At 36.3% G+C, this 72,089-nt stretch overlaps 8 protein-coding genes and 1 non-coding gene across 10 annotated transcripts; all 9 read left to right on the forward strand.

Annotated features, from left to right (window-relative positions):
- The first annotated feature begins 3,571 nt into the window (after positions 1-3,571).
- Positions 3,572-4,516, forward strand: LOC112912010 (olfactory receptor 5D13-like). The gene has a single exon (XM_025988737.2). It carries the CDS (start codon positions 3,644-3,646, stop codon positions 4,514-4,516), a length of 873 nt encoding a protein of 290 aa, XP_025844522.2. The 5' UTR covers positions 3,572-3,643.
- Positions 4,517-13,383: 8,867 nt separating this feature from the next.
- On the forward strand, positions 13,384-14,334 carry LOC112912029 (olfactory receptor 1165). Its single transcript, XM_025988758.1, has one exon. The coding sequence runs from the start codon at positions 13,384-13,386 to the stop codon at positions 14,332-14,334; it is 951 nt and encodes a 316-aa protein (XP_025844543.1).
- Positions 14,335-25,969: 11,635 nt separating this feature from the next.
- Positions 25,970-26,734, forward strand: LOC112912028 (olfactory receptor 5D13-like). Its single transcript, XM_025988757.2, has one exon. The coding sequence runs from the start codon at positions 25,970-25,972 to the stop codon at positions 26,732-26,734; it is 765 nt and encodes a 254-aa protein (XP_025844542.2).
- Positions 26,735-29,450: 2,716 nt separating this feature from the next.
- LOC112912044 (U6 spliceosomal RNA) lies at positions 29,451-29,552 on the forward strand. Its single transcript, XR_003233463.1, has one exon. It is a non-coding gene; the product is annotated as a U6 spliceosomal RNA (small nuclear RNA).
- A 4,722-nt stretch (positions 29,553-34,274) lies between these two features.
- LOC112912009 (olfactory receptor 5D13-like) lies at positions 34,275-35,219 on the forward strand. Its single transcript, XM_025988735.2, has one exon. The coding sequence runs from the start codon at positions 34,275-34,277 to the stop codon at positions 35,217-35,219; it is 945 nt and encodes a 314-aa protein (XP_025844520.2).
- A 7,898-nt stretch (positions 35,220-43,117) lies between these two features.
- Positions 43,118-44,028, forward strand: LOC112912008 (olfactory receptor 5D14-like). Its single transcript, XM_025988734.2, is given in 2 exon segments — positions 43,118-43,250; positions 43,253-44,028. Coding segments are annotated over 2 exon segments (909 nt in total).
- An 8,583-nt stretch (positions 44,029-52,611) lies between these two features.
- Positions 52,612-53,541, forward strand: OR5D18 (olfactory receptor family 5 subfamily D member 18). The gene has a single exon (XM_025988754.2). The coding sequence runs from the start codon at positions 52,612-52,614 to the stop codon at positions 53,539-53,541; it is 930 nt and encodes a 309-aa protein (XP_025844539.1).
- Positions 53,542-59,399: 5,858 nt separating this feature from the next.
- LOC112912035 (olfactory receptor 5L1-like) lies at positions 59,400-62,552 on the forward strand. 2 transcript variants are annotated; one of them, XM_072757363.1, is made up of 2 exons: positions 59,400-59,429; positions 61,650-62,552. In XM_072757363.1, the coding sequence occupies exons 1-2, from the start codon at positions 59,400-59,402 to the stop codon at positions 62,550-62,552; spliced, it is 933 nt and encodes a 310-aa protein (XP_072613464.1). The 2 variants fall into 2 exon arrangements, with proteins under 2 accessions (XP_072613464.1, XP_025844548.2); XM_025988763.2 differs by lacking the exon at positions 59,400-59,429 and having other exon boundaries at positions 61,617-62,552.
- Positions 62,553-70,604: 8,052 nt separating this feature from the next.
- Positions 70,605-71,555, forward strand: LOC112912007 (olfactory receptor 5L1-like). Its single transcript, XM_025988733.2, has one exon. It carries the CDS (start codon positions 70,605-70,607, stop codon positions 71,553-71,555), a length of 951 nt encoding a protein of 316 aa, XP_025844518.2.
- The last annotated feature ends 534 nt before the right edge of the window (positions 71,556-72,089 follow it).

Consider the following 72,089-nt stretch of genomic DNA (forward strand, 5'->3'; position numbering starts at 1 on the left):
AACCGAATAGAGAACCCAAAAGTGGACCCTGAACTCTATGGTCAACTAATATTCGATAATGGAGGAAAGACTATCCATTGGAAGAAAGACAGTCTCTTCAATAAATGGTGCTGGGAAAATTGGACATCCACATGCAGAAGAATGAAACTAGACCACTCTCTTTCACCATACACAAAGATAAACTCAAAATGGATGAAAGATCTAAATGTGAGACAAGATTCCATCAAAATCCTAGAGGAGAACACAGGCAGCACCCTTTTTGGACTTGGCCACACTAACTTCTTGCAAGATACATCCACGAAGGCAAAAGAAACAAAAGAAAAAACGAACTATTGGGACTTCATCAAGATGAGAAGCTTTTGCACAGCAAAGGATACAGTCAACAAAACTAAAAGACAACCTACAGAATGGGAGAAGATATTTGCAAATGATCTATCAGATAAAGGGCTAGTTTCCAAAATCTATAAAGAACTTATTAAACTCAACACCAAAGAAACAAACAATCCAATCATGAAATGGGCAAAAGACATGAAGAGAAATCTCACAGAGGAAGACATAGACATGGCCAACATGCACATGAGAAAATGCTCTGCATCACTTGCCATCAGCGAAATACAAATCAAAACCACAATGAGATACCACCTCACACCAGTGAGAATGGGGAAAATTAACAAGGCAGGAAACAACAAATGTTGGAGAGGATGTGGAGAAAAGGGAACCCTCTTACTCTGTTGGTGGGAATGTGAACTGGTGCAGCCACTCTGGAAAATTGTGTGGAGGTTCCTCAAAGAGTTAAAAATAGACCTGCCCTACGACCCAGCAATTGCACTGTTAGGGATTTACCCCAAAGATTCAGATGCAATGAAACGCTGGGACATCTGCACCCCGATTTTTCTAGCAGCAATGTCCACAATAGCCAAACTGTGGAAGGAGCCTCGGTGTCCATCGAGAGATGAATGGATAAAGAAGATGTGGTTTATGTATACAATGGAATATTCCTCAGCCATTAGAAACGACAAATACCCACCATTTGCTTCAACGTGGATGGAACTGGAGGGTATTATGCTGAGTGAAATAAGTCAATCGGAGAAGGACAAACAGTGTATGTTCTCATTCATTTGGGGAATATAAATAATAGTGAAAGGGAATATAAGGGAAGAGAGAAGAAATGTGTGGGAAATATCAGAAAGGGAGACAGAACATAAAGGCTCCTAACTCTGGGAAACGAACTAGGGGTGGTGGAAGGGGAGGAGGGCGAGGGGTGGGGGTGAATGGGTGATGGGCACCGAGGGGGACACTTGACGGGATGAGCACTGGGTGTTATTCTGTACGTTGGTAAATTGAACACCAATAAAAAATTAATTTATTTTAAGAAAAAAAGCTAACCTGGGAACGTAAATCCTTTTAACATCTCTATTGATATTATCATTGAGTAAAGACTTGTGAGGACATCTTTAATGGCTTACTTCTTTTATTAGGGTCAAATAATTCTTCATTGGTCACAAGTAGCTATTATAATAAGACCCCACTTCTGGCACCTGGGACAGGATAGTCTGGTTTATCTCTGGTTTTCCTTCATCTTCACATTTTGGGATTTTTTTGTGAGCCTGATTCCATGGCCCCTATCTATCTCTCCCTACCTAGGCCTGCCTGTCCCTTATTCAAATTCAGCTTACTGTGAGGATATGGAGTGTGATCATTTTAGATATGTCAACAACAATTCTATTTTTGTTCTTCCTCTCTTGACTGCCTTCTTTTATTATTTTATTTGCACAAATTTCATATTCTCCTTGTAATGGCAATGTTAGATATTAGAAAATTCTAGCTTTTTAAGTTTTTATTTAAATTCCAGTTAGTTAACAAACAGTGTAATGTTAGTTTGAGGTTTATTATTTAGTGATTCAACACTTACATACCACACTCTGTACTCATCACAACAAATGCCCTCCTTAATCCCCATCACCTATTTAACCCATCCTCCCACCTACCTCCCCTCTGGTAATCACCAGTTTGCAGTCTGTCATTAAGAGTCTGTTTTATTTAACTCATCCTCCAACCCACCTTCCCTCTTGTAATCACGTTTGTTGTCTGTCGTTAAGAGTCTGTTTTCTTGGTTTGTTTCTCTGTTTTTTAATCCCCGTGAGCATATGTTCTGTTTCCTAAATCCCACATATAAGTGAAATCATTTGTCTTTCTCTGACTTATTTGATGTAGCATAATACCCTCTGCCTTCATCCATGATGTTGTAAATGACAAAATTTCATTCTCTTTTATGGCTGAGTAATATTTCATTGTATATAGATCACTTTTTTTTTATTCATTCATCACTCAATGGATATTTGAGTTCTTTCCATAATTTGGCTATTGTTATAATGCTGCTATAAACATGAGGGTAAGTGTATCCCTTTGAGTTAGTATTTTTATCCTTTGGGTAAATATCTAATAGTGATGTTGATGAAGTTTTGGAATATAGGTGAAGTTTGGTGGGGTGAGGTCTGGAGCTGACAACCCAGAAAGAATTCAGTGCAAAATCATGGTTTTATTAAAGCATGGGGACAGAACCCATGGGCAAGAAGAGTTACTGCCTAGGCTTTGAGGAGTGGATGATTATACACTTAGGAGTTGGAAAGGGTTTGAGAATAGCATACTTTCTAAGGAATTTTGGAAGCAAGGTTTCCATGACGTTGAAGGGCTAGCTATTGTTTGGAAAAGTTCACTTATTATAGTCTAATAAAATCTTAATCATAAGATCTTCAGATATATATCAGTGGGCCATGTGCTTGGGGGATGATTGCCAACACGTATCTTGAAGGGGTTTAGAGATAAAGGAAATTTCTAAAGGAATTTTTGTATGTTAAAGTAGACTTACAGGATCCTGGGGGTCAAGCTAAGATTGCCTTTGCCCTTAGCAGAGTATTAACATCAAGCCAGCTGAGTTCATAGAGGAATGTCCCTCTGCCTGTTTCAAGGACTTGTCGATGCGTTTTGTCCTCAGCTAGCCCTTTGTTCCCAATCACAATTGCTGAATTGGAGGGTGGTCCTATTTTTAATTTTTTTGGAACTTCCATATTGTTTTCGATAGTGGTTGCACCAGGTTGCATTTCCACCAATAGTGGAAGGTGTAAAAGGGTTCCCCTTTATTTCTGCATCCTTGCCAATACCTATTGTTTCCTGTGTTGCTAATTTTAGCCATTCTGACTGATGTGAGGTGATATATCATTGTAGTTTTGATTTACATTTCTCTGATGATCAATGATGTTGAGGATCTTTTCATGTGTCTATTGGCCATCTTTATTTCTTCTTTGGAGAAATGTCCATGTCTTCTGCCCATTTTCTTTAAATGGATTGTTTGTTTTTTGGGTAGTGAGTTTTGTAAGTTCTTTATATATTTTGGATACTAACCTTTAGCAGATATGTCATTTCCACCTTTAAAAATAGAGGTCAAAATCAAATATTTTCTATGATAGTATTTCTGGATAATCACTAAGTTTCTTATCATTTCCTCATTTTAACTGGTTTTATCCAGATTTTGCGTCTCACTTCTTTAAATCAGGTTTCTTGTATTGTCCACAGGAATCAAGAAAACCAGAGTGCTGAAGCCACTTTCATTCTATTGGGCTTTTCAGAATATCCAGAACTCCAGATGCCCCTGTTCCTTTTATTCTTTACTATCTACACAGTTACTGTTTTGGGAAATCTGGGCATGGTCATGATTATCCAGATCAATCCCAAACTCCATACCCCCATGTACTTCTTCCTTAGCCATCTTTCTTTTGTTGATTTTTGTTACTCTACAGTAGTTACACCCAAACTATTAGAAAACTTGGTTGTGGAAGACAGAACCATCTCCTTTATAGGATGCATTATGCAATTCTTCTTTGCATGCATATTTGTGGTGACGGAAACATTCATGTTGGCAGTGATGGCCTATGATCGATTTGTGGCAGTTTGTAACCCACTTCTCTACACAGTTGTCATGTCTCAGAAGCTTTGCTCCTTATTGGTGAGTGCATCATACTCCTGGGGTATAGCCTGCTCCTTAACATACACATACTTTTTGTTGACCTTATCCTTTTGTGGGATTAACTTCATAAATAACTTTGTCTGTGAGCATGCTGCCATTGTCTCTGCATCCTGCTCTGACCCCTACATTAGCCAGAAGATCATTTTAGTCTCTGCCACGTTCAATGAAATAAGCAGCTTGATGATCATTCTTACCTCCTATGTTTTCATCTTTATCACTGTCATGAAGATGCCTTCAACTGGGGGTCGCCACAAAGTCTTCTCAACATGTGCCTCTCATCTGACTGCTATTACAATCTTCCATGGGACCATCCTATTCCTCTACTGTGTACCTGACTCCAGAAGTTCATGGCTCATGGTCAAGGTGGCTTCTGTGTTTTATACTGTGGTCATCCCCATGCTGAACCCACTGATCTACAGCCTCAGGAACAAAGATGTGAAGGAGACAGTCAAGAAGTTAATTAATATTAAATTGTTCTGTGATAAAATATAAAGCCAGAAATATTAAATAGTTCTTTTGGAGAGTATTGGTAAGAGTTGTTCAATGCTCTATCAGTACATAAGTGTATGATAATCTTGCCATTGAGAGTCCATTATCTGTTCACTCTAATATTTACTAAAGTAACTTTAATACTACATATGATATTAGGGATAAAAGACTAAGCTACTTAAACTCAAAGTTTTTGATTCATAAATTGGAATACAAAAGTTTCTATGTCAGTGTACATGACTTTTTAATTGCCTAGGCCAAATTTCAGTTTAGTTCATGTCATGTGAAGTGTGATATTTTTGAGATGATCTGAAGAGTTATGGCTTATAAGGGAGTTAGCGTTTATAAAAGTAGAACATAAAAAGCTGTTTAACACAAAAACACAAAATTCTAAATTTCTAATATACATATATATAATTCCTAAATTTCTAATATATATATGTTATATATATTACATAATTAAATATATATATTTAATTCCACAAGAACCATTTTGGTATTAGAAGACTCCCAGGAAAACAAAAATAAATAAGGAATATGTCTCCCTTAAAAAGTCCATAATACAATTTAAATTATAATTGGTAATATAACCAAATATAAAATATTTTCTATGTACTAGCACAAGAAAATAATATACATTTTGAAAGTATATATCCATTACTCTAGTTTTTCTATTTATGTCAATGTGGTTGTCCTTTACTCATTTATTCAAAATTTTATTGGAATAATTTTAGATTTGAAAATATAAGAAGTGATATAAAGAGATTCCAATTATTTTTTACCCAGTTTCCCCTCTGATCATATAATACAACAACCAGGATATTAATAATGATACAATGTACAGATCTTACTTGTGCATCAATATTTTATTAACAAAAAAATCTCAAATTCCAGAGGGTCATAACAAAAGCAATCCTCTAGAACTAGTGACTTGACTAAAGTAGCTCTGCTGATACCACCTGGGTCACTTGGGTGTCAATACTGAGCTGACCATATCAGCTAACCTTCAGCCTTTGGCCTGTTTGTAGGTCATCTTTATTGGACTATTCAGCTAATAATCTCTGTTGTAAGTAGAGTCACAATAAAGTAGGCAAAAAGATAAGCATATTTTAAGCACCTGTTTGTGTCTTACCTGTTAACATTTTATGAGTTAAAGTAAATCATATGGCTAAGCCCAAAGTCAAGGTGTGAGAAATGTATCTGCCTCTTGTGAAACTGTTAAGTTAGAAGTCAACAGTCAGGGTATAGGGAGATGTGAAGAATCTGGTTCAAAATCTACCAAAGATGGATGAAAGCATTTACCTCATTGAACACATTCCTCCTTGATAATGACAGGTAATTTTATGGCCAATAACAGATAACCCATGACTAGGGTAAGTTTCACCGAGGTTTTCTAACAGTTGACAGGTCATTGGATTGCTTTAAGGAAATGACTGGTTGAGATTAAATATAAGAACTCACCTTTTCTTTTGTGTCTAACTAATCATGATTAAGGTTTACAAGCAAAGAGTAGGGAGATGTTCTTGTGTGGTTGGTCTAATTCAACCATTTAAACATTACTTATTTCCTTCCATAATTTGGAGTTTTATTTTCATTTGAAAATTATGCTCTTTCCCATAATGCTTTATGCTGAATCAAATATCTTATGTAATTAAAAATATATAAAAATGGGGATCCCTGGGTGGCGCAGTGGTTTGGCGCCTGCCTTTGGCCCAGGGCACTATCCTGGAGACCCAGGATCGAATCCCACATCAGGCTCCCGATGCATGGAGCATGCTTCTCCCTCTGCCTGGGTCTCTGCCCCTCTCTCTCTCTCTCTCTGTGACTATCATAAATAAATAAATAAAGCAGTGCTCTTTAAAAAAAAAAAGAATATATAAAAATTATCAATACTCATGGTATATTGCAACAGTAACAAAGGATTTAGTTTAATTTTTAATTGTCAACCAGTGATCATAAGTAAATGATCCTTTCAGATACCTTTAAAGTGTGTATGCCTGTGTGTGTGTGTGTGTGTGTGTGTGTGTGTATGTGTGTATGTAGCTTAAGAAGGATCTTTCTGAAACACAAAAATAAGTTAGGAAGCTTGAGCATATATTATTGAATATTTGGTATATTCAGTATGTTTTCTAAGATTAAGAATTAGAATATATTGGGACGCCTGGGTGGCTTAGTGGTTGAGTGCCTGCCTTGGCCTTAGGGTGTGATCCTAGGGTCTGGAATTGAGTCCCACATCAGGCTCCCTGCATAGAGCCTGCTTCTCCCTCTGCCTATGTCTCTGCATCTCTCTTTCTGTGTCTCTCATGAGTAAATAAATAAAATCTTTAAAAAAATAGAATATATTATTTCTAAAGATTTTTTTAAAAGATTTTATTTATTTATTCACGAGAGACACAGAGAGAGAGTAAGAGAGGCAGAGACACAGGCAGAGGGAGAAGCAGGCTCCATGCAGGGAGCCTGACGTGGGACTCGATCCCAGGACTCCAGGATCATGCCCTGGGCGGAAGGCAGATGCTAAACCCACTAAGCCACTCAAGGATCCTCTGAATATATTATTTTTAAATACTGATTTTGAAGTTATGTAACTTGGAGTTTGATACTTTAGTTTTCTGTCTTTCAGTGGAAAATAAAAAAAGAAAAAGTAAGGGGTTTGCAGAATCCTTTAAAACATGATGTTCCTTTAATTTGGTAAGTGCTTTTGCATATGCAGCTTTATTGACACAAATATAATGCAAAATTCTTTTCAAAAAGCCTCAGGTTTTACTTTCAACCTGAAAGTTGACATTCTAATCATGAAGCTAAATGGATGTTAGGTAATATGCTAGTTCACTAATGATGGTGTTCAGTGATAGTTATGGGCTATTTTTTTTCTACCAATGGATTTATATATTACTCTTCCTTTAAAATTTTGAATGTAGTAGGCATAAGTGTGACTTTTTCTTCTCCAAGACCTGTCACAAAACAGGTACAAATGGACTTAAAATATCAACACTATGACCTCTGTGACTGAACTGAAGACTGCAGCTGGATCTATAGCCAAGATCAGGATAACTAACGTGTCTCCACTCTCCCAACCGCCCGAGGGCAAACATATCAGCAAAATAAGCCTTAATGGTTGAACATAAAAATATCTATAGTATAATGTTAAGTGTGCTTCTATATAAATCCAAATGGGATCACATAAGCAAAATTAAGAGACTTAGCAAGTGTTAACACATGTAGTGTTATCCTAACAACCATAATTATGCTGGGGTCATTGGGATAGATATGACTCTAATTTTTTTTCATAATTTTAACAAGTATAACATTGATAGGGAGAAAATTATTATTTTATTTTATTTTATTTTATTTTATTTTATTTTAATCTTTTTTATTTTATTTTTGAGAGTGCAAGCAGGAGGGGCAGAGGGAGAGGGAGAGAGAGAGAATCTTAAGCAGGCTCCACGCCCAGAACAGAGCCCCATGTGGGGTTCATCTCCAAACCCTGAGATCATGACCTGAGCTAAAATCAAGAGTTGGATGTTTAACTGACTGAACCACCCAGGAGGTCCAGGGGCAAATTATTTTTTAAGATGTAAAGATCAACCTGTCAATTATTTGGAAGAAATTATAGTCCAAGTTGAAGAAGAGCAATTCTCTCTAATTATTTTGTTTGTAGCTAATGGCAGCACATGCTGTCAGGATTCTCTGGAGTCTGTGTCCCCAAGGTTATATACTTAGAATAAAACAAACACCATCATGGAATATAGTTTTCAGGTCTGTCTACTCCTGAAGTATATCTCTGTACTCCCTCCAAAATTTCTTGACCTTCACAAAAATGACATTTCTTGATATCTTTGTTCAATGATATTTTGCCAAAATTATCAACCTTCTGACCAAAGAACTGAAACTATTGAACAAAAATTTCAATTTTGAGACAGAAAGCATATGCAGTTTATTCATACTGGCAAGGAAGCCTTCAATTAAAATGCATCAGGAAAATCTGGCTTTTGGTGAGTTGATTCAACAACCTAGGATTGATTATATTTTCTTTTTTAAAGATTTTACTTATTTATTCATGAGAGACATAGAGAGTGAGGCAGAGACATAGGCAGAGGGAGACATAGGCTCCCTGCAGGGAGCCTGATTCAGAGCTCAATCCCAGGACCCTGGATAATGACCTGAACCAGAGGTAGACGCTCAACCACTGAGCCACCCAGGCACTCCTGATTACCTTTTCATTTCCTGTGAAAGACACTGGAATCCAGCACATTGCCGGAGGAACAACCTACCTGAACTGAGTAGTAACTGCCATCTCTACTTGGTTTATGTTTATACGCAACCGGCTGCATTCTGCTTGCATTATCCCCAGGACCATTATCCTGAACTTGAAAATATGTCTCCACTGGTTAAGCTAATCACATTAGGGGTTCATAGAGAAAATGTTAAATGTGAGTCTTATTCTTAAGAAGTGATATTCTTCAGGGAAAAAGCTGATGCACACATACATGCACTCATGCACACATATGTAGCAAATGTGCCAGGCATTGCACAAGCTTTGTGGTAATGTGAGTGGAAAGAACATAGAATAAGAGAAAAGACATTTAGATTAACCAGCAGTTTTCTTGGAAGCTCTGTGGTACCTATGAAATGGTGACAGGATATAAAACAAGGGTACAGATGGCGTTTCAGAGGGATGAATAGTGGATCAGAAACTACAAATGCTTGTTTTTGTATAATAAATATTTAATCCTACTAAGGGGATGCCCGGTGGCTCAGCAGTTGAGTGTCTGCCTTTGGCTCAGGGTGTGATTGTGGAGTCCTGGGATCAAGTCCCACATCAGGCTCCCTGCAAGGAGCCTGCTTCTCCCTCTGCCTATGTCTCTGCCTCTCTCTCTGTGTGTGTGTCTCATGAATAAATGAGTAAAATCTTTAAAAAAAAATACCTACTATGAATGTAAAAGTATTGTAGTGGCTGCAGGATGCCAGGAGATATTAAAGACATCTAGGCAGAAGAGTTTCAATGTGATTCATTTAGTATAAAATGCCCTCAAAAATATTTATACTGGTGCGTTCCAGGCTAAGTGAGAGTCAACAAAAGTTAATCTTACAGATTGGACTATAGTTTGACAGTTGGAAATATTATATCCAGATGAGTGGATAGTAGATATAGTAAAAATGAAGAAGGTGACTTTGACCGTTCTCTCTTTCCTTCTTTCCTGATTGCCTTTCCCACAGTCACAGATACAAGATAGCAGAAGAGTCAGAAAGAACAGAAAGGTTTAGGAAAGCAAAAGAAAATTGAGATTATATGTTGCTGGATTAGAAACATACATCATTGGGAATCCCACACTCAGTGAAAAATCTAAAATTAAAATGAGTCCAGGACATGAAACTTAAAAAAAAATTTTTTTAATGTTTTATTTATTTATTTGAGAGAGAGTGAGTGAGAGAAAGAGCACGAGCAGAGGGATAGACAGAGGGAGAGGAATAAGCAGACTCCCCGCTGAGCAGGGAGCCTCACATGGGGCTTACTCCCAGGACCCTGGGATCATGACCTGAGCCCAAGGCAGATGCTTAATGGACTGCATCACCCAGGTTCCCCCATATAATCCTTTTAAAAATAACTTTCCAAATATGCAGTGCAAAGACATTTCAAAACTCAGAATTCATACTAATTTCGTGGAGATTAATTCTAACATTAGACAATTCAGATGGAAGGAAACTGGTTTTGTGGAGGCCTTAACCAAGTGCAGGATTTGTTCCCAGATATTCTAAAGTTAGTTCTCAGTTAAGATGTTCACGCTAAACAGTAAGTGAGCTAGCATAGTGTTATTACCCACGTTTTATAGATGACAGAATTGAGGCTCATAAAATTAAACAATTTGCTAAAGAAGCTTATGTGAAATGTGACATAGGCTGAATATGAACTAATGGAATCTGTTTCCTAACCCCAAGTGCTCTATAAAATAGCAGGATGTGAGACTGCCTTTTCTCCACTCATTCAAATTAGCCTTTTCTGAATGTAGAGAACAGAAAAGGTTGATAGTACAGTTTTATAAGAAAAGTTTCTGATAAGAAAAGGTAAGTGGGAGCTGCCTGGGTGGCTCAGTAGGTTGGGTGACTGCCTTCTGCTCTGGTCATTATCCAGAGTTCTGTGATGGAGTCCCGTGTTGACGTCCTTGCTCAACAAGGTAGTATGCTTCTCTCCATTTGTACTCTCTATGGCAAATAAATAAATAAAGCCTTTTAAAAAATAGGTAAGTAGGATAATTTATTTTCCTTTTTCTGTGGTGTAATGGATATAATTTCTTTATTCAACCCCAATCATATTTCCAGATACCAGGCTAAGTTAGTTAAAAATACTCAAATTGCTTTGATAAAATCATCACCATAACATTATTGTTTAGATAATATTAACAATTATTATCTTCTTTGTGCATTTTTGTACCTGCATACTTTGTAAACTAGCAAATATATAATGTAACCCTGGTCCTCAAAAGGATTTTGGAATGGGTGAAGAAGTCTCACATTCATTGTAAGTGGCCTTGAGCTCTTCTAGTCCTGAAGACATCCTGTGATTCTTTTATTTAAAGTTTACGTGGGGCACATGTTGAATACAGCATGTTCACTGGTCTTCAGCAATTCAGTTAGGCTGAAAGGCCATGCAAGCAGCAGAGAGAAAAAGGAGTCGACAGTGCATGAAATTGAATAACAAATGCACAATCCTCAGCTTTGAACATTCCAAGCACACAAATGTGAGATTTGTTGCTTTCTGGTAAATCCTGGACACAGTTTGACATGGCAGTAAATTGACCTAACACAGTTCAAATATTTGACTACAAGTACTCAGGCATTATTATTAGATATATAACATATGGAAGCAGATTGCAGAGTTCATTGCCTTTGGCTTGGCAAGGTAACCTTGAAAAGATTAGTCTTAGTTTCAATATCAGCTCAGAGAGTCTATGCTATCGATACCCAGAATATTGAGTAGGTCCTCAGGAGTATTTAGAAATCAGTATGAGGAAGAAAATGGAAAAACAAAGCACAACAAAACAAAAACTTTAAAAATGCTTATCCAGAGGGTAAGAGGACAAGAGATCTCTTTCAATGTCCTCAAATATTTGAAAAGTCTCTTGATAGAGAGGGTTAGCTTTAATTTCTGAGAATTCCAGAGAAAAAGAGAGAAAGAGATACATTTGGATCTGGAAAGCACCAGAAAAATACACTAGGATTTATACTGCTCAGGATAAATTTTCAAAGAGAGGATTGACGATGGTGGTTACTGCTTTGGTAATTTCCATTGACTGATGCTGAAAAGAGATCATTAGATGTGAGGACAGAAGCTTTAATATAAGGAGGGGGCAGTGGAAGTATTACTAAAGAAGACTAAACTAGACATGTGAAAATATTCAGGAATTCTCCACTTTTCAACTGTATCAGGTCTTGTCTTAATTTAATTTGGAGTCTTTGCCAAAGATGATGGTAATGGTTCCCTCTAGCGTTTGGCAGTTATAGCAGATTCTATCTCAGAATTTTTAACCTGCATGAATGTGACCTGATAAAGCCATCAAAGTTCCTGAATTTAGAGAGCCATTTTTTTTTTAAGTAGATACCTGAAAACTAAATGCATGAAGTTCACTACAGGTCAACCCAATCTTCTATGTAACGGAAAATGTGATCACATACCTGATGCTTTGCTCCTGATTAGTGGTAGAGTTAACGATAAGCTGTTGCTTGTTACAGACAAAGCTAAACTTTGTGAAAGTTCACAGATGTGTTCAAGATGACAGCAACATATTCACTGTGTCTCCACGTTCACTTCTAGATTTAATCATGTGAAGTTTAAAAAAATTTAATCATGTGAAATGTGTAATGTTTAAACTTCTGTTGGTTTATGGAAACAAAATACTTATATTTTTTAATCTAACACATTTTTTTCCCCACTCTTCACCATTTAGGCTTGTCACATCAGAAAAAGGCTTTTCGTTGTTGTTGTAAGAGATATTTCTTTTTCAGTACTATATATATATATATACAGTGTGTTTGTGTTTGTGTGTGTGCATGTTATACATTATAATCACTGGTAAATAAGCAGACTTTTTTCCACTTTGATACAGTTTGTACTACTGACAGCATAACCAACAGAAGATAGTTATGTAAAGCTTTCAAGACTTATTTCTAAGACACAGCTTCTAAAAACACTTTTAATGATTAAGCATGTTGAGCCTTAAAAATAACCATTTGATGGGGATGTAATTGACAAAACATAGTTATTAGTGAAATTTTTACCAGACCACGTATAGAGCCTCTTAAGTAGATGTTTTGTGAGTTCCTGATAATAGGATATACCAAGAATAGATAAACATTCAATATATCAATAAATATTTGTGAATATCCGATGATGTATTCCCCCCAAACAAATTTACTATTCTATTTTTCTTTATGTATTAGAAATGTTTAATCTTCCCAAAGCCACTTCTGCTGCGGTCACATGACTACTATGATATGCTCAATTGTTTCCTGATTTTGCTCTGTTTCCTTTGTACTCATATACTTCTATTTTATCATGGGGCCATTCAAGGGGCTCAGGATCATATATATTTACAGATCATTTATGTCACATACTACTGATAAGTCCTATTCTTATTCCTTATTTTCTAGATGAAGAAACTAAAGTCCTGAATGATACAGCTAATTCTGCAAAAAGTCAGTAAGTTGTTAAGTAAGATTCTAAAGTGAAGCAGAGCACCCATGAGAACCTGCTGGCCATATTGCCTTCCCTGCCTTACACAGACCTGCCCCAATTTATTTCTACTCTTCCTTATCAAGTTCTGCTGCTCAGTTCTCTTTTCTTCTCCTTTATTCATCTTTTAAAATCAAGAGCCATGGAACTAGATGAAGGAAATCAGAGCTCTGTGACCACATTCATTCTCCTGGGTTTCTCAGAATACCCTCACGTCCAGATGCCCCTCTTCCTGGTGTTCTTGACCGTCTACACGGTCACTCTGGTGGGGAACCTGGGCATAATCGTGGTCGTAAGGATCAACCCCAAACTCCACACCCCCATGTACTTTTTCCTCAGTCACCTATCCTTTTTGGATATTTGTTATTCCAGTGTCTTTACACCGAAACTATTAGAAATCTTGGTCACAGAAGACAGAAGTATCTCCTTCAAAGGATGCATGGTGCAATTTTTCTTCATTTGTGCATTTGTAATTACGGAAATGTTCATGTTGGCAGTAATGGCCTATGACCGATTTGTGGCTGTCTGTAACCCTCTGCTCTACACAGTTGCTATGTCTCAGAAACTCTGTGCCCTCTTGGTAGCTGGAACCTACACGTGGGGTGGCATATGTTCCTTGACACTCACATACTCTCTTTTGGAACTATCCTACTGTGGTTCCAACATCATAAATCACTTTGGCTGTGAGTATTCTGCCATCCTCTCTTTATCCTGTTCTGACCCCTACTTCAGTCAGATGACATGTTTGGTCATTTCTACATTCAACGAGGCTTGCAGCCTCCTGATTATCCTGGCCTCCTATATATTCATAGTTGCCACCATCATCAAGATGCCTTCTGCTGGTGGACTCCAGAAGGCCTTCTCCACCTGTGCCTCCCACTTGACCGCCATCACCATCTTCCATGGGATAATCCTTCTTCTCTACTGTGTGCCCAACTCCAAAAGCTCGTGGCTCCTGGTCAAAGTGGCCACGGTGTTTTTTACTGTCATGATCCCCATGTTGAACCCCCTTATTTACAGCCTGAGGAACAAAGACGTGAAAGACACAGCCAGGAAGTTAATCCATACCAAACTGCTTTCTCACTCAATGTGATTTTGATTTTTATACACACACACACACACTTTAAATATTTTTATACATTGCATTGATGGTTATTAATTTTTTCTTCAAATAATTGGAGAAAATTTATTCAGGAAATTAGTTAGTTTATATACATCTGTGATTATTAAGTCTCACTGCACTTTAAAAAAAAAATCACTCGCAGGTGAAAAGAAAAGAAAGAAAGAAAATTCTGCTCAAGTTCCACTCCCAAAGCATAGTATACAAAATCAGGGGGCTCTAAAGAAGTCCTTGTCCTACCTCCCAGAACCAGTGAATATGTTACCTTCCATGTTCCCTTTCTCCCCTCACTCCTTATTCTTCCCTTCTCTTCCTCTCTCAAATCATGAACTATGACAAACAACACATAGAGAAGCAATTTTGAATAAATTTTCTGTGCATTACCTTCTCCAAGAAAGTAAAGACAAAACATTATCCGCAACTTTCAAAATACTGATAAGCATTTTCTAATCATTGCTTCTTAGCATCCCTAGGGGCAAACTCCACTGTGGAGTTTGTGACAGAACTCTTTCTGTTTAGCTACAAGCCCTATGAATTGGTTATTAGAGTATAAATGTTAACCTTGCCTCCTTTTGAAATTCATATAAGTGAAATCTTAGAGTATATATTCCATTATGTCTGGCTTCTTTGGCTCAACATTTGTTTTATTTTTTATTTTTTTTTTTAATTAATTTTTATTGGTGTTCAATTTACCAACATACAGAAAAACACCCAGTGCTCATCCCGTCAAGTGTCCACCTCAGTGCCCGTCACCCATTCCCCTCCAACACCCGCCCTCCTCCCCCTCCACCACCCCTAGTTCGTTTCCCGGAGTTAGGAGTCTTTATGTTCTGTCTCCCTTCCTGATATTTCCCAACATTTCTTCTCCCTTCCTTTATATTCCCTTTCACTATTATTCATATTCCCCAAATGAATGAGAACATACACTGTTTGTCCTTCTCCGACTGACTTATTTCACTCAGCATAATACCCTCCAGTTCCATCCACGTTGAAGCAAATGGTGGGTATTTGTCGTTTCTAATTGCTGAGTAATATTCCATTGTATACATAAACCACATCTTCTTTATCTCAACATTTGTTTTAAATGGATGTTGAAGTTATTAGCTGTAATAGTAGTTCATTTCTATTGGTGAAGAATGTTCCATAAAATAAATATGCCATGATTGGTTTATTTATACTGTTAATAGAGTTTTAGTTATTTCCTCTTCTTGGGTTTTATGAAAATGCTATGAACATCCTTGCACAGACATCTGCTGCCCTCACATGAGCAAGCATTCATTCTGTGGGATGTGTCCTATGACTGAAACTTCTGGATGCAGGGAGCTGGATTATTCTCTTTTACTAGATGCTTTTTTTTAATTTTTAATTTTTTATTGGTGTTCAATTTGCCAACATATAGCATAACATCCAGTGCTCATCCCATCAAGTGCCCCTCAGTGCCCGTCACCCAGTCACCCCTACCCCCCGCCCACCACCTTTTCTACCACCCCTTGTTCATTTCCCAGAGTTAGGAGTCTCTCAATTTCTGTCTCCATTTCTGATATATCCCACCCCTTTTTTCTCCTTTCCCCTTTATTCTCTTTCACTATTTTTTATATTCCCCAAATGAATGAGACCATATAATGTTTGTTCTTCTCCGATTGACTTATTTCACTTGGCATAATACCCTCCAGTTCCATCCATGTCGAAGCAAATGGTGGGTTTTTGTCATTTCTAATGGCTGAGTAATATTGCATCAAATGATTTCCCAAAGTTGTATTAATATAAATCCCCCCTATATAGTGTGTGATTTCTAATTATTGCCCATTCTTGCCAACATTTTTTTAATTGAAGTTCGATTTGCCAACATATAATATATTTATTTCCTCTAAATGAATGAAGGTATTCCCATATTTTATGTGCTAAGTTGTCCCAAAAATTTCATACCTTATTATGTCTTTTCTATTATATTCTAACTCCTCTTGGATCCTAGATTTTATTTTTTCCCTTTTTACACTGATTTTTAAAATTTATTTCCAAGATCAAATTGGAATTAAATTTTGGTGTCATATGAAAATCAGCTGATTTTATTTTTTAACCTATGGATGTATATTTTCCCAGCAATCTTTATTACAAAGTCACTCCATTAGCACTAGCCCATAGTGCCAGGATTTCATAAAGTAAATGTCCCTATATGTTTAGCATACAAGCTTTCTATATGCTTCTCTCTGTTTTATAGCCATACCTATCCATAACTAACAATGTATGGTATCCAGTAAAGCCACTCCTGAAAAGTTACTTTTTTTCTTTCAGGTTAATTGAGATATCTTTTGAACCTCACCTTTCCAAACACATTTTAGTCGTTCCTATTTGGATTTTAGATAGAATTACAGTAGAAGTATAGATCCATTTGGAAAGAAATAGCACATTTGCATCTGTAAGTTTTCCAAATCATGAGCATGCTATATCTTTCTGTTTGTTTAGATTTACTTCAATTTTTGCAATAAACATTTTACCACATTGTTTTTCTGTAAAGTTCTTGCATATATTTTGTGAAAGTAATCCCTGAGTATGTGATCTTTATCATACTATTTTAAGTTTCATTTGTAAGACATGTTATTTTTAGATCAGAATCTAATTTACTGTTATATGATTTTACTTTGGGCCACTCTACCAAAATCTCATAATAATTTTATAATTTTTTGTAGATTAGTTTGGATTTTCAATATGCATATCATATAATCTCCAATTAAACATATTCTGATGTTGTTGTTTCCAATATTATTCCTTTTAATTGCTTTTTTGTTTTATTTTGTTTTGGCTAATTGTCTAAGAATATGAGCATAATTTTGAATAAATATAGTAAAAGTGGGCATCCTTAATTTCCTCACCTCACAAAGAAGGCATTGAATATTTCATATTTAAAATGATGTTTTCTAGGTGTGCTCGAGTGGCTCAGTCAGTTAAGTGTCTACCTTTGGCTCAGGTCATGTCTCAGATCATGATCTCAGGGTCCTAGGATGGAACCCTGCTCTGGCTCCCTGCTCAGTGGGGAGTCTGCTTCTCCCTTTCTTTCTGCCCCACCTCTCCACTCATGCTCTCTCTTTCTCTCTCTGTACTAAATAAACAAATAAAATCTTTAAAAAAATAAATAAAATGGTGTTTCCTATAGATTTTTGTACATTCCTCCTTCCAGATTAACAAAGTTATCTGCTTTCGCTGTGTTTTTGCAATATTTTGGTTTTTGATGAATAGATGTGGAATTTCATTAATTTGCTTTTTCTTCATCTGAGTTCCTTTAATATTTTCATGTGGAAACTTATATTTTTTTGAATTTTCTACTATTAAATCAAGTGGTTTTTGTACTAAGAGCATGAATTTAAATGTTATATAATAGAATATTCTGTTAGTTGATTAGTTTGTGTCCATATTTTATTTATAATTAAAAATTCTATGTCCATGAGTATAATAGTTTTGTAATTTTCTTTTATTGTACCATCCTTGTTAGTTTTCGGCATCAAAATCATATTAGCCTCTTCAGATGAACTGATAAGAATGTCTTCTTATTCAACTCAATGAAAAATATTGCATAATAGAATTCACTGAAACATAAGAGGATTTTTGATCACATAGGAAAGTTTTCAATTATGAATGCCCTTCTAAAAATAGTGGTAAGAAAATCTAATCCCAATTTCTTCTTGAGTCAGTTTCATTGTTTTGTTTTCACTTTTTGGAGTTCATTCATTCATTTTTGCTGTTTTCAAAGTCAGCAGCACGACTTTTTTCATAATAGTTTCTAAAGTTGGAAGGAGCTATAGTTGTGATCAGTTTTCATTGCTGATACTAGTTAAAGCTATCTATGCCTTCTCTCTCTCTCACTTGTTTAGATATATGAGACTTTAATTTTATTGGTTTTCTTAAACAACCAGTTTTAGATTTGTTTATCCCTTATATTTTATATATGCTATTTATTAAGTTCTTCTGTTTTTGCTTTTTAATTTTTTTTTCTTTCTTCAGATGCTTTCTTACTGAAAATACTTGTGACTCTATCTGAAGGCTCTTTTTTTTTTTTTTTTTTTTTTTTTTTTTACTATTTGTGGGAGTATCTTCAGTCCACACATAGGCCAGGTTGAAAGTGCCAAGCAGTTAACATCTCCAAGAATAGTTCTCAACTAATGGTAGTAAATGGCAGTAGGTCCATAAATACCACAATTTCTTCATTCTTTTGCAGGGTGGCAAATATAAATTAGGTTCTACATGTTCTTCCAGGAGTCCTCATTGGGACTGACCCAGTTGTTCACGCAAATAACCTGTTCATGTAATGTTGTCTCTCTTTTCCCTACTTAGTTTCAGGTGTTGCCTAATATCATTTTCCAAATAAACTACTAGCATCCAAATCCTTGTTTTAAGGTCTGCTACCGTGGAAAATCAACCTCATATAGAATGGAAAACATTGTTGGAACATCTACGAGAGATACATGTAATAACTATTATGAAAGAGCTCCTACTTACAGTGAAGTACAAAAACTCCAATAAATATTAGCAAATATATCACTTACCAGAGTTTATCCCTTGGGCCAGATCCTATACCCATGCCTTAACTAACATGTGGGCACGTTGGCTCTGTATAGCTGAGGTCAGTCCTGATGGAGTTCACTGCTGGGAGAATAAGTCCCTCCTTGAAGAGGGATTTGTATGGTGCATTTCTGTGCCCACCACAACAAGAGGGGAGGGGTGGTGGATCAAGCATTTTAACATTGCTGGTGAGAGTAGAAATTAGCAGAATTACTTTAAAGAGTAGTTTGGTAATAGTTATTCTAAGAAAATATACATAGCAATACTACTTCTGAGAATTTATCCTAGAGATACTTTGAAAAAGAAAGTAGAGAGATATACATGTAGATACTTTTGAAGCATTATTTATAATAGCAAAAGACTAAAGAATCTGAAATACTCATTGATATGTGTTTGGCTTATAAATTATAGTATTTTTTAAAAAAGAATATACTGTGTAACCATTAAAAATCCTGTCCTTTTTTAAAAGATTTTATGTATTTATTCATGACACACACACACAGAGGCAGAGACACAGGCAGAGGGAGAAGCAGGCTCCCCACAGGGGGACTCAGTCCCAGGACTCTAGGATTTTCACTTGAGCCAAAGGCAGATGCTCAATGACTGAGCTACCCAGGTGCCCCAAAAGTGTTGTCATTTTTATATATACTCATATTGACAAAATAAACTGTTCCAGAAAAATTGAGCAAGAACCACACAGTAGTCCTAATTTAACTTCATTTATGTAAGGAGTTCATCTGCATATCTCTGTATATATGAATATATAAATGCACTGTTTCTTGATGATTCAAAACAAATAAACAAAAATAGGTAGCATGTGGAAAACCTGCTGGGTTGACAGGCAGAAGCATGAGGGAGATTTCTTTTATCCTATCTTTGAAATCACCTTAGGTAAATATTATCTAATGAAAGACCATTACATTTAATTTATCACAAATGGTTTTAATATAGAAATTGTTGAGTGAAGTAAGTCAATCGGAGAAGGACAAACATTATATGTTCTCATTCATTTGGGGAATATAAATAATAGTGAAAGGGAATATAAGGGAAGGGAGAAGAAGTGTGTGGGAAATATCAGAAAGGGAGACAGAACATAAAGACTCCTAACTCTGGGAAACGAACTAGAGGTGGTGGAAGGGGAGGAGGGCGGGAGGTGGGGGTGAATGGGTGACGGGCACTGAGGGGGGCACTTGACGGGATGAGCACTAGGTGTTATTCTGTATGTTGGTAAATTGAACACCAATAAAAATAAATTTATTATTAAAAAAATAAAATAAAATCTTAAAAAAAAAGAAATTGATGTTTAAAAATGTTGTCATGGTCTCTCAATTTTGCAATCACCAAGGTACTGCTTCTAGTTTTTTCTTTATGTAGATTGATGGTAAATGCCTATATTCACAGATAAAAACACACATTAAACAAGTAATAGATATAAATATACGTTAATATATTTGTATTTTGTGTATTTCAATATTTACATAATTGATCTATGCATTTCAGATTGTAAATATATTATGTTACAAATACCCATATATTACTTTGAGAGCCAGATTATATTGAACCTGTAAATATTGAACTAAAATTTCATTAAGATTTATCATCACTCTTTTATTCCATAAGTTTAGAAGAATTGCTATTGTCTTCCTCGAACTGTATTATGATGCATCACTTTTGAGTCAAGACTTATTTTAACAATTTCTGGCAATATTGATATTTTATATCAATCTTAGCTTATTTCATGAAATTATGAACTTTCAATCTGTTTTCAGATTTTGGTTATTTTACTACTTATAATTAGCTTATATTTCCAGAAATTTTCCATTGTGCTCTATTGTGTGAAGAGTTATAGGGGGTTTCAAATACTATAGAGAGTTAATGGTCTGGGGAACAGTCCAATTCCTACTTCTAATTAGCAACACAGGCTTGGAGTACTTACAATAATTACCAGATTGATAATATCCAGAATCCAATTATCTATATGAAAATCACACTTTATGACCAGGTAGACATTAGAATCTCATGATAATTCCATTTTTTTAATTTTAAGAAACAACTGAGATGATATGTATAGAATTGCTTTATAAGTTGTAAATTTGGTTTGCAAGTTTATGGCTAAAACAACACTATGAGATATTAATTTTCTTTTCATTTCACAAATATTGAATATATAACTGAGCTATACACTAAATAAAATGCACTGGGAGTTGAAAGTGTCAATAAGGAGATATACAAGAAAAGCAATCAAAACACAACCTTAAGATAATTGCTATAATGAAATGTGTCCTTAGTTAGCTGTAATTTTGTGGGATCTTTTTACATGAAGGACTGGGATTTGAATCCTGACTCTTCTACATACCAATTTTGTGACTTGGAAAATTATACGTTTTTATGTTTAGTTTACCTTTTTGTGATACATGTGTATTTTAGAAAATTGCATGTAAATTTGAATTCACTATATTTTGTTAGTAATTAAGAATTTGAAAATGTTATTTACTACCCCTTACATCTCTGACCCCCAACCCCCATTTCCATGGCCATAGACACTAAAAACGAAGTGGGAAATGGTATAACAAAATAATTCAAAGTGGAGGCAAATGTGGATATTGAGAGGCTACTTGTTACATTTATACTATTTAAGGTCTAAGGTGATAGTGTCTTGGCATAAAGCAGAAATGGCTGTGATGATGGAGAGTCAATGAAATGGGCCTATTTAATATGAATGTTGACATTTTAAAAATAAGTTTTAAAATTTTTAATAATTTCCAATTTATAAAATAAATTGCAAAGATACTTCAGAGTTTCCATACACATCTTATTCATTATCCACATTGCTAACATCTTATGCAATTACCATAATGCATTTTCAAATGCTTCTGCACAACAAAGGGAACAATAAATCATAAAAAGGGAACCTAAAGAATGGGAGAAAATATTTAGAAGCCATATATTTTATAAAAGATTAATCTATATTTCTTATGAATAAGGAATTCACAAATTCAATAGCAAAAACAAAACAAAACAAAAACAAAACAAAAAGCTAAGAACCAAACCTGAAAGTTGACTAAGAACTTGATACATGTCTTCTAAGATATACAAATAGCCAATAGATATGTTAAAAAAATGTTCCATGTCACTTAATCATCAGGGAAATGCAAATAGAAATAATCAAAACAATAAGATTCTCATATGTATATGTAAAAGTGTTGGTTAGGATGTGAAGAAGTTGGAACCCTTATTCATTATTGACAGTAATGCAAAATGGTGCAGTTGCTATAGAAAACAGTATGGAAATTCTACACAAAACTAAAAATTTACCTAATATGTGATTCAGTAATGCTACTTCTGGATTTTTATTGAAAGAATTGAACTCAAGATTTCAAAAATATTTTAGCATTCCTATGTTCATTGCAGAACTATTCACAATAGTTAAGATGCAGAAACAGCCTAAATATCCATGGACAGATAAGTGGATAAAGAGAATGTGGTAGATATGCAATGGGATACAATTATGCCTTAAAAAGAAAGAATATTCCACAATATGTGACCACAGGGATGAACTCTGAGAACATTAAGTAAGTGAAATAAGCTAGTCACAGAAAATAAATTTGACTTATATGAAGTATCTAAAATAATCAAATTTGTAGAATCAAAGAGTGGAATGATAGTTGCTAGGGACTAGGGGAAGTGAGAAAGGGGAGTTACAAACCAGTGGGTATATTTTTCAGTTAAAAACGATGAGCAAGTTCTAGAGATCTGCTTTACAAAATTGTATTTTTAGTCAACAATATTGTATTGTACTCTTAAAAATCTCTTAAGGTAGATAGATCTCACATTAAGTGTTCTTACTACAATAAAATGAAAATTTTGAAAAGAAGAATTGTACCTCACTGGGGGAAATGGGTAGCTCAGTCAGTTGAACAACTGACTCTTGATTTTGGCCCAGGTCCTCGTCTCAATGTACTGAGATTGAGCTGCATGCCAGGCTCCACACTCGGCACAGAGTCTGCTTGAGATTCTCTACCTCTCATCCTGCCCCTCCCCCTGCTGGTACACACTATAAATGAATGAATGAATGAATGAATGAATTAATTAATTAAAACCTTCCCTCTTTTTTTTAAAGCACTAGTATATTATGGTCACTAAAATCTAAACTTTATATAGATTATTTTTTTACCTCATCAATGGTCCCTTTCATGTCAGATCCAACCCAAGTTTACCACATTGCATGCAGTTTTTGTGTGTTCCCAGCCTACTCTGGTCTGTGATAGGTTTTCACTCTTTTCTTCTGTTTCTTGACTCTGACAACTCTAATGAATACTGGTTAGATATCCTGTAGAATGCTTCCAAATATGAGTTTGTATCATGAATTTTTCACTTTAAGCTGGGATGATGAGTTTGGGGGAAAAAAAGGTGAGAAAAAGTGAAGCTTAAAAAAAAAACAAAAAAAAATTTAAAAAAATTAAAAAAAATTTTAAAAAAAGGGAAGCTTTTGTAATCACAAGGCTTCAGGGGGTAAATGATATCCTCAATACATCACTGATGATGGTCACCTTCATCCTTTTTCTTAAGGTAGTGTTGGCCAAATATTCCACACTAATGTGGAATTTGAAATGCAGTTGAGCTAATAACAGCTATTTCTGGATTGTCCTTCTCTTTTCTTATTTCAAGCTCTATAGCCCATGTGTTCTTCAGTTAATACATATTATTTTAATAATTTGATATCTAAAGCCAATTAGTGGAATAGATGTGGTCATGTAATCATCCCTAATGCTTTATGCTTTACAAGAAAATGCATATACAACAATGACACAAGAGACAGAGTTTTAACTGATTGTATGTTTTGTAGTACACTGAGGAACACTCCAATTATAATTCTCTGGTCTCTATCTTCACAGACATGGAGGCAGATATAAGAACCAGAGTTTGGCAAGAGTTTAGATTGTGGATTTAGCTTTCAGTTTTTTTCTTTATATTTCCTAAGATTTCTTATGTCCTGGAAATAAAATGTCATTTTACTGGCATACCTATTAAAATATACTGCTATTTTATTTCAAACCTCAAGCCTGTTGCTATTTTAAAGAATGTTTTATTACTAAGAAGAAAAATGCCTGAGATTCATTAATCATAAGAAGAAATTCCCCATAAGTTAAATAAGCACTGCTGGTTTCAGGTCAGTTCATTTCTTTTTTTGGTAACTTTCAGTTTATGTGGAAAACATGGAGCTCCAGCTCATATAGATTATTCCAAGAATTATACAGGGTCCCTTTTTGTGGTCAGGGACATTTTAATGTTCACTTACAAGCCATAAAGTGTTCCTGATGAATAAATCCTGTATTACAGAAACTGGCAGCAGTGAGCAATGGTGAAGTTACAGAAAATTATGGAGTATTTGTTGATTTTGTAATCCTGCAGGCCTAGTCTCAGTTTGAAGATAAACCTGATATTAACGCATTGATTTTCACCAAAATCATTTGAAACTGCTAGGGTTGGGATACCAAGTCTTTTTCTTGAACACATTTTTGTTATTGACCTAATAATCTGCCAATAAGCCAAAACGGTAGTAGCAATCTCCCTAATAAACCAGGGTTTTGCTAATATGGTCACATGTTGAAGGGAACACATTTATTAAAATAGTCTAAATATAATGGATGTTTAGACTATATCTGCTCGGTCCCACCTACTGCTGGAAAGAATATGCTGATGATGGATACTCCATGTGTAAGGTTTCTTGCGGTACGTCCAAAAGTAGGCACTCATGTTGCTGAGTCTGGAACCTGATTCTTCCAGGCAAACTAAGATGACACAGATAACTCACCTAATTCTGTTGTCAAGACATAGACGTGGGACCTTTCACTTTGTGTGCCTACTTCTCTTACTTCCTAATTTTTCCCAAGTTTGCCTCATTATAAGAGAGGGCTTACTTCTATTGGTCAAAAACATGTGTAATTTTCATTGTGTCATAGAACATATTTTATATGGAGCTATTGTTACTGAATATAAGATACTTCTGTTTCTCAAAAAAGTATGTATATATAATTTAATTATGTATTTATGATTTTAAAATATATAACAGAATGGATGACCTAAGGCACATTAATAGTTAATGAAATATGAATTAAATTTAATTAATAAACGAATATATGCTGACCAAAATGTTAATAGGAGACCTACAAAACTGCTTCTGGAGGCAGGACACCCATAGTGGAAGTTTTGATGGAAACCAGATGCTCATTCATGAATAGGTCTGTAATGGATTGTCAAGCATTAGGTGGATGGTACAGACTAGATACATTTTAAGGTTTATTCCAACTCCTAAATTCCAGGAGTATTTAATCCTGTATAATGCCTAGAAAACATTGAATAGATAAAAAACCATTAATACTGAGGTTTATGTGGCACTATTTGCAATGCCAAGTGATCTTGACCCTTGGTATAGTTCTTAGAACCATAACAAAGTATTCTGTGCTACTTTTCTGCCTCTCTCCCTCCCATTTTGTACAATTCCTTTCATGATCTAAATTTATATTTCAGTTCAGCAGTAATGATACTAACAAGGGCTGAATTTTAAATAATAGAATGATTTATATATATATATATATGTATATATATATACATATATATATATATATATATTTCATATACCAGTGATCCCCATAATTTAGCAGGCATCAAAATCACCTGGAGAACTGGTTAAATCAAGAATAGCGAGCCCCATCCTAGAGTGTCTGATTCAGAGTGCTGGTGATAGGGTTAGAGAATTTGCAGCCCTAACAACTTGTCAGGTGCTCATGCTTCTGTTGATTTGGGGGACTGACCATACTTTGAAAGCCACCATCCTATATCAACTTCACAGAGGCATATGAAACCTCTTAGTTCTCTGGTTCACCTTCCCATTCAGTTCTACTTTTCAGAAATAACTTTTGGTTCTTTATTCAACAGGAATCATGATGTTACCTGAAGGAAATCAAAGTATCATACCCACATTTATTCTCTTGGGTTTTTCAGAAACCCAACACGCCGGGTTCCTCTCTTCCTAGTTTTCTTGTCTATCTATATGGTCACTACTGTGGGAAATTTGGGCATGATAATAATTATCAAGATCAATCCTAAATTCCACACGGTGATGTACTTTTTCCTCAGCCACTTGTCCTTTGTAGATTTCTGTTATTCCACTGTAGTTACACCTAAATTGTTGGAGAACTTGATTGTGGAAGATAGAACCATCTCCTTTTCTGGTTGTATTATGCAATTTTGCTTTGCTTGCCTATTTGGAGTCACAGAAACTTTTATGTTGGCAGCGATGGCCTATGACCGTTTTGTAGCAGTTTGTAACCCCTTGCTATATACCACTACTATGTCTCAGAAGCTTTGCACTCTGCTGGTAGCTGGGTCTTACTCATGGGGTATAGTCTGTTCCATGACACTCACATATTTTCTTCTTGCATTATCCTATTGTGAGTCTAGCATCATAAATAATTTCATCTGTGACCATTCTGTAATTGTTTCTGTCTCCTGTTCAGACCCTTATATCAGCCAGATGCTGTGTTTTATTATTGCCGTGTTCAATGTGGTGAGCAGCCTGATGATTATTCTGATGTCTCATATACTCATTTTTATCACTGTTATGAGGATGCCTTCTGCAAGTGGGCGCCGGGAAACCTTTTCCACCCGTGCCTCTCACCTGACAGCCATCACCATATTCCATGGGACCATCCTTTTCCTTTACTGTATCCCTAATCCTAAAACTTCTTGGCTCACAGTTAAAGTGGCATCTGTGTTTTACACAGTGGTGATTCCCATGCTGAATGCCTTGATCTGAAGCCTTAGGAACAAAGCTGTGAAAGACACATTCAGAAGACTAGTGGTCGCAAAATTGCTTTGTCACTCAATATAATATTCTTAGATTCGTTACTTTATTTCTGAAACAAACCTGATTTACAATGCTAGAGATTGTCCAGCTCTTATAGTGTAGTTGATGATTAAAATAACTTTTTAAGGCTATGAGTTAATATGTCTATGGTTGTACATTTTACAAATATTGATTTTTGTGTATATTAATTTTAGTGAAATATCTCCAGACATGTAAACCAACATTAAAAAATAAAATTATTTGATCGTATTATGTAATATTTGTAATTTTTAAAAACATTTTAACAGATTGTATAATTTTATATGTATGTTTCCAAAATAAAACTAATTGCCAGTTCATCAAATATATACAGATCTAGAATGGTTCCCCTAGAATTGCAATCAGGCTGCTCCTATTCTAGAGATGGCCTTAGCAGTGTTTCAGCTCACTGCACCTCATATGTCAGCCAAACTTTTGCTATTTGTGGTATTGAATTGTAGAAGCTGACTTTTATTTGAGAAAATTTAAATGGATCCAAGCATATCTGGTGCTTCAAATTTCTTTGGATAGGTCATTATAATTCAGTGGGAAAAATGATGATTTTCAACATGCAGTGTGGAGAGACTAGATATCCATAAGGATAAAGGAGGCTTAACTCTTTTTTTTTTAATTTGTGAGGGACACAAAGAGCCAGAGACATAGGCAGAGAGAGAGGCAGGTTCCCCACAGGGAGCCTGATGCGGGACTACATCCCAGGACCTCGGGATCACACCCTGAGCGTAAGACAGACGCTCAACCACTGAGCCACCCAGACGTCTCAAGGAGACTTAACTGTTACCTCATACCACACACAGAGATTAACTTGAATTCAGTGAAATGGATCAAAGTTCTGAACATAAAATTAAAACTAGAAAATTTTAGAGTAAAACAAAGAAAATATTGTTTGAAATTAGCGGTGCTAATTTTTTTAGATAAAATACAAAACTGATGGATCTTCAAAAAACTGATAAAAAAAACTTCATCAACCTAAAAATCTGTTGTAAAGGGGCACCTGGGTCTGTGCAGTGTCTGCTTTTTTTTTTCAGAATTAATAACAATTTGAAAATCACTCTTTTATAAACAAACCGCATCCTTACTTTGAATCTCAAAAGGACAATTACATGGATACTTTTATGCCTCATCAGTACAGTTATCAAAATCTTGGTATAAGAAGGTCATCAAAGGTAAAATGCAGGAGATTTACATACTTCAGCACTTGTATCTATATAGTACCATATTTTCTTTACATAAATCAATATAAATTTCTCCCTGTTAATGTGACAAAAATATTCCATATCTTTCTTGCCATCTCCTGTCTACCTCTGAGAGGTCTATAGAGATAGCTCTTCATGAAAGAAAAGCTAGTCCTTCTATAAAAATCACTTTTGAAAGGAACAAAGTCAAAAAAATTAATGAAAGCGTGGGGACACTTGGGTGGCTCAGCGGTTGAGCATCTGCCTTTGGCTCAGGTCATGACCCCGGGGTCTTGGGATTGAGTCCCTCATCAGGTTCCCCACAGGGAGACTTCTCCCTCTGCCTATATGTGTCTCTCATGAATAAATAAATAAAATCTTTAATAAAAAGTTTATAAAAGGGCAAAAGTATCTGTTATACGTTGCTTTACTTACTCTTCTATTCCATATATTAATGCATACACCAGACAGAACAATTTTCTCTTCAGTTAAATACAGTGGATTTAATTTCTCATGGAAGAATGGATAGAAAGTGAATTGTTAAAGTGTGTGGGAAGTGTTCATATAAATTCAGAAGAGACCGCTACATTGTTTTTTTAATTAATTAATTTATTTATTTATGATAGTCACACACTGAGAGAGAGAGAGAAGCAGAGACATAGGCAGAGGGAGAAGCAGGCTCCATGCACCAGGAGCCCAACGTGGGATTCGATCCCTGGTCTCCAGGATTGCGCCCTGGGCCAAAGGCAGGCACCAAACCGCTGCGCCACCCAGGGATCCCAGCTACACTGTTTTAAAGTCATTCTATCTTTTACCCCCATCTGAAATGGGTGAGCACACTACTTGCTCCACATTTTCACCAATATATAACATTTCAGGCTTCTTTATATTGGGCATTCATACTGATGAGCAGTGGTACCTCACTGTGTTTTTAATAAGAATTTCACTGATGATTAATGATGTTTATTATCTTTTCATGCATCTATAGATGATTAGTATGTCTGGTTTTGTCACATGTCAGCTTAAATATTTCATTTTTAACTAAATTGTCCATTATTTTGAGTATAAAGAGTTTTTTATATGTTCTACAAACAAATCCTTTGCAAACATGTATATATACACATACATATATGTACATGTGGCACACACATATATATGGCAAATATTTAATCCCAGCCTGTGGCTTACATTTTTATTTTCTTAGCAGTATCTTTTACCACTAAGAAACTTTATAACAGATTTTTTTTTTAAAAAAAAGACAGTATTTATTCATGAAAGACAGAGAGAGAGAGGCAGAGTAAAGTGGTCATTGAGAGAAAACAGGTATGTTTGGCTTTAAACAGAGGAAAATTAGAAGAATGATTTGTCATAAAAGTCCTAGAAGGTCTGCTGATATAAAAGGGAAAAGAAGCCTTCTGGTGATTAGCAAAGAAACCATCAAAATCAGCCATCCTGTGCTCGCTTCGGCAGCACATATACTAAAATTGGAATGATACAGAGAGGATTAGCATGGCCCCTGTGCAAGGATGACATGCAAAACCAGCCATCCTGTGACTCACCCCTGTTCCTCAAGTGTAGTTGGCTTTTGATTGAGAACTAAGAAGTATGTAGTTCTCTCACATCTGAAAGTGGGCAATAGTTGTGCTCCATCTTTCTGGTATTGGAGTGTAGTTCTTCCTTCTGCTGCCCCATGCAGCTTAATAGCCCGACAAACATTATGAAGGGAGAGATGTGAGATGGTCAAGCCCTTGTGGAAGGTCTCAATTCTCTAGTGAGATTTTATTTATTTATTTTTTTCCTTAAGCACCATGAAATTTCTGTAGGGTGTTTCAGTGTACCTTTCTGGTTCAGATACCCAGCCTTCCACAGAATCCTAGAACACAATAAATGCCCTGTAGGGAAAATCGGTCATGAGTTTAGGGTTTCTTTAGTTTTTAATGTATCATAAATTCTTAGATAAATTTATTAGATAAATTTCTCTTGTGTCTACACAGCACAGCTAGATTATTTTCTCAGTATTGTCCCTCTGCAAGGGCCAAACCGGCTCAGCCTGTTCCCAGAACGAGCAGAAATCTGAATGTGAAGGAAAAAGCTGGTGACTGTCAGGAAAAAAAGTCATAAGAAGACTTCTTCAAGTAGAGCAAAGCCAGATGCATCTTGGAAAATAACCACAGACCATGGAAAACAATCAAATAGTAGCCTCTGTGCAGACAAATATGGCTTAAGACACTTTGTGTGTAATCATTGATTTGCCAAATGTATTATTTTCCTTAATATTTTTATTTATTTTTTATTCTTTACGATTTATTTATTTATTCATTAGAAAGAGAGAGAACGAGATGTGTGTGAGCAGAGGAGGGGCAGAGGAACTCCCAAGCAGACTCCCCATTGATTGAGGATGTGAGGTTCTATTTCATGTCCTGAGCCGAAATCAAGAATCAGATGCTTAACTGACTAAGCCACTCAGGTGCCTCCCCCTTTCTAATTTTAAAGGGAAATCAGAAAAAATTCACATTCCCAGGGCAGAGAGGTGTCAGTGGTGGGAAGCAGAGGCAGTGTAGGAGTGATGCCAATCTCAGTGGGAGAATAACAATGAAGACCCCAGGGATTCTGGAGCAAGGCCATGTCATCTACAGTAAATAATTCTACTCCTTGTGATTAATAGCCTCTGTTATGTTGGGGTTCCGGTAGAGTCGGCCCAAGAGTTGGTCAGGTTGTCAGGGGCCCAGGGAAAGTGTTAAATGGATCTAATAGGGTAACATCTGGGTAAAGTAGAACTAATGGATTGGTTGACACCCACTGGTTTTAGAAAGAAACAAACTTTCAAAATACATTTGTGACTTTTAAGAGTATATAGACACAAAAAATTGTATTAATATAACCTTGGAAGAATAGATTTTCCATATTTTAAAATTTAGTTTCAATGGAGTAAATAAGAATTTCCATGGACAAAAATGATTATTTTATGTCAAATGAAAATGCTATAATCCAAATTATGTTGTTTATACATCTCAAGACAAACACATTATGCAGAGAAAAAGAGAAAAATCACATAGCAAATGTTAACAGTAGTTATCGCTGAATGGTTGCATATTGGATGGTTTATCCTTCTTGTGTTTACTGTAGTCACCATATTTTCTAAGTCAATTTGTATATTTTCTATAATTATGCTTATAGAGGAAATTCATGAGGTAGGCTTGATGAAACATTGTCTCCTGTGATTTAGAAGAAATTGCATTCTTGTAAAATGTCACACAATCTAGCATTCAATCCAATTTCTGAGTTTCTTGATGTGAAAAAGAAATAGTTCAGTAGAAATCCTCTAGGGTCTGAATCCCTGAGGTCATGTAGGCATACATAAACCCTACATTTTGTTCCTATGAGTCAGATTCTCTCTCTCTCTCTCTCTCTCTCTCTCCTTTCCTCCATCCCTCTTACCTGTCTCTGAGTTTTTCTGGATACTAAAAAAAAAATTCCTGTCACATTAATTAAACATTATTGTCTACTCCTGCAATATTTACCAACTTCTCAATATTTTTAATAATGTTTGAATTCTGAGTGGAAACTTTCTTGGATACTCTTAATAACAGGGACAGGATCTTCAGGTGAGTTGATCTCAGGTAGGCTGATCTATTTTGTGTAGTCTTTTATTTATATGGAGGACATTGAAGTCCTACAACCTTTGAGACAGGGAACACTCCTCGTTAGTCTAAATGTTATGATATCTCTAGAGTTCATCTTTCTGAAAGCTCATATTGTTGAGCTTTGATTTCTTCCCTCTTCTCTAGAGTATCACCCACATTTTCACCTTGAGGATATCCACCATATGCCTAGCATAGCATAGTCACACCGAGAACTTAAAAAAAATATTATAAATCTGAGATTGTCCTCAACATCTCAAGATTTCATAGAAAGAGATAAGAATCATATGTATAACATAAGAGTAACACAATAGGTCATGAAATTTTGATTTCTGTAATGTCTGTAGGTATGCCAAGAAGGTGGAAACTATTGCTGGTGTGAAAAGGAAAGGTTTCTTTGTGATAGTAGTTTTCACTTAACGCTGCATTTGTTGCAAGCGGGGCATCAGTACACCAGAGAAAAGAGGTTATTGTAAGGTCAAAGAAAAAATCAAGTAAGCCAGATAAATGGCCATGTGTTATCAGCTGAGGATATTGGCATGAAACAAGGTTGGGTGCTAGGGAATGGTTAGGGTCAGGTTTTAGGCAAAACTGAACAGAGACATTTAGATTTGATGAATTAGCTAATGGAAAGAAATCCAAGTTTTCAGAGCTAAAGAGGGTCCTAACAGCTACAGTAATCAAGGGAAGAGGAATTTGATGTTCTCGCCACACAAGCTAGCAGCACTACGGGAAGGCTGGCTGTGCCTCGGCGGCTATAATCCACCTGAGCAATGATGACAGTTTGCTAAATTCCCATAGGTGCCAACCTGAGAATAGGAAGGGAGGATAAGAAAGTGTCAGACAATAATGAGAAAGCAAAGGGGGAAATAGAACTTACTGAAGGACGGTAATTGGCAAAAATAAGAGAAACAGGGTGAAGAGGAGACTCAGGAAGGAAACCTGGGCTTCCCTGTGGAGTCTCAAATTATACCCACGTGTCTATTGCTGCTGCCCACTTTGGCCCTTGATCTGTTTCTTAGATTATTTTTAATAGCGTAACAGCTTAAAAATAATATTAATTAGTCATAGCACTAAGAATTTTTTTAAAAGAGGGAGAGTGCATAAACCCACATCGCCCGGATTCCATAATTTTCAGACTCTGTGGTAAGTACATGAACATCATTTCCTAATTTAATACTTAGACACTAGTACAATATGTATCATCACTTCATTATTACTGACAAAATTGAGGCTCAGAGAATTTGAGTAATTCACCAAAGATTACATAGTAAATGACAAACCCTGAAATTGAATTTAGATCTAGGTTCCAAGCACATGCTTCTTTCATTAGCTCTTTGTCACTCTCCAACCCATTCCTTTTCTGCACACAGAAAATACATTTTCTTAAGTATCAACAAATAGCATTTAGTGATGAAGGAGGTAATAGTTTTTAAAAACTAAAATAGTGTTTTTATTTATGAAAATCATGCTAATACAGACTTTTTTAATCTAAACATTTCAAACAAGTGCCTGTTACTGGTTAATTTATTTTCTTAATTACTGTTAAATGATTAAAGATACTTATGTGGTTATAAACTGCTTGTGAACACAAGGTGCTTTGCTTTCTCAAAATAACAGGTACAAATAAACAAAGACTGTATGACTCACAACAAGGTAATCATATATGTGGCTTTAATCAAAACCAATGTCCCCACTAGAAATTTTCCGGTGATTATGTAACCATAGGTGTTTACTACCTTATTCTCTAGCTGGAGAGGCTTGAGCAAAACACATTTTAAGTTGTTCTCCAATTCAGATATTCTACAAGTATTTAATATTATTATGAATAATAACATTTTCAGATTAAATACTAATAGTTACAAGGTAGAATTATGGAATCTAGATGAGTGTGTTGAAAGCATCGGTGACGTGAGAATACAGTTAAGTAGGAAATAAAACGCAGGAGTGAGGGGACTTCATGACACAAATGCAACTTTATTTATTTTACCAGTTTACTACATTGTTTTTGGAACACTGAGGAGATTATTGTAACATTTGGATAGAATCAGTGGAAAGCTTGAGCATAAGGAGGCAGGACTATGTTCTGTCTATATCCCCGTATTTTTTGAAAACTTGAAAATTCTTGTGGTGGCTTCTAAGGGCTGCCTTCCCTATGAGCTTCCATTTGAACGTCCTGACTGTAGAGGTATTATTGCCTCTAACGTTTTACTTCTGATCCTTCTTTTAAAATTTTGAGTGCTAAGCTTATTTGCATTGTTATGTTAGTGAACTGAAAAAGCACACATCCTCAGAATGACGGAACTGTGAAAGATACATATTTTCTACAACAATGTACAGTAGTTTTCTCTCTGTCCCTAAATTAATTCGTGTTCTGTTACTCAGGATCAGTTTCATAACCCCTGCTCATAAACCGTGTAACCTCAGATAAGTTCCTTAACTTTAGTAAGTTCCTGTCCTTAAGTAAAATATGAGACTACTTGTTTTACAATTCACAGTGTTATTGGAAGATCTGAATCAATATATTTTAATATTTTAGCACAATATCTGCCACATGGCAAATGTCATAGAAATGTGTGATTGTTGTTATCATTGCTACTATTTTATTTTATTTCAGGTCTTTCTCCGACACCCATCATGTTGTTAGCAGAAGGCAATCAGAGTGTTGGAGCCACATTCACCCTCTTGGGCTTCTCGGAATATCCAGACTTCCAGGTTCCCTTGCTATCGGTGTTCTTGACCATCTACATAGTCACTGTGGTAGGGAACCTGGGCATGATCATGATCATCAGGGTCAGTCCCCGACTCCACACCCCCATGTACTTTTTCCTCAGCCACTTGTCCTTTGTCGATTTCTGTTATTCCACCACAGTTACACCCAAACTGTTGGAGAATTTGGTTGTGGAAGACAGAACCATCTCCTTCGTAGGCTGCATCATGCAGTTCTTCCTGGCTTGTGTATGTGCAGTGGCAGAAACATTCATGTTGGCAGTGATGGCCTATGACCGATTTGTGGCTGTTTGTAACCCTCTACTCTACACGGTTGTCATGTCCCAGAAGCTGTGTGCGTTGTTAGTGGCGGGGCCCTACATATGGGGTATAGCCTCTTCCCTGACACTCACCTGTTTTCTCCTGACATTATCCTTCTGTGGGTCTAATGTCATAAATAATTTTGTCTGTGAGCACTCTGTCATTGTCTCTGTCTCCTGCTCTGACCCCTACATCAGCCAAATGCTTTGTTTTGTCATTGCCATATTCAACGAAGTGAGCAGCCTGGTCATCATTTTCACTACTTATATTTTCATTTTTGTCACGGTCATAAAAATGTCTTCTGCTGGTGGGCGCCAAAAAGCCTTCTCCACTTGTGCCTCCCACCTGACTGCCATCACCATCTTCCATGGGACTATCTTGTTCCTTTATTGTGTGCCCAACTCCCAAAACTCATGGCTCATAGTCAAAATAGGTTCTTTATTTTATACAGTGGTGATTCCTATGCTGAACCCTCTGATCTATAGCCTCCGAAATAAAGACGTGAAGGAGAGTGTCAGGAAGTTAATAAATCACTCAATACAATTTTGTTGAAGATTTGTATTTCCATCAGAGGTTTGATTTATTGTATTGAGAATTGTTTGATGCTTCTTGTAGAGATGATTATTTAAATTGTTTAGTCAATTCACTGGATTTTAAAATCTATTGTTGTAATAAGCCACTTATTTGGTCATTTTATTTCTGTTCACTTAAATGTTTAGTAAAAGAGCCATGAATCATATGTGAAGTAACATAGTGTTGTGAGTTGAAAAGCATCCCTTAAAATATCCATGAACATCCAGAAGCTCAGAATGTAACCTCATTTGAGGGCAGCCCAGGTGGCTCAGTGCTATAGCACCGCCTTCAGCCCAGGGCGTGTTCCTGGAGACCCGGAATCGAGTCCCATGTCAGGCTTCCTGCATGGAGCCTGCTTCTTCCTCTGCCTATGTCTCTGCCTCTCTCTTTGTTTCTCTCCTGAATAAATAAATAAAATCTTTAAAAAAAAAAAAAAAAAAGAACGTAACCTCATTTGAAAAATAGGATCTTTGTAGATGTAATTAAGATAATGATTGAGGTGAGATCACACTGGATTAGGGCAGGCCCTAAATCCAGTGAGGATGTCCTTATAAGAAATGGAAAAAACGAGACATAGAGAAGGCTTTGTGAAGATTGGGATTTTGTTGCTACCAATCAGGGCGCCCTAGGAGGATGCAAGGAAGGACTCTCCCCTAGCATCTTCAGGGGGAGCATGACCCTACTTGCACCTTGATTTCAGGCTTCTAGTTTCAAGAACTATGAGGCAATGCATTTCCCCTGGTTTAAGCCACAACATTTATGGTAATTTAGTGCAGCAATTCTAAGAAACTTATTCAAAGGTAAATATCAGACCATAAAATCCAAATCTCTTGAATTGCCTATTGGCATGGTAAATCACTTTTGAACTCTTCTTCAGTACTATATAAGCAATTGAGAATATTAAGGTTATGGAGGATTTCTGAAAATTGGTAGCCAAGTAGGAATGTAAATATGGAAGAATTAGTTAATGAGCCTGGAGGTGCTCTTTCTAAGACCTGGCCGACTTCTTTGTTCCTTCTTCCAAGGGCCTCTTCTACTTTTATTATAGTATAGGAAGTGATGTGAAACTGATAACTTTAAATATCAAGTAAAAGTTATTTTACATGAATTTATTAAAGGACTACCAAAGGGACTAAAAACAAAAACAAAAAAAATCAGATCAGTTATCTCACAGGTCTCACAATCTGATGTGTCAAACCTGATTTCGTAGATGCTGTTTACTAACATAGTGAATGTTGTACTACATTTCAAGCATAGTTTGTATGGTTCCTGTTTTGCTTTTAAAGGTTAATCTTTAGTTAATTGCACATTTTGCTTGCTGGCATAGCATCATCTGCCAGACAAAATGGCATGGTTGCAAGTGTTTTGATTGAAATGGACTCTAAAATTGATTATTCAGGGGCACCTGGGTGGCTCAGTTGGTCAAGCAAGTGTCTGTCTTCAGCTCAGTGATCTGGGATTCCTGGGACTGAGTTCCCCGTTGGGGCTCCCTGCTTAGTAATGAGTCCGGTTCTCCCTCTCCCTCTCCTCCTTCCTGCCTCATGCTCTCTCTTGCCTCCTCACTTTCTCAAATAAATAAATAAATAAATAAATAAATAAATAAAATCTTAAAATAATCAATTATTCCTTTGTTGGTTTTTTTTGTTGTTGTTTTTTTGTTTTTTAATTTTTTTTTCTTTTTCTTTTTTTTTTTTTTTTTCCTTTGTTGGTTTTAACCCAGTGACTGACTTGGGAAAAATAAATAAAATAAAAATGCTATGTTTGTTTCTTTCTTGCTAATCATGGTTTGTACCACACAAGGTTCCCAGGGTATACACTGCAGATATGCAATATTGTTGCTCTATATCACCTTAGAGATAATAATAATTGCATCTCCAAAAGCAAGTGTACTTATCTTAAATATGACTTTTTAATTTCATTTTATACTGCAAACATGACAAGAACCTTGGTTTTACATATGAAAACAAATAATTATGAAACATAAAATAAGTAGGTACCCTACTTTTAATTTTCCTCACTTACAAATTAGAGATTCCACATAACTTTACCATATTATTCTAATTGCTAATATACTGTACGGCACAAATTCCAGATTATGCAACTCAAGGTTTGTTTTTCTCTGGGAAATGAAACAACTTTCTGTTTTAATGCACCAGGGAGGACTGTATGATTCTCTTTCTCCATGTGTGTGCAGTGTTGTGTTTTTAAAGGATACAAAATAAATACACTCCTCTTCCAACCTTTATGACAAAGTAAGCATTATCAGTCATTACCCTACAGAATTAATTGATTTATTATATACTTTGTGGTACATTGGCTTACCAATGAAGAAAGGATGAATTCTCTTTGTACTTAGGTTGTTTGTGAATAAAAGAGGAAAGGAGGAGATCAGCAACCATGAAGAGAAAGGCAGAAAAAAATACATATGTTCATTTATTTATTTTTAGTTTAGTCATATATCTTGCCAAATCACCAGAACTTCTATTAAGCCAAAGGTATCAAAACTAGTGATTTTTGCACTTTATTCATACAAATCATCTGGGGGGGGGCTATAAAATGCAGATTTTGGTGCAGTGGGCATGTTAGGGGCCCAAAATTCTGCATTTCTAATAAATGTCCAAGCGATGCTGGTGATAACAGCCATTAGACCACAGTCTGTGTAGCAAGACTTTAGCCCAACAGATTTTATTTTAAACAAGTTCTGCTGGTGTAGACTCATATCTAACCGTGTATGGAGCCCATAGAGAGCCTATAAAATGAACTCCTGGTTCTCCTTTCTTGCATTGGCAACGATTTGAATAATCATAAAAATGATTTTAATTATGTTTAAAATAAAAGTGATTTTAATTATGAAACCTTAATAATTGCACAAACTTTGTAACGAGCACAGTTTTGTAAATATATGAAACATTTAAATAGAGAAATAAAAGTTTTGTCATCTTGTGGTGCTAATATACTAGCCTTTTAAAATACCTTTGAATCACTTAAGTCTTTGCAGATAAAGTTTCTGCAAGAGTGAGCCAGGTGAGGAAAAGTAGGACAGGGAGTCAGAAAGGCAGGAAACATGATCAAGCAGGGCTTTTTAGTACATTTTAAGAAATTTGGCTTTTACTTCGAATTAAATAGGGAATCACTGCAGGGGTTTATAAGACTGATTTGGTCTAATTAAAATTTTAAAAGAAAAACCTTGGCTGATGTTCAGAACAAGCTGTGAGATGAGAGAAAGGGTAGAAAGGGTAGAAAGTATTTAGAAGTGCATATAGTGCACAAAAGATAATGGATTTTGGTGTTCTCTCTTGCCTTCTAAACTGCATGCAATTCTTTCTCTCTGCATATATATATTCTTTCTATATATTATATTTAAATTTTAATTTTTTAAATATTAAAGATGTATTTATTTATTTTAGAGAGAAAGAGAGAGAGAGTACAAGAGGAGGGAGTGTGGGAGGAGCAGAGGGAGAGAAAGAATCTTAAGCAGGCTCCATGCCCCAGTATGCAGCCCCACATAGGGCTCGATCTCACAACCCTGAGATCATGACCTGAGTTGAAATCAAGAGTTGGGAGTTTAACTGATTGAGCTACCCAGGTGCCCCTATATTTTATTTTTTGATTGATATTGTTAACATATAATGTTATATTAGTTTCAGGTGTACAGCATAGTGATGCAACAATTATATACATTGTGAAATGCTCACAATGATAACTGTGCTTATCAAGGTGAGCATTTTCCAATTTTGCAGATGTATTTTGTTCTGGAGAAACTCAGGCACATATGCACAAAAGGAGATGTACAGAAGTGTTCAGTTGCATGTGGCATATAATGACAAAATTGAAAATAACCTAATTAGAAATAAAAGGAATGGTTATAGGGGCACCTGGGTGGCTCAGTCAGTTAAGCGTCTGCCTTTGGCTCAGGTCATGATCCTGTACTAAACTGTACAAAACTGATCCCAGGGTCCTAGGATCCATCCCCACAACCGGTTCCCTGCTCAATGAAGAGCCTAATTCTCACTTCTCCCCCCATCCCTGCTTTTTCTCTCCGTCTCTCTCTTGCTAGCTCTCTTTCTCTTAAATAAATAAATAAAATCTTTTTTAAAAAGAATGGTTATAATCATATGATTGAACTCTTTACAAGTTAAAATGATTGTAGTAGAAAAAATGTACCAGTTTGTTTTCAACCTCAGAAATATTGCTCCATATCATTTATATACTTTGAAAGTACAACAAATACTATGTATTCATCATGAGTATTCACATAGGTACAAAATGAATTATGTGGGAATGAAAATCATCCAGTTAAAGATGAAGTTTTTCAACCAGGGGAGAGAAGGGGCTGAGAGAGCAGAAAGTTATGAAACGGTCTTTAATCCAAGCTGTAATGTAATGTTCCAAAAAAAAAAAAAAAGAAAGAAAAGCAAATATATACTTTTTTCATCAGCCACTTAGGGCTTTAAAGTTGAAAGTATAACATGGAGCATATATCATTTGCTGAGGGAAAAACACAGAATTTAGTGGCTACAAGCATGAACACATGCTTCTTTCTCACCATTTTGTGGGCAAACAGGAATTTCTTTTTTCTTTTCTTTTCTTTTTCTTTTTCTTTTCTTTCTTTCTTTTTTTTTTTTTTTTTTGAGAGATAGAGAGAGTATGAGTGGAGGGAGATGGAGAGACAGAATCTCAAGCAGGCTCCATCCCCAGTGTGGAGCCCAATGCAGTCTTGATCACATGACCCTGAGATCATGACCTGAGCAGAAATCAAGGAGCTCCTGACTGCAGGATTCTTCTGTCAGTCTCACTTGGGCTCATCATGTGGCTGCAATCATTCGGGAGCTCCCCTAGGGCTTAAAACTTTAAATGACGTCACTCCTCCATTAGGTGACTTAGTGCAGACTGGCTGCAGCACCCCAGTTTCTCCCACAGAGGCTCTTATCTGCTTGTAGGTTATACTAGCTTCCTTATGTGGTGATCTCAGTACAGTGTGTAGCGCCTGGAGGTGGAAGTTGTAAGGCATCTTTGTGCCTCTACTTCAGAATCTATGTAGCATCACTCCTGGTGCTTTTTTTTTTTTTTTTTTTTTTGTGAAATGAGTCACAATTCCAGCTTTGTGGATCCATGACTGTGTTTCCTAGTGGAAACATTCTTCTTCTTCTGCAGTTCATGGGTACTTACCTGGAGCATATATTTAGCAGGTGGATCATTAAGGATAGTAGGTATAAAAGCCGCTTCCATTTCTACCCTGAGACCCATAAATTCTGGTTCCCACAAATTATTGGAGAAATAGCCATGTATCCTGGTTTCAGACTTAGAGTACATAACACATTCTGGAGGTGGTTATTACATCCTTCTAAAGTATTGATAACACAGCTTGTCCATTTATAACCAAGTGTAAAAACAGCAACAACAGCAACAACAACAAACTACTCCAACATCACAAGCATCCTTCTTGAATTTCTGAATATTAGATGAATTTTCCTTCTTTGCTGTTTTTCTGGAACACTACAGGGCAGGATTGGAGCCCTACAATGGTTTGTTTTCCCATGTGGTGCCAGAGTATCATATTATGCAGAAACATCGGAAAATAAAGCCCAGGTATTTTCTTCCATATTTGGGTTGTCATCATAGGGAATGACTCATGAGACTACAAGTTCAGGCTTTGAAGGAGAAAGCAATACAACAAGAGTATGGACCGTGGGTATCTGGATCACTTGCTCAGGCAATCTACTTCTGTCTTCAGGAACAGGAGTGTTGCTAACTGCTGCGCATGCCTAATGTTACGGATTAGTGAGATAGACAACATCCAGTTCATGATGGGGAGTGTACATTGCAGAGTAACTTGGTAGCCTCCTGTCACGTCCTTCAGTCTCTATTAGGCTCCATGAAAAAATCAGAAGCTGTTTCTCAAAAGGTGAATAGCTATCTGCAAAGGAGGTTAATGCTTTTCTTTAAAATTCTAAAGGTGTGATTTCTCTTTTTTTAAGTATTTATTTATTTATTTATTTATTCATGAGAAACATGGAGAGAGAGAGGCAGAGACACAGGCAGAGGGAGAAGCAGCCTCCCTGCGAGGAGCCCAGTGAGGACTCGATCCCAAGACCCCGGGATCACACCCTGAGCCAAAGACAGATGCTCAACCACTGAGCCACGAGGCATCCCTTAAAGACATGATTTCTAATTCACTATCGAGGCTTATCCAAAATTCTGAGTAACTCGTTGTTTGCAAATACAGCTCAATGGTAATTACGTAGGTTGGGTCATGTGGTGAAAATAGCACAGCAGCTGGCATCACAGACTAGACTTGTTAGAGTTTTCTCTTGTTTCAGGACCTACTCAAAAAGACAGGTTTTGGGGTAACTTTGTAAATGGGTAGGAGTAACGCCTAAAATTGGTATAATGGCCTTTGCAAAATCAAGGAGCCCACTGAAATTTGGGGTAGATGAAGCAGGGTTAGGGAAATACTATCTCACCTTAGTTTTTTATTCATCCAGACGGCATTTTAATTATGTGCCAACAAAGCCTGGTAATCAATTTCAAGCTGCAATTTTTCCATGTAATTTCAAGGAAATTTTAGTCATTAAAAATTCTACACATCACCTGGCTTTTGGCTTAATTACCTGTTTTGATGCTTGTGAGGAATAAGTTGCTAGTGATTCTCTAGAGTTTGAGTCCCCAGGGCTACAGGGTTAGATACAACAGCCTTGGTGCCCCAGTCATACTCAGCTTACAGAGAAACAGGGGGTAGTGGTCTGTTTCTCTGTAGCAGGTAGGTTTTTTTAGGTTTTCTACAAAACGGTGGGGATATTATTTTCCTGATATGGTAACTAGGACCTTCTTTTATTTTATTTTTCATATTAAGTCACTATAAATGCTATCGGATTGTGAAGCCAACAATATTAATGTTTATTAATGAAATTAACATTCATGGAAAGTTAACACTCATGGAAACATTTGGCTTTAAGTCAATTTCCAATCATTTTACAAAAAAAAATAGAATAAACTTACCAGCTGGAAATAGGTATTTATTCATATCTTCTTTAAATACACCTGAGGTTGGCATATAAACGTTCTTGCAAAAATGAGAATGTGTTAATTCTGAGAGGACTCCTATCTGGTGAATCTTGGGTCCCATAAGACTTATCTATACAATGCCTGACCTATAAGAGAAGCTAACATTTTGGGTCTAAATCTTAATAAAGTGTACGTTCCCCTCACAAGTCAAAAGGATGCATTGTCCTTCTGAATCCTCAGGAACTCACCTACTTGATGAGAGAAGCAGCCTTTACTAAACAAAAGATATTAAGATGGGATTGCTATGCTATTTCCTAGATTTCTCTAACATTTTGCTTTGACCTTCGATTTTGTTTTGTTTTGTTTTGCTGTGACCTTAGAAAAGAAACATACCCTCTTAAAGATTTTAACTGATTTGTGTGTATAGGCACAGTATAATAGCAATATATGTTCAAGGGCAAAGAGTTCACATTTTTTTCAGACTTCTTCACTAGTTTATGCATTTACGCACAAACTTTTACTATCAATTATGTACATTATGCTACTAGAAAATGTGTGAATGTACACACTGCAATATGGTATTTCTTTCTTACGGAAACACAAAGTGCAATGGAAATGCAGAGACATTTCAGAGTCTCAGCTCAGAAACTGCTTATACCCCTAGCAGTGATCTGCATGAGGCATGTTCTGTATGGAAAGGATAACTCTTGCTTCTCTTTTTATGTCTACAAAAAATGTCATGCATTTTTGTCACTAACTCCACAAAACTTCTCTTTGACAGAAACAACCTCTTCCCCAACACCCCCCTCCCCGACCCCCAACCTCCTTTCAAGGGCACTGTGGTGATGGCTGTAAGAAATCTGAGTGTGGAGATGACCTTTGCCCTTTTGGGTTTCACAGATTACCCAGAGCTTCAGATTCCTCTCTTCCTCTTGTTTCTGATCATGTACATTATCACCATGGTAGGAAATCTTGGGATGATAGTAATCATCAAGATTAACCCCAAATTCACACTCCTATGTACTTTTTCCTTAGCCACCTTTCGTTTGTTGATTTTTGTTACTCTTCCATCATTACTCCCAAGCTGCTTGAGAACCTGGTCATGGAGGATAAAAACATCTTCTACTTTAGCTGCATGTTGCAGTACTTCTTGTCCTGCACTGCTGTGGTGATGGAATCCTTCCTGCTGGCAGTGATGGCCTATGACTGATTTGTGGCCATTTGCAACCCTCTGCTTTATTCAGTGGTCATGTCGCAGAGGCTCTGTGCCCTGCTGGTGTCTGGGTCATATCTCTGGGGTATGTTTGGTCCCTTGGTACTCCTCTGCTATGCTCTCCAGCTAAACTTTTCTGGACATAACACAATCAACCATTTTTTCTGTGAATACACAGCTCTCATTGCTCTCTCCAGCTCAGACATACTCATTCCCCACCTGCTACTTTTTGGCTTTGCCACTTTCAATGAGGTGAGTACACTGCTGATCATCCTCACTTCATACAGTTTTATATTCGTGACTGTACTAAATATCCATTCTGCCAGTGGGTGTCGCAAAGCCTTCTCCACCTGTGCCTCCCACCTGACTGCCATCACCATCTTCCACGGGACCATCCTTTCCCTCTACTGTGTGCCCTACTTCAAAAACTCCAGGCAAAAGGTCAAAGTGGCCTCTGTATTTTACACAGTGGTCAACCCTATGCTGAACCCTCTGATCTACAGCCTGAGGAATAAAGATGTGAAAGATGCCCTCCGGAAATTAATAGACACAAAAGTCCCATTCCACTGAATGAATCTCAAAAGATGTTTTTAATCCCAATGAACAATGCGGACAGAGCTCTGTAAAACCCTTAGCATATATTTGCATAAGGTTTTTATATATGACTTTGAGGTTAATACATTGTGACTTGGTAAGCTTAAATCCCTTGAAAAAGGGGATTCTTCAAAAAGTTAATCCTTTTGATCCATAAAGCCTCTATTTCTTCAAATTGCCTAAAAAGAAACAGGTAAAATATTACAAAGCCCAAAAGATGGCTCAATGTGGGAGAATAAAGTTATTGAAGGATCATATTAACTCATCATAGGAAGGTCTTGCTGATTTGTTACTGCATATGAATGAGTTCCTTGCCTTTAAAATCATGTGTTTGGTAGTCACTGAAGCATTGTCTTTGCTGGGAGATGCAGATGGACATGCTGATTCTTTTTTGACACCTTCATTCCCTGGTCTCCGTGTATTCTATGAATGGATGGTCTTATACTTCAAACAGCTTGTGTTGAGAAGCCTACAGAGCAAAGACAATTATACCTATTATGCAGATAATGACACAGTTTCAAGAAACTAGTCTAGAAATGACTGAATGATCGATCTATGATCAAAGCATCCCAACTCTGTTGACTGTAAATCTACAGCCATGATAGACTTTCATGTCCTTTCATGATAGTAAGCTTTCATGATAATAGACTAAGGTTATTAGTCTGAGAGGTCACAGAAGTCTGTGTTGTCCTAGATTATCTGGGATAATCTCTGGAGTCATTTCAATATTCCTACATTATGCTTGGATAGGATTACTCAGAAGGCTGGGTTCCCAGTATTATCAGGTCTGGAAATCTCTACAAGCATAATCTAGTCTAGTTCATATGTATTAGGCCTGGGATGAAAGCAATATATGTTCTACCTGGGAATATTGAGGAATCATTTCAAAGTTTCTGTTCTAGTATTTATATGAGTGGCTAAACAAGCACAAATACCTGGTAACAAACACTTTAAAAATTAAATTAAATTATAATAGGGGGCAGCCCGAGTGGTTCAGCTGTTTAGCGCCACCTTCAGCCCAAGGCCTGATCCTGAAGTCTCGGGATCGAGTCCCACATCAGGCTCCCTGCATGGAACCTGCTTCTCCCTCTGCCTGTGTCTCTGCCTCTCTCTCTCTCTCTCTCTCTCTCTCTCTTTTTTTCTCTCTCTGCATCTCTCAGGAATAAATAAATAAAATCTCTTAAAAATTATAATAAGAAGGATAACCTTATTTTAAATTTAAATTTATTTTTATTAAAAACAGTGTCGTATTAGGATAGAGAGCCATATGAGGAAAAAAGATAAAACTAGATCTTTTTCCTTATTTCACACACCAAAAGGAGAGTTTTAAAAGCAAGTTTAAAACTCGGATTACTTGAATATACACAACTTCTTGACAAAACAACAAAAAAGAGATTAAAATGACAAATGAAAAGCTAAGAAAAATCACTACTTACGTCACATATAGTAGAGAAAAAAATGACAATCTTACAGGAAAATAAACATAAAATATAATTAAGTAGTCTATATAAAAGGAATAAAAATAGCCTTTAAACATTTGAAGAGTTTTTCAAGCTGACTCAAAATAATAGAAATACAGATGAAATCTGCCCTGAGCTATCACTTCTCACCTATCAGAATGAAAGAAATACAAAAATTTAATGACCTTTCCTATAAGTGAATGCACAGGAAAATAGACATTTAATGCATTGGGGTCAGGAAGATCACATGTTCTATATGATAGATGCTCCAACTTCTATACACATTCATCCTCTTTCAAACATTCATGGTCCTAGGAATCATCCCACAAAATAGAGTAGCAGAAAAGCTAAAAGTAACATACTAGCATTATTCATAATAACAATAGACTGGATGCAATCCAACATAATGGTGATTAAATATCCTATGGATCACGGTAAAAAAGTATCTGGTTGTGAAAATGGGAAGAGGAAGGTTTTTATTTATTGCCATAGAGGACTTTTTCCATATTCTCAGTATATTTTCTTAAGTGAATAAAGACAAGATGTAGAAAAGTTTTTTCTGATATGATAACTTGTGTGAAAGAGAGGGAAGGATAAAACAAAAGTTGATAAAGATAGGAAGAGATGAAAGAAAACTCTTCGGAATGTACCTTATAATAGAGCTTTGATTTAGGGGAAATATGACACTGGACATATTTTAAAAGACATACATTTAGGTCAAAAAGTAAAATTAGTTTTTAAATTTATTTAAAACTTGAAAATAGATAATAATGAATCTGTTTATAATGTTGGAAACATGATCACACGGTGTAAAACATTCTTTTCTAAAGGGCACCACTTAGAGTATACCTTCTCATTATGCAATGTTTATTTTAGTATAAGTAAATATTAAAATGCCATTGAAACTAAAGTTGTCAGCATAAAAGTTATAGCTCTAAAGAAAAGGTAAATAAAAAACTTTTTCATCTTAATTTGAATTAGAAATCTAGTTTGAAACTATTTTTTTCGCTCTTGTAAATCATATCACTAATAATGACAACCCAGTAGCAATGAATACCCAAATTTTCTCTGAAAGGAAATATTTGCTTTCTAAATAGAACTGGAGTTTTTTGACAAAAGCTGATCTGAAGTCTGAGGTAGAGAGTTAATGAACCTTGGGCAACTTGATTTTCCAGAAAGCAAGAACACTATTAACAGCTAGTTGCGTCATTTCAAAAAGACATAAGGAGGCAATTTGAAATGGATCCAACTAGTTTATAGTTAACATAGAAATAAACATTGAGTATGATTATTTTAAAAGCATCAAATATATTTAAGTCTAAAAATTTAAATCTAGATGATTTTAAAAAAAAGTTATTGGTTACTGTTAAAGGTTGCTGGGCATACCAAGGCACTACTCTGAAAATTGGTAAATAAAAGAGATAAATATTTATTCAGCTTTTCATTTATGAATTGCATTTCAGGGTTACCTAACAGCTTATGAAGGAAAATTCAGAAAGAATAAAAGCAGAAAATAGGATGGAATTAGAAAATCACTATTTCTGATATTCTAATTTAAAAAAAAGATCAAGGCAATGACTTCAATAAGTATTAAAATCATTAAGCAAAATGTTGGTGGGAAATGCTAAAATGAAATAATCTAGCTGATGCTACCTGAATTCACAGATCAGCTTGAGGATCACGAGAAGTCAGACAATCAGTTAACATGTGCTTTGCAATTTTTTGCAACATGAGTCACCAGAACCATGTGTGAAGAATTCTTGCCTAAAAGAAGCTAAAAGAGTGACCCAGAACTAATAAGATTTCTTGATGTAACAATAAAGAAGTTGTGGCATATGTGTGTGTGTGTGCGTGTGTGTGTGAGTGTGTGTATAGTGGCAACTACTAAGCCATCAAAAAAAAAAAAAGAAACCTTGTCATTTGCATTGACATGATGGAGTTGGAATATATCATGCTAAGTAAAATAAGTCATTCAGAGAAAGACATATATCAAATGATTTCACTAATATGTGGAATTTAAAAAATAAAACAGAAGAACATATGGGAAGGAGGAAAAAAGAGGGAAGCAAACCATGAGATACTTTTAATGATAGAGAACAAAGTAAGGATTAATGGAGGGAGGAGGTGAGGGATGAGCTAGATGGCAATGGGGATTAAGAAGGGCACTTGTTATGATGAGCACTGGGTGTTATATGGAAGTGATGAATCACTAAATTCTACTCCTGAAATGAATATTACACTATATATTAATTAACTAGAAATTAAATGAAAATTTGGGGATAAAAGAAAGAAAATGTGATGTATATATGAAAAATATATAATATATATTCATATATATGATACTTATGATATTCATATATGTGAATATATATGATATATATATATATGAATCTTACTTGGCAATTAAAGAAGAATGAAATCTTGCCATTTGCTGAGTGTGTATTTGAAAATAAGGTGTACTTGCTGTTTCCTTTGCCCCAAACCTCATACTTTTTGCCAATCTTTGTATGACTTACTCTCTTACTTCATAAGGGTTCATGTTTAAATAGCACCTCACCACATTGTCTGACCTCTCTATTTAAGATGATACTTAAAATTATATACTTTTAAACATTTATAATTACTGAAAAAATGATCACATATTTATTTATTTGTATGCCCCATTAATAGAAATTTGTTGACAAAGGAATATCCTTTCTCTTTTTCCCCAATATCTAGCCCATCATAAGCTTGTAATAAATGAGTAATTACCTCTCCTCATCAGGTACCCAACCACTTTTCCCTGGTTCATGTAGCAAAAAGCTAAATTCATGAAACAGTCACTGCTTTAATTCTGAGCCGCGAATATACACTCTTCAGTTTTTGTTCAATGGTATTACTTATTAATTATAGAGAGATTATATATCTTTTGAAAGAAATGCTTTAATGTGACCAATTTCTATATTATTCTTATATCAATAGTGCAACCTTGCATCTCATGTATATGCAAAAAATGCCGAATGGATGGATGTGATAAAACTTTGGCAAAACTATCTGAAAATTTTCTAAAGGAGAATGCTTGAGATATTTTCCATTAGTCAGTAACTTTACCGTGCTGTACATAATCTTGAAATTTTCAAGGTTTCTGATATAATAAATTTGACTAGAGATAGGTAGTTCAGTGGAGTGGGCATTTGTTTTGGTTTGTTTATGTTTTGTTTTATTTTGATTGCACAGCTTCAATATTATTTCTAAAGCATGCTTAGTGAAATATCTCCTCTCTGCACTGAAATTCCTCATTGTTCTGATAGTTTCGCTCTATTCCCAGACAATCAGTTAACATGTGCTTTGCAATTTTTTGCAACATGAGTCATATTTATTACTCAATAAAGACTCATGGTACACTGACCGTGCTCATCTTTCACCTAGGAGCTTGGAATTTATTAGCAAACAAAACAGTGAATGGTCTCCCTTTTCCTGGAAATTTTATCTAGCTGGAGAAAAGCAATATACAACAAAAGAAATAGATAAGGATTAAAAATATATCTGAACCATGTGAAGTACTTTAAACACTAAATTGGGTAGTAGAGTAGCTCTTGCAGCAAAATAGAATGTTCGTGGAAGGTTTCCCTGAAAAGGTGCCTTTGAACAAAAACTTAAGGAAAAGCATTTTCAGCATGCAGGAAATATGAGTAGGAAAGACCCTAAAGAAAGAGTGGGGAATATTTTTGAAAAACAAAAAGCAAGGGACAAAAGCAAAGAGGTCAGACCAGCTGGAAGAGGTAGAGGCAGAAAGAGTAATAGAATAAGACAAGATTTCAAAGGGACTAGATCATTTTCCCAACTTGCTATTTAACCTTATAAATATTTCTACTTTAACTCTCAATGAGTCATAATGATCTAAAAGATGAGTTCCTACACTTCTGCAATGGTCAAAGTGGAGGTAGGAAGGAAGGGGATTATGCCTGACATTTGGTAGTCACTCAATATTTGATAAGGATGATTTTTTACTAATTCCATAATATTGATAATTGTAAGAAGGTATGGGAGTAATCACGGATTGGAAAAGTGATTTTAAAATATACATTTTAAATGTACATTTAAAATGCTCCTAACACTGCTCCAGGTTTTCAAGAATTACATCAGAAAAAGATGATTAATTTTAATTATTTATTTCATGACCTCAAGAGAATGGGGCAAGACATAATCCCTAGAGTTCATGTCCCAAAGGTTGTACTATACATATAAGAACATACCCACCAGTCCCAACCAGGAGCCGCCCTACCTTTGCCATCAGCAGGTTTGTTTTAAGATTCTAGAGACAGACTGACATTAACTTCAATGTTAATATGGGAGGGGGAACTTACCATTTAGATCTAGACGGTTCTTGAGAAAGATTTAGTCACTGCAAAGTAACATATCTGAACATGCAAGGAAGAGAAACTGCATTTATTCACACATATCTGTATGAGAGGACTTGGCTCAGATGAACAAGAGGTACTTAGGGTATGAAAATAGAAGAGGTCTGAGAACTTTGGGGATGTGCCTTGTCTTGTTTCCATAAATTAGTGAAGAAATAGGCAAGGTAGGAAAGATATTCAAATAAAATGAAACTAGCTGAGATTAAACAGACTCTCTTGTGAAAAAATTTAAAAGGGACCAGCTTTAATTAAGATTCTAACATTTTTTTAAATTTTTATTTATTTATGATAGTCACACAGAGAGAGAGAGAGAGAGAGAGAGAGAGAGAGGGAGGGAGGCAGAGGGAGAAGCAGGCTCCATACACCGGGAGCCTGACGTGGGAGTCGATCTCGGGTCTCCAAGATCGCGCCCTGGGCCAAAAGCAGGCGCCAAACCGCTGGGCCACCCAGGGATCATAATTAAGATTCTTAAGCAGGAAAACATAGGTATGAAGATTCTAGCTGTTATATTTCTTGGATTCAATGATATAGAAGATTTTTATTAATAATTTGACGACAATATTTGGGATGCAAGAACCTCACGTTAAATGTAACATTAGTTTAAAGTAAATTCTTAAATGCTTTAGATAAGTTAAATATTGTATTAAGCCAAAAACATAATAATCAGAATGTCTGGCTTCCTAATGGATTATCTTTTGAGGTTGTCTTTAATACTCAGATGTAGGAGTATAGGGACAGAGAGGGCCACTGAGGTCTCAGTATCATATATGATCTGACATCTTTATTGATGGGCCATCTAAAACTATTTCTTGGGTTGTGAGATCAGAGATAATCTTACAGGTTTGAGAGATGATTACAAGTTTCCTGGTATGGAAGCACCTGGGTGGTTCAGTCAGTTGAGCATCTGACTCTTGATTTCGGATCAGGTTATGATCTTAGGGTCGTGGGATCAAGCTCATGCTCAGTGCAGAGTCTGTTTGTTCCTCTCCCTCTGCTCCTCCCCTCTCTTTCCCTCTCAAATAAATAAATAAAATCTTAGAAAAAAAAGAAGAGTTTCTTTGTATGGTAGGATCTCAGAGGTGTTGGGTACCAACTGAAGAGATATAACGATTCTTTTGTATTACTATTTTCTCCTAAAATGTCTTCATTGTGCATTACTACCTCAAGTTTTGAATATTTTCTCCTTCAAGATAATATTGGGACAGGATGAATATTCTCCATATCTTGAAGAGAGAGGAGAGATGAGGGGAGAGAGAGGGAAAGAGAGGAAGACAGAGAGAGACAGAGTCCTAGGCAAGGAAAGTTCCTTCTTTTTTTTTTTTTAAGATCTTATTTATTTATTCATGAGACACAGAGAGGCAGAAGCATAGACAGAGGATGAAGCAGGAAGCCCTCCCTCCTCCTGCAGAGAGCCCAATGCAGGACTCAATCCCAGGACCTTGGGATCACCACCTGAGACAAAGGGAGACACTCAGCCACTGAGCCACCCAGGCGTCCCAGACTGACTTTGAAAGTTTCAGAATCAGTCTTACTACACTTAGTTATTTCTGGGAGAGCACACATCCCTAAATTTTATTTTTATTTCATCCTGGTGCTGCTTTCTAAGGTGGCTCTGTGGTCTGTACACTGTCAAACAAGCCTTTCCCATAAGTCCAGAGACCCTGGCTTGTCATAAATTGCAAGTATGATCATTAATAAAGGAAGCATATCAGTATCTATTCCTAGAACATGGATCAGAGTCTGATGTGGAGGAATGGGCACGTGGCCGGGATTCCAATCAGGGCTCCAGTCACATGTGTAGATTGTTCCTTATTTGCATGTCATTGGGAAAGTCAAGGTTTGCCCAGTTTCTGTCTTGTCACCTCCAGAATAAGGGAATAGACGTGGTTATCTCTATCATCTATTCTAATTTTGTTATTCATCAAGCAATGAGGTAGGATTGACAATTGACAATTGGGAACTTGAGAAGAAAGCTCTGAAAAAACTAATTAAGATTTATTATTTTTTAAAGATTTTTAATTTATTTATTCATGAGAGACAGAGAGAGAGAGAGAGAGAGAGGCAGAGACACAGGCAGAGGGAGAAGCAGGCTCCATGCAGGGCTTTTTATATCAGATTTGCTGAGTCAGAAAAAATGTTATATGAAATTAATAATGAAGGCACAACTATAAAGTGTTAGGGGTGTTTATTCTTATTCACAATGTGAACCTATGGTATAAAAATTAATTTGTTTGGAAATTCTTCATGTCTGTACTGATTATAAGGCTGATATCATCAGTCATACTTTACTAGCCATTTCTTTTATCAACTTATAATGTTCAAGGAGAGCTGAGACTGTTATAGGAAGATTTCATTTAAAATAACCATAAAACCTTTTATCTCATATTCTAATTTGTAAATATTAAACATAACAGTTGAGAACTTTAAAAATTGACTTTAAAAATAAAATAAAATAAAAATTGACTCAAAAGTCAATAATTATATTGCTTTTTTACTTAACATTTTAAAATGATTTTCATCTTTTAGAATATTAGACGTTTAGCATTATCTTGCATAATAAACACATAGAGAAATTATGAAAAGATATTTTGCTTCCTCTTCCAGTCTTGGTAAAGGGTAAAGCAAGATTCTTACATCCTGACTCTCTTTAATATTTCTATTTTCAGGACAGACCCAGATTCTGACAAGCAGAAACCATCATGTTACTGTCAGAGAGAAATAAAAGTGGGGCTACATTCACTCTCTTGGGCTTCTCAGATTACCCAGAACTGCAAATCCCTCTCTTCTTGATTTTTCTGGCCATCTATAGTGTCACTGTTGTAGGTAATCTTGGGATGATAGTTATAATCAAGATTAACCCCAAGCTGCACACCCCCATGTACTTCTTCCTCAGCCACCTCTCAGTGGTGGATTTCTGCTACTCCTCCATCATTGCTCCCAAAGCCCTGGCAAACCTGGTTGTAGAAGACAGAACCATTTCATTTCCAGGATGTGTAGTACAGTTCTTTTTCTTTTGTACCTTTGTGGTAGCTGAATCCTTTTTATTAGCTGTGATGGCCTATGACCGCTTTGTGGCCATTTGCAATCCTCTGCTCTACACAGTGACAATGTCCCAGAAGCTCTGTGCCATGCTGGTGGTCGGATCATATGCATGGGGAGTAGCATGTTCCTTGATACTCACATGCTCTGTGATCAAATTATCTTTTCAGGGTTTCAACACCATCAATCATTTCTTCTGTGAGTTCTCTGCATTGATCTCCCTGTCTTGCTCTGATACTTACATCAGTCAGTTGCTGCTTTTCATTTTTGCCACCTTTAATGAGGTCAGCACACTGCTCATCATTCTCTTGTCTTATGTATTTATCATTGTCACAATCCTCAAGATGCATTCAGCCAGTGGTCGCCGCAAAGCCTTCTCCACCTGCGCCTCCCATCTGACTGCCATCACCATCTTCCATGGGACCATCCTTTTTCTCTACTGTGTGCCCAACTCCAAAAACTCAAGGCACACAGTCAAAGTGGCATCTGTGTTTTATACAGTGGTGATCGCCATGTTGAATCCCCTGATCTACAGTCTGAGAAATAAGGATGTCAAGGGTACAGTCAGTAAGTTAATAGGTACTAAGTGATTTTCTTTTTGAGCATTTTATTCTAGGAGCATTTGTCCCTGGTATGTAAATAAAGTGTGCCCATAAAGGTTAGTTGATTGTAAAGATATTTAAAATTAGTGAAGAGTTAATGTACAATGGGGAGGATGTAGATTTTGATTCAGAGACTACTTTTGATTCTATCTCTTGCTTATTGGGAAAAAAATCAATAATATCTCCCATCTTTGGTTTTTAATCTAGAATAATCATGGTAACATGAGCTAGCTCCTAATCTGATTGTGAAGATCTAAAGGTAATATAGATATCATTTGGAAAACCTTGTATAAATCTTAATAAACATTAATTTCATCCCCTTTCTTATGGAGCACCTGGAATAGACTAGGCTCTCAATAATCACATGAATTTATCTCATAATATTACAAATATTTAAAATGAGACACAATCTTCATCTTTAAGGAAGGCAAAACCCAGTGTTGACAGTAAGGCAGTGAAGAAAGAGGCCCTTGTAGAAGGTAGAAAATGAAAGGTATCATACAGTGTATGAAAGAAGGAAAAGTTCAAGTCCATTTGGGGACTTTAGAGTAATGCCTTCAAAAAATAGGTACTGTTTGAACTTAGCTTTGTATAACAGGATGAATAAAGCTTTGGGAGCAAACAAGGTACAAGTTTTATTCAGAAGACCAAACCATGACAAAATCAAGGAGGTCAAAATGTAATACTGAATCAGTAATCCAACAAATATTTTATTGAGTGACTACTATGTAACGTGTGTGGTATGTGTGTTGTATGTATAGGTTACTTGGCATGAGTGAAAAATTGATGAGAGAAACATGGTCTGTATCCTGAATATGTGTTCAAAGGAGCTCCAGGGTGGCAGTGTGATAAACTATAAGAGGTTCCACCAAAGGCTTAAAGATGTGAGACCAGATCTCAGAAATTGTATATGCAAAAAGTAAACATAATGAGTGTCTGCCTCGCCCATATTTCATACTATTGTTCTGCCTATGAAGACATCAAAAATATTATCAATCCTTTATTTTTTTCCTGAAAGTGATCATAATCTCTGAATCCTTCTCAACTGAACTCCCACTTAAAAAAAAAGTACTGTAAACCAATTGGTTACATAACTTTATTAAAAATACAATAAAAACCAATAGTGATTAGCATAAAGGCCTATTTAATCTGGCAAATTAAAAATATCAGATCTCTGTAACATAACTCACTTTACTTGAATATCTTGTATGTTTATTTTTCTCTCTATTCAATATGGCTAGTTAAAATTCCAAACAAATCATTAATATAATAAAAATAATTTTCCAGGTGTTCTGGCAAGGGAGAAAAATAATCTGGGGAACAGTTTTATATGGGCTCAATTAAGTTACTTGAAATGTAGATATTGTTTTAAACTTATGATCATTATTAAAAATTCTGTTTATATGATTTTTAAAATGAGGAATCAATTAAATAACCATTTTATATGGAAAGATAAAATACATAAGAGACCGTGTTTTAGATATTAGATGTCTGATGAAAGAATGCTTTTCTCTTTTATTGACTTCTGTTTCTCTGAGTATCCTCAAATTTATCTTCCACTACACATCTGCACTTATACAATTCTTCATGCTACTTTTTTAAAAATTTTTTATAAGATTTTATTTATTTATTCATTAGAGACAGAGAGAGAGAGAGAGAGAGAGAGAGCGCAGAGGGATAAGCAGGCTCCATGCAGGGAGCCCGACGTGGGACTTGATCCCAGGTCTCCAGGATCAGGCCCTAGGCTGAAAGCGGCGCTAAACCACTGAGCCACCGGGGCTGCCCTTCATGTTACTTTAAATTCAGGAAATTATTTGTATGCATCTTAAATTGAATCAACAATGGGTAATCCCTCATTGGGGAGAATTTTATTTTACTTCTGTCCTGGTTGGACAAAGGATGATAATTTTGTGGTAAAAGTAACACCAACCATTTATATTTTACTCTGGAGAAACCAAAGCCCATAACACTAAAGTGACCTGGCCAAGGTTGTACAAGCAATTGGTGACAGAATTAAAGCAATCAGTCAGTTAAGACTCCAGACACAGCAACAAGCATTTTTTTCCCCACTAATCACTAGTATACAACCTTCTATTTTTTTTCATTTTCAAGCTGTCACATTTGCGACTGTTTATGGTAGATTCCGTTGCTTCTATATAGAACATGACATATTAGTAGTCTTCACATGTTTTGGTCATGTGCCTCTCAGTTTTGAAAACATTTAATTTGCATGTAAAATATTTCATCATAAATTTAAATAGCAGCTAAAAGTGTGATTTCCATTGCAAAGCATAATTCATTTAAAAAACATAAATAAGAACATCTGAGGCAGATTTGTGTCTTTCATCTTCCTGAACTCATGTTCAATTCTACTCCCCTCCAATGAATATTATAATTTTATTAATCATAGTCATACATTTTATTTCCCGTAATAATAAAGCTCTTGGCAATATCAAAAGTTTCTTTTTCTGGATTAAGCTAACCTTGTAATGTTGGCAATAATTATTTGTCAATAATAATTTGACAATAATTATTTGTGCCACTAATCAAAAAGATAATTGTATTGCAAATTTGGATAAAATAGAATTAATCAATTAAAGAAAATGCATTTGCAAATATTTATTTTTATGAGAAATATTATATGTTTGGATTTTATTTCAATTAATTAAATGTATCCTTGGAAAGACATCACTTAATTCTAGAGAGCAAGAGGGTTTAACATCACCTCTACTTCTACTTTTTAATAGATGAAAATACCAAGACTGGTTACGTTAGGGATCAGTGAGACTAGAATCTGTCAGGAATTCTTCCATCATTGTAACGTCACTCAAGTCTTTCAACTCCATTCAGGTTATGTTCCAATTTCTCACAATAATTTTTTTTCATCAGAAATTTTTAAAAACAATGCATTAAACAAACATAGACTGAGTTCCTCCAATTTTGTCAAAGGGAAAAAATTGGGAGGTGGGGGAATTATATCTTTCAAAAGGATTTGTTACTCAGTTTGGTAGATTGCAAACATGGTCCAAATCCTCTAGTCCCCTGGTGTCTATGCCCGTGTACAGCTCTACTGAACACCTGGTGGAATCAATTTCTCCACTCCTGGAAGGGAGTCTGCTTTTATGGCTAGCTTTGGTTAACAGAGGGTAGCTGATGTGACACTGTGCCTCTGAGAGGCATTGTGGCTGATTCACAATCTCTTGTGATAAAGTTGCCTGGTGAACAAGCACAGAATAGCATATTGGATAATGAGAAACATATCTCCATACCTCAGCATGGGAGCTGGCATCCAGCCAACAACCACACCAGGGCATGCAGCCCTCTTTGATCACCTAAACTGCCAGGCTGGTATCATACACATAAACCAACCAAGCCAAGATCAACCATGTCAGGATCAGATCAGCAGAGCTTACTTACTGACTCCGGTAGTACTGGCCCATGCAATTAGTAGTTGTTGTTTTTAACTAATATGTTTCAGGGTGATTTGTCATACATGCATGGAACCACTCACATTCTTAATTTCTGAGAAGGTTACCACAAAGACCTTCCCAAGACTTTTCATCTAACAGTTAAGTATGTCTGCTATTCTTCCATTTTCCACTTGGAAGCACCTTGAGTAAAATAATATAATTTAAAAGTTGGGAAATTTGATTTCATTAAAACTCACCAATACAGGGAGTCTGGGTGGCTCAGTGGTTGAGCGTTTGCCTTTGGCTCAGGTCGTGATCCCAGGGTCCTGGGATTGAGTCCCACATAGGGCTCCCCAAAGGGAGCCTCCTTCTCTCTCAGCCCGTGTCTCTGCCTCTCTCTCTCTCTGTCTCTCATGAATAAATAAATAAAAATGTTTTTTTTTAAAAAGGAAAGAAAGAAAAGAGTGTTGGGGAAGTAAGAGAAAAAAAAACAAATAAAAAATTCACCAATACAGTTTACTAAAATGGTATTATGTGTTTTAAACACACTTCATCAAAACTTAAAGCTTCATCTTTATTAAATTTTTGGATGTGACCAAGAAATCAATTTCAATAATGTTTTTAAAAGAGAGGGACAGAGAGAGCTCACCAGCAGCAGGGAAGGGCAGAGGGAGAGAGAAAAAGACAGAGAGAAAATCTTCAGCAGGCTCCACTCCCATAGCAGAGCCCAACACAAGGCTTGGTCTTACCACCCCTGAGATCCTGACCTGAACGGAAATCAAGAGTTGGGGACTTAACCGATTGAGCCACCCAGGCACCCCTAGAATTTTTATGTTAAAAAAATACTTGTCATGTCTTTAAGTCTAATATAAATAGATAAACAAAGCCACTTTCCTCTGAGTGGGTTGCCCATATGATGTAGAGCATCGTTACCAAAGATACTCTTTATAGATGCTGTCATGAGACTGTCTCCTTCAGGAGGATGATTTTCATGACAATAGCTGGAGGGTGCACTAAGAAGAAAACGAATAGGTGTTAAACAAATATTGTCATTGATCTACTATATGTTTGATTTCATGACATCTCTATATTGGTTAAAATACATGTCCTAAAGCCATTATTTATCATGAAAAGGAGCATATATTAAACAGGGAAGTGCATAAGCAGCATCTTAAGTGCTTTAAGCTGCATCTAAATCTGATGTTGGAAGGGTATATATATATATGCCAGAGAGAAACAAGAGGTCCTAACATGGGTTTTGAAGTGTAAGCAAACTTCAGAACTGCCTGGAAAACAATATTTCAAAATGTTCTTATGTTTTAGGTTTTGGAAGTTTGCTATTTTTTTTAATAAGGGATCTTTTCTTCTGAAAAGAAAAGAATTAATGAAAGTGGCAGGTGGAAAGGACATCCAGAAACATACTTCAAACTCAGGGAATTATCAGATCAATCAATCTTAGGAAAATGCATGTACATTATTGAAAACTGATTATCTTAACTAATTATATCCATGGAACTCTTGAAATGCTTGACTGTATGCAAGGGCACAAACCACAGACAGCAGTCTGCACACCCTTGGTTTAGAAGGCATTATATAGCCAGTGAAGGAATAGACTTAGGAGAATCCTTGAGCCAACCCTGTTTAATGGCCTCTGGTGTCCAGCAGGGAGATGCCATCCCTGCACCATCGACAGTTCTGCTCTTCCTCACTCAGTCATATGGGTGGCACGGATCAAAAAGCAGCACGTGGTCTCATTTTATCAGAGATTACCTGTGTGACTTTGGGCAAGTTACAACAGTCTGTGCCTCAGTGACCTTATCATAAAGGCGTGTAACTATACTGACCTGTTTATAATTTTATAAAGATAAAATGTGTTAATAGTTGTATTCAGAATAGTACCTAGGACACAGAAAGTGGCCAGTAATGTGAATATTTTAATATTCTCAGTAAGTACCTGTTTCTGGTATTTGATGGAACTCTGACTTGACTTCAGACCCTACGCCCTCAGGAAGGAGCTTTTGAGTACAATACAGGCTGAGTCAATAAGACCTATTCATTTATTTCATAACGATGGTATGATCCCTGCTTCTCAGAGCAGTGCTTGGATGCAGCATACGATGCTCTGCGATTTATCATGAACTCTGATAGGAACCTTGTTGGGTTATAATAATGTGTACCAAGCTGGGATAAATTTTCTCCCTGTTTATATCTCATAGAAATCATTAGTTGTTTGAGTCTCGGGATGGTATGTTTTTCTTGAGATCTCATTGATATCCCACAGAGATCAGTCATTGTTTTGGGAAGCTTAAGGAATATTATGAGTCCCAGAGACACATACACACAAAAACATAAAGCATTTCCATGATAGCATCTTCAGAAACAGAGGAAGCAACTTTTACCCACAGTTCAGCTGGGCTGCACTCTCTTTCCTTGGAAATGGAGATAAATATTTTCTTGGAGTTAGAAGCTTTTTATCTTTTTTTTCTTCTTATAAGAGTAATTTATTATAGTCATGTATACAAGACTGTAGTACTAAACATATATATTTTAAAAATCTGTGTTTGGCTCTTTCTTTAATTAGAAATTGTTTTAAGAAATGCCATGTTTGGATCACTTCTTTATGGAAACATTTTTTCTTTGTGCATTGAGAAACAATCTTAATGGAGAATGGGTGGAACCCGGCAGACTGCATGGTTACTCTGATGCAGAGGGCAGCAGGAAGGGGCCATCCATCCAGTTTGTGGAGGGGCACAGACATGGGGACCACCTGTGAAGCAGAAAAGAGAGGAATTATTTTGGTTTTGGGCACCACACTTAGAAATATTATCCTATAGTAAGTTTCTCAACCTTGGTACCATTGACCTTTTGGGCCACATAATATTTGTGTGTTTGTGTGTGTTGTTGGTATGTGGGGTTGGGGGAGGCAGGGCTGGGGCTGCCAGGTGCATCTTAAGAGTGGTCAACAGTATCCCTGGTTTCTACCCACTAGATGTCACTAGCATCCTTCCCTAGGGTGACAACCCAAAAAAGTCTTCAGCCAGAGCCAACTGTCCCAGAGGGATCAAAATCCCTCCTGGCTAAGAACTACTTCTCTATAAATAACCAACAGTCTGATTTTTTCACCTTTGGACTTGTAAACAGGCAAGGTTTTCAAAATCATATACAACATTGAGCTCAGAAAAAGACAACTCCTTTTTAACTGGCTGTTGAAGAGAGAAAACCATATTATCAGAACAATTATTTGTTTTCACCGTGGGATTTCCTAAGGCACATATATACGCTTTACTTCTTTGAAATTATTTTTATAAATGAGGAAATATCTGACCATGTTGAATTTTAGTGCAGACTCTCTTTCCTCCGGGAATCATCAATGGATCTCCACATCATGAATTAAAGTACGTTTCTACATTTTTTTAAATGATTAGAATAAAATATTCATGCTTCATGGATTTTGTAAGGATTAAATATGCGAAGAAACTGATATATACATATATAATATTCTATCTGTGCAATCTGGCTTACTATTTTTAAACTTATCATTTTTTCATAGTTACTTGTCAGGTCATTAAATGTTCTTCAAAAATATCACCTTAATAGTTGCATAGTTTTCCATAATATATATGTGTCATAGCTTTGACCCTTTGCCTTTTACTTGACACTTAATTTCTGAGTTTTACTATCATAAACAGTGCTACAATGCAGCAGCAAACATTTAATGCTTTCATATATACATCTCTGATTGGTTCTTCAAGTAAATTTAAAGCAGTGAATGCATTTGTCATATAGGTCATTATAAGGCTTCAGAGTCATAGTTATAGAAACTTTTTTTTAAGATTTATTTATTTATTCATGAGAGACACACACAGAGAGAGAGAGAGAGGCAGAGACGCAGGCAGATGGAAAAACAGGCTCCTTGCAGGGAGCCTGATGAGGGACTTGATCCTGGATTCTGGGATCATGAACTGAGCCGAAGGCAGACACTCAATCGCTGAGCCACCCAGGCCTCCCAAGGAACTTTGAATCTAAGCACCAATTCCCTGAGTAATGGCCTGTATTGAAAAGCATAATTGACAAAATCACTATGTTAATTTTATAGAGAAAAAATGCAGGTATGGAGCATAACAGCAACTTCTCCATCTAAACCATATTGATAAAAAATGAATGCTTATGGATTAATAATATTCAATACCATAGACTTTTCATCATTTCAGTGGAAAACAGAGAATACTGCGTATTTCAAAAATTTATTTCCTGCGATCTCAACATTTTTAGTACTCATTAAACATTCTGCCTGGAAAGAGGGATTTGAGTTTCATGAAACAATATGGCTAATTCAATAATGTTTGATGTCTTTCTAATGATTCAATTTCAAGCTCAAAATTGGGTAGGACTCGTTTAAGGAATCATATAAGATGCAATGGATATGAATGTTTTTCTGTGATCTCTCAGACTGTGACCTTATGCATCTTTGCTACAACGCATGCACATTTCCTAAACTTCATTAAAGCAATGTCCTATTTCTTCACACGCACAAAAATTAATACCTTACCTATTGTCACATCTTTATTTAGAAGATAGTAAAAAAATGAATTTGGGATCATATAATGGAGAGTAACTATTAATATTTTCCTCCAGCCTCAATAAAGTGAAAACATGGGTGAGGAGAACTGCACCAGTGTGACAGAGTTCATTCTGCTTGGATTAGCAGATGCCCCAAGGCTGAGAGTTTTCCTCTTCCTGCTGTTTCTTCTCATCTATGGAGTCACGGTTTTGGGAAATCTGGGCATGATTGCAGTGATTCAGGTCAGCTCTCAGCTTCACACTCCCATGTACTTTTTCCTCAGCCACTTGTCCTTTGTGGATTTTTGCTACTCCACGATCATCGTGCCAAAGATGCTGCCCAATATCTTAAAGAGGGACAAAGCCATCTCCTTCCTCGGTTGCATGGTGCAGTTCTATTTATTTTGTACATGTGTGGTAACTGAGGTCTTCCTGTTGGCTGTGATGGCCTATGACCGCTTCGTGGCCATCTGCAACCCACTGCTGTACATGGTCACCATGTCCCGGAATCTCTGTATGGAGCTGGTGTCCTGCTGCTACCTCTGTGGGGCAGCCTGTTCTCTGATCCACTTGTGTTTAGCCCTTCAGATCCCATCCTATAGATCAAATGTGATTAACCACTTCTTTTGTGATCTACCCCCTCTCTTATCTCTTGCTTGCTCTGATGTCACTATGAATGAACTGTTGCTGTACATCGTGGCCACCTTCAACGAGCTCACCACTATCCTGATCATCCTCATCTCCTATTTGCTGATTCTCATCACCATCCTGAGGATGCACTCTGCAGAGGGAAGGCGCAAAGCCTTTTCCACCTGTGCCTCTCACCTCACAGCCATCCTTGTCTTCCATGGAACGATCCTTTTCATTTATTGTCGGCCCAGTTCGGGCAACACTATGGATGCTGACAAGGTGGCCACGGTGTTCTACACCATAGTGATTCCCATGCTGAACCCCCTCATCTATAGTCTGAGGAATAAGGATGTGAAAGAAGCTCTCAGAAAAGTGGTGAGCTCCAAAATATTTTCCTAGAAAATCTTTTCTTAGCTGGACTCAGGGTCCCAAAGTGGAGGCTGGTGGACACCTGAATGGGTGGGTTGTAATGTTGGAGTGGAGGGAAGAGCCAGGATGTAGGTGGTTATGAGTGATCCTTTTTGATTCACTTGCCTTTGTGCCTCTTCAATTTGCTTCCAGGTTAGGACTGACCACATTTCAAACTTGAAGCCTACTTCTTTGCTTTCCTTCAATCTAGTGTCTTAACTGGATATGAGTAATGCCTTCTTCGGACGCATTTGGTTTGCTCTAAAACGTTCATGAAATTAATGAACACTTGAAGATATCACTTTCTTTCAGTATCAATTATGGAACCTTGGTCTTTTCCAAAGTTGAATTTTTCCTAGTTTACAATGAAGTACACATCTTTGTCCAACAGTTTATATACAGAATGAGTTTTCCACATGGATATGGGTCTATGCTATGCTTGTATCTTTTTTTAAGATATATTGCCTATATCTGGTTTTTGTTATTATTTTTGCTGTTGTTGTTGCAGTGTCCAGTGATTTTGGAACTTCAGATATAATCTCATTTGAAAATATGGGGATAGTACTAATGATGACTTCCCATGAACGTTAGGAAAAGTAAAGTACATGTCATGTGCAAAGAGCCTAGAATGATCCCTGGCACACATTTAGTTCTCCCTCTCTTCCCCCTCTCTCTCTTATATTGTACTTCTATACATATGTACTGCCTGTCTCATAATTTCACACACACTCATATATACCCGTACATAAGAGTGAAATTATGAGACGGACAGTATATATGAGTGTGGATATATATAAAATCTCCAGGCACACATAAACTTGCCATCACTGAATAATCAGTACTAATCAGTACCTGCATTTCTGACTTAGGTCACTCATCACACTTTTTGTTTGTTTGTTTTTTTAATTTGTGTCTCCATTCTAATTCTCCATTATGAATAAGATGCTGCCACTAGAAGTGGAATTCTAATCTATTTGTAGAACACATAAATATTTCATTTTTGAGCTAAGTTATGGAAGGAGCTCAGTTGTCCATCAACTGATGTATATTATAAAGATATGAGATATATATATATATATGTTCATATATATATATATATTACTCAGCCATCAAAAATAATAGAATCTTGCCATTTGCAATGATGTGAATGGAGCTAGAGTGTACTATGGGAAGTGAAATAAGTCAGTCAGGGAAAGATAATCATCACAAGATTTCACTTATATAATTTAAGAAACAAAGCAGATGAACATGGGGGGAAAAGAGAGGCAAACCAGAAAACAGGTTCCTAACTACAGAGAAGAAACTGAGCTTTGCTAGAGGGGAGGTGGGCAGGCAATGCTTTAAATGTGTGAAGGGGAGACGCCTGGGTGGCTCAGTTGTTAAGCGCCAGCCTTTGGCCCAGGGTATGATCCTGGAGTCCTGTGATCCAGTCCCACATCAGGCTTCCTGCATGGAGCCTGCTTCTCTCTCGACCTGTGTCTCTGCCTCTCTCTGTGTGTGTGTCTCTTATGAATAAATAAATAAAATATTAAAAAAAATAATAAAAAAATAAATGGGTAAAGGGTATCAAAGAGGGCACTTGTTGTGATGAGCACTGAGTGTTGTATGTACATGATGACTCACTAAATTCTACATTTGAAATTAATATTACACCGTATGTTAACTAATTGGAATTTAAATAAAAACTTGAAGAAAAAAGAGTTAAAGAAATTTATTTTCAGGGTGCATGATGCACTTCTTTTTCAATCATCTTTGTAGTTACTGCATTCGTTCTATCTACTCTGATGGTGTTTGACAGCTTCGTGGCCATTCCTAACCCTTTCCACTACACCAGTTGCTGTGTCCCAGAAACTCTGTGCCATGCTAGTGGTTGTATCATGTGCATGGGGAGTAACAAGCAAATTTTTTGATCCTCACATGTTCTACTTTGAAAAGATCTTTTTGTGTTTCAACGCAATGAATCACTTCTTCTGTTAGATCTCTTCACTAATGTATTTTTCTTGCTCTGAGCCAGTTGCTTCTTTTTACTGCCACAACTTATGACGAGATGAGAACAGTACTCTTCAATCTGTCTTATGTGTTTTACATCGCCGCCAGCCTACAGATGCATTCAGCAGGTAGATGCCACAGAATCATCCTGACCTATCTGCTTCACACCTGACTGCCCTCACCATTTTGCACAGCACCATTCTCTTTTCCTACTATGTGCCATAACTCCCAAAACTCCAAGCACACAAAGTGGTATTTCTGCTATACCCAGTGGTAACACTCATGTTGAATCTTCTCATCTCAGCCTGATAAATAAGAAAGTCAAAAACAAAGAAAAAGGAAAAAAAAGGAAAAAGAAATAAGGGGGGGGGGAATAATAAACACTTTTCTTTTTTCATATTGAATGCATGCACTGGTAAATATTTATTTCTGTTATTATAGAACATCTTTCCGTGATTTTGAATGACCTGCATATCAATCTCATTTTTTTAAAGATTTGTATTCATTTGAAAGAGAAAGAGAGCACACACATGCACACAAGCATGAGAAAGGGGGGGATAGAGGGACAAGAATTCCCATTGAGCTAGGAGCAGGTGCTCAATCCCATGACCCTGAAGCCATAAACTGAGCTAAAGTCAGATGCTCAACTGACTAAGCCACCCAGGCACCCCAAGCTCATTTAAAAATAAAAATCACTTCAAATAGTCAAAAAGACAAAACATTTACAATGGAAAGAATATGAATTTTAGGTCAGAGAAATTATACCTGGCTCTGATCATATAAGCTAGACCAGTTGATTTATCAGAGTCCATCTTTATCTACAAAAGTGGTATGTGATGTAGTTCATAAAGTGGTACGTGGAACAAAATAAAGGTAGACAACATATCTGGCATATTGTATGTGTGCAAGAAATGTAGTTCTATTCTCTTTTCTTCCTTGCTAATGGATAGGTTGTAGGTGTTAAATAAGCACTTTTGTATTTTAAATTTAATGAAATAGATGCCAAGGAAAGATATACATAGTCTCAGGTTCAAGAAACTCACAAGCCAGTGTTGTTAGTAAATATCTTAATAGGTTTGGTAAGGAGACACCTCAAACTCATTTGTGGATATCAGAGAGATTGTCTCATAATTGCATGCCTCTTTTGCTTGATCCTGAAGAGTGGGCAAGTTTTTAGGAGAAACAAAAGAAAAAAGACACAAATTTTATTCAGAAGTAAAGAACATGAACAATATTCAAGAGGTGAGCATATATAGTTAAGTCAATGATTCAACAATAATTTTGAGCTACTATTTTATGCTATAAGCACACAAGATATCATGTTAGGTGCTTGAAGGATTGGAAGTTTCCACAAAATAAAATTACTAATTCAGAAGGAATTCAAGTGCGCAGGATACAAATATTTACAAGAATTTTAGAAATTCTCAGAATATTTAGAACAAAAGCAAAGAAAATATATTCGTGTCCTATGTTTTATCCTTCCTTTTCATCACCTATCAATCAGCATAGATATATTACTACATTATAGGGCCAATTGACCGAATTCATGTCCAATTCTCTTCATCAGAACTCCTTAGGCAGTCTTCATAAAATGAATATATTTCTTGTAAATACTGAGAGCCATTCAGGGGCGCTGGGGTGGCTCACTGGGTTAAGCATCTGCCTCTGGCTCAGGTCATGATCTCACAACCCTGGGATAGAACCCTGCATTGAGGTCTCTGCTCAGGGCAGGTGAATCTGCCTTTACCTCTCCCTCTGCCCTTCTCCTAGCTGGTGATCTCTCTTTCTCTCAAATAAACAAAAATTAAAAAAAAAAATCTCGAGTAATTTGCTTTTCTTAATTGTCATTTTAAATTAACTGTCATTTAAAACTATAATCTAAACAAATAAGTAATCAAACTTCGATTATTGTATCTATTAGGAAGGATTATTTTTTCTCTAGTACTAGTAATATTTATTATAAGATGGCCTCGTAGACACAGGTCCTTACATTTCAAAAATTTTACCAATTATATTTATCTTTCTTCTATCATTAATTTTGCTTGAATTACTCATATATCTTTTGTTCTGTACTCTGTTTATGGATAAACCCCAAATTAGTGCAGTAAATTATATATAGAAGGAAAAAATTAGCTGTTTTTGTGGAGGGTAAAGTAAAAGGGTGGAAACAGAGGAAATTCCACTAATTTATGCAAGATGCCTACTCTAAGTGCTCACAAACAGATTGGGAGATTAATAGATTGGTAAATATACATAGAAAGATAGATACATAGGTTAATAAATTAATAGGTCCACCAGTCATCCAGATTTGAAGTAAACTGATTTTATTCACATTATCCATGATACGTTAAGAAGAAAATCCTAAGCAATTCACACATACACACACACACACACATGCATACGCTCACCCTACTAGAACTATTAGGATGAATAAATGAATTCATCATGATGAAAAAATACAGCATCCAATGCCAAAATTATCTTATCTTTTCATAGTACCAAAACAAAATCCCAAAGTAAAACTAAGAAAATAAGTTCCTGAAAACACCAGAAAGATGGCAACGCTGAAAAATATATAACAAAAGACTCCTACTGAGAACCTGAAAATTAGAAAATGTTGTAATTGGTACTAATATATGGTGAGCATATTATTTTTGCATAATAGAGTTGAGAGTCCAAAAGTACAGATATTTATGGTTGATTGACTCTGACAGTCTGCCCAGGCAGTCTCCTGGGTCTGTCTTTTCAATAAATGCTGATGAGTAAATGGATAAATTTCAATCTTACCTCACATCATATACAGACATCAACTCAAAACAGATCCGAGACTTAAATTTGGGAGCAAAAAGTGCAAGTTATATATCTGATGAAGGCTTTGTGCCCATGACACATAAAGAACACTTACAAATAGAGAATAGAAAAGCAAATAATTTTTTTAAAAGGCCAGATATTTGATTTGACATTTATAGAAGATATAATCTGAAACAAAAATTGTATAAGATGGAAAAAAGGGAGAGATGCCTGATTGAAGATGGAAAAAAGGGAGAGATACCTGATTGATTTGCCAGTGTCCTGAATGATGACCTTAAGAACACCAATATTCACATTATCTCTTTGTTTTGGCCTACAGATTCCCACTTATTGGGCAACTTCAAAAAAGGTAGTTGATGAGAAATTTTCTTCTCTTTTGTTAATTGTGAAAGGTGATTTGGGAATAGAGATCCAAAGGGAATATCTCCTCAGCCTTGGGTGCAGTCCTTGGCACAGCAATTTTAGGAACATATTATAGAGTATACAAATTAATTTACTTGACATTACTTTCTGACCATGGCTTCTAGCATTGGACATGCACTAGGAAAACTGAAACCTCAGAAGCCTCCCTGCTTTTGTTCATTCTTCTGTACATTCAAAGGAGTGGAAAAACCACAATTCCTTTATTGACAATTTATTTTGAAATTATCCAAGTGGCAACTGTCTGTGTCTCCATCATCTCCTATGTAAGATTGGCATGAAACCCAGAACTCTCTCCTGGCTGGTTACTAGGAAACTAAAAGGATTTAATACTTGCATAATATTTAGTCTAGGTTACAATACAAAACAAGGGCTCAATAAGCGTGAACTATCATATAGTTTTCTGACAAGTTAGATCACTACTTTTATGGTATTTAAAGGAATTCTGATGTGGCATTGGTCACTGTGTCCTACAGGAATCCAGGGGATTCTATCAAGCTATCAGAAAGAAAGAATTCCCAAGAAATAGTCACATTCTTTCATAATGGCCTTATAAGCTGTGTCCCACACACATATGACATTGAGATGTAATCACATGGCACCATGAAATCTGTCTGGAAAGAGGCATGTTTGCTTTTGAACAGTTGTTTCCCAAGTTGGGATAATTTAAACAATAAATCTCCTGATGCTATGCCATAGAGAGTAATTATTAGCTGTGTTGTATCACAGGTAGTCTCAGCTTCATTTTTATATATTTTGTTATTCCATAGAGATTAGTAATTGTTTGGGGGCCTAAGGAGCTCATTCCCTACATAGAAGTCTCTGTCTGATGTACACGTCTTAACGTCTTCAGCACCAGGGAGAAAACGTCTGTCACTCAGGTCTGTTAGCTAGAACTAGGCTCTGGTTACTTGAAAATAGAAATGAATGTATTGCCCTGTCAACAATTATTTTAAGGATGTATGGAACTCATGTCTCTTCTAATTAGAGAATGTTCTAACAGGACTTCTATTTGTGTGCAGTTACTGTTTAAAATGCTTTTGTGTTTTAACATTTAGAAACAGTTAATGGTGAATTTAGAACAGTTTTCCCTGTCACATCAGACATGGGTGTGCATGAAAGAATACAGAATGAGCAAACGGTAGCCCTCTTCTCTCTCTGTCTCTCTCTCTGTGTGTCTCTCTCTCTCTGTCTCTTTCTGTTTGCTCCTAACAGACCAGTTTCTGTCATGAAATCAAGAATTTATGATGATGGAGGAGCTCCCTTCATTGTCATAGTAATGTGGAGGTTTGAATTTATGTGCCTGCCAGATGGTCTTGGACAGTCAGGACCTGTGAGCTCTCTCTGCTCAGAAAATGAGATGACTTCTTTTGGATTTGTTTTGGGGTTGCCATGAAATAGGTTCTTATTATCAGCCTAGAACTTTAGGAAGAAAATTTACCACGTTGACTTTCCTGTTGACTGAGAAGCAATCAAATAACTCAAATATTTTATTTTGTTTTGTTTCTGTAGTTGGTTGGGTGATGAAAAAAACATGACTTCAGGAAAGTGATATGTTTCCAATTCTTTAAAGTTAGTTTAATAAATGGAGAAAATACCAAGTTATTCTTCTAGTCCTCAACGTCTTCCCTCAGTTTTCATTACACATATGTGTAGAAGTCATGAGTATATTCCTGCTGACTAGAAGGGAGGGCAGAGAATAAAATCCCTCAATGCCTGTTTGCCTTTTCTTTAAGGAAAGATTTCAGCGGTAGACCCCACTGCATTCGGTACATTAATTAAGCACTTTTCCTAGCCAACTACTTAGAGAATTTCCAAGAATTTTCAGGCACCTCTCTTATGGTTAAAGGATTAATATTTCAGTTATAGCAAAATAAAAACTATTGGTAGACAGATCTATCAAATGTATGCATATTTCCATATGTACATCTATATTTACATCGAAATATGTACAGACTATTTGATATCCTGTTTGTTTTTAATTCACCAACCAGCATGATAATTTTGTCCTAAATACTCAGTTGAATGATTGCTCTATATCTGATCATTAAAATTTTCCATTGTCAACCTTATAAACAGTACTCCAATGTACTTTTTTCACAATTTTATCGATGTAATTAAATATTTCTAACAATAGCTTATTAAGAATGAAATCTCTCATAAAATATATAGCTTTTAGTGTTGTCAAGATTGAGAATTTATTATCAATTGTCAAGATTGACAATTGATTACATGACTTTGTTAATTTGGTATGTAAAACTTTCATTTTCGTGGTATATTTTAAATTTCTTGCTTCATAATTCAAAATTTTGTGACCTCAAAAACTTGGTCACGCTCCCCAAAAATGGAACATTAGAAAACTTTGCTTCAATATATGTTCCTGAGAGACTCAGTGGAAAAACAAAAATTATATGTTTAACAGGATCATAGTAGGTGATACTGTGCTGGATGATCTTTTAAGGTTTTTCAGAGAACAGAGGTTCTTTTCTCTGTGGCTTTGAAAAGTATCATTGAATACATTTTAAAATCCACCAAATAATCAAACATAGTTAATCATCTCAATGTATTGTGATAAAGACTGGAATCATTTAAGTTTTTTAATGTTTATGCTGATGCTGAAGTCAATTTTGATCTGTGGGATCCACTGAAACACTTAATAATTTGAATTACTTGAATACTGTGTTTCTGTTCTATCTTATAAATACAGTATTTGATATCAATGTTATATTTTTCTGAAGTTAATATTAGCCCATTTTTGTCCTCCCATTTTAGAAGACACAAAAAACTTAACATTTAGTTCTGTAAGGCTGACATATGGCAGAAATGGGTGAGGAGAACTGCACCAGTGTGACAGAGTTCATTCTGCTTGGATTAGCAGATGCCCCAAGGCTGAGAGTTTTCCTCTTCCTGCTGTTTCTTCTCATCTATGGAGTCACAGTTTTGGGAAATCTGGGCATGATCGCAGTGATTCAGGTCAGCTCTCAGCTTCACACTCCCATGTACTTTTTCCTCAGCCACTTGTCCTTTGTGGATTTTTGCTACTCCACGATCATCGTGCCAAAGATGCTGCCCAATATCTTAAAGAGGGACAAAGCCATCTCCTTCCTCGGTTGCATGGTGCAGTTCTATTTATTTTGTACGTATGCAATCACTGAGGTCTTCCTGTTGGCTGTGATGGCCTATGACCGCTTCGTGGCCATCTGCAACCCACTGCTGTACATGGTCACCATGTCCCGGAATCTCTGTATGGAGCTGGTGTCCTGCTGCTACCTCTGTGGGGCAGCCTGTTCTCTGATCCACTTGTGTTTAGCCCTTCAGATCCCATCCTATAGATCAAATGTGATTAACCATTTCTTTTGTGATCTACCCCCTCTCTTACCTCTTGCTTGCTCTGATGTCTCTATTAATGAACTCATGGTGTCCATAGTGGCCACCTTCAACGAGATCATCACCATCATGATCATCCTCACTTCCTATTTGCTGATTCTCATCACCATCCTGAGGATGCACTCTGCAGAGGGAAGGCGCAAAGCCTTTTCCACCTGTGCCTCCCACCTCACAGCCATCCTTGTCTTCCATGGAACAATCCTTTTCAATTATTGTCGGCCCAGTTCTGGCAACAGTATGGATGCTGACAAGGTGGCCACGGTGTTCTACACCATAGTGATTCCCATGCTGAACCCTCTCATCTATAGTCTGAGGAACAAGGATGTGAAAGAAGCTCTCAAGAAAGTATTGCGATCTAGAGTACCCTTTGAAAAACTATTTTCTTGACTAAACTCAGAGTTTCACCAAAAACTTTTAATGAGTGGCTGATTTTGGGTGGATGTGAAATAAAAATAAAATAATGAAAGAAAAATAAATAAAGGGAAAAATATGAAAGAAAAATAAAGTAGGGAATAATTCCATGAGCTGGAGGACTTATGCCTGCTTTTTGAATTTCCACTTGATTATCTTATTAAGTCAGATATTATCTCTTTTATGAATAATTCATATACATTTAGTGGCTTTGTTGCCCTTATCCAATCTTTAATTATTTTTTAAAATTTATTTATTTATTCGTGAGAAACACACAGAGAGAGATAGGCAGAGAGATACAGGCAGAGGGAGAAGCAAGCTCCCTTTTGGGAGCCCGATTTGGGACTGAATCTCAGGACCCCGGGATCAGGACCTGAGCCAAAAGCAGACACTCAACCACTGAGCCACCCAGGTGCCCCAATCTCTAATTGTTTTGAATGGGTTTGGGTTGGTATTGCTAGACTCAATATCTTGGTTTGAGATGACTTCAATATATTTCTAACAAAGTGC

Source organism: Vulpes vulpes, chromosome 5, assembly GCF_048418805.1.
Source record: "Vulpes vulpes isolate BD-2025 chromosome 5, VulVul3, whole genome shotgun sequence".
In the NCBI taxonomy this organism is placed as follows: Eukaryota; Metazoa; Chordata; class Mammalia; order Carnivora; family Canidae; genus Vulpes; species Vulpes vulpes.

Bases quoted from the DNA above. Each gene is read 5' to 3' on its own strand.
- LOC112912010 (XM_025988737.2), top strand. From the start codon at position 3,644: ATGCCCCTGTTCCTTTTATTCTTTACTATCTACACAGTTACTGTTTTG.
- LOC112912029 (XM_025988758.1), top strand. From the start codon at position 13,384: ATGGAACTAGATGAAGGAAATCAGAGCTCTGTGACCACATTCATTCTC.
- LOC112912028 (XM_025988757.2), top strand. From the start codon at position 25,970: ATGGTCACTACTGTGGGAAATTTGGGCATGATAATAATTATCAAGATC.
- LOC112912009 (XM_025988735.2), top strand. From the start codon at position 34,275: ATGTTGTTAGCAGAAGGCAATCAGAGTGTTGGAGCCACATTCACCCTC.
- OR5D18 (XM_025988754.2), top strand. From the start codon at position 52,612: ATGTTACTGTCAGAGAGAAATAAAAGTGGGGCTACATTCACTCTCTTG.
- LOC112912035 (XM_025988763.2), top strand. From the start codon at position 61,617: ATGGGTGAGGAGAACTGCACCAGTGTGACAGAGTTCATTCTGCTTGGA.
- LOC112912007 (XM_025988733.2), top strand. From the start codon at position 70,605: ATGGGTGAGGAGAACTGCACCAGTGTGACAGAGTTCATTCTGCTTGGA.